At 54.7% G+C, this 56,295-nt stretch overlaps 6 protein-coding genes and 1 long non-coding RNA gene across 12 annotated transcripts; 6 read left to right on the forward strand and 1 right to left on the reverse strand.

Moving 5' to 3' along the window:
- Positions 1-6,144: 6,144 nt before the first annotated feature.
- On the forward strand, positions 6,145-10,130 carry HOXA11 (homeobox A11). Its single transcript, XM_060156050.1, has 2 exons — positions 6,145-6,874; positions 8,305-10,130. Exons 1-2 carry the CDS (start codon positions 6,145-6,147, stop codon positions 8,535-8,537), a joined length of 963 nt encoding a protein of 320 aa, XP_060012033.1. The 3' UTR covers positions 8,538-10,130.
- A 6,970-nt stretch (positions 10,131-17,100) lies between these two features.
- On the forward strand, positions 17,101-20,789 carry HOXA10 (homeobox A10). Its single transcript, XM_060156952.1, has 2 exons — positions 17,101-18,058; positions 19,233-20,789. Exons 1-2 carry the CDS (start codon positions 17,101-17,103, stop codon positions 19,505-19,507), a joined length of 1,233 nt encoding a protein of 410 aa, XP_060012935.1. The 3' UTR covers positions 19,508-20,789.
- A 4,886-nt stretch (positions 20,790-25,675) lies between these two features.
- HOXA9 (homeobox A9) lies at positions 25,676-29,007 on the forward strand. Its single transcript, XM_060156953.1, has 2 exons — positions 25,676-26,552; positions 27,633-29,007. The coding sequence occupies exons 1-2, from the start codon at positions 25,973-25,975 to the stop codon at positions 27,869-27,871; spliced, it is 819 nt and encodes a 272-aa protein (XP_060012936.1). The 5' UTR covers positions 25,676-25,972; the 3' UTR covers positions 27,872-29,007.
- A 2,821-nt stretch (positions 29,008-31,828) lies between these two features.
- HOXA7 (homeobox A7) lies at positions 31,829-37,754 on the forward strand. 5 transcript variants are annotated; one of them, XM_060156958.1, is made up of 3 exons: positions 31,829-32,170; positions 34,642-35,229; positions 35,647-36,387. In XM_060156958.1, the coding sequence occupies exons 2-3, from the start codon at positions 34,851-34,853 to the stop codon at positions 35,844-35,846; spliced, it is 579 nt and encodes a 192-aa protein (XP_060012941.1). In that variant the 5' UTR covers positions 31,829-32,170; positions 34,642-34,850; the 3' UTR covers positions 35,847-36,387. The 5 variants fall into 5 exon arrangements, with proteins under 5 accessions (XP_060012941.1, XP_060012937.1, XP_060012938.1 ...); XM_060156954.1 differs by having other exon boundaries at positions 31,857-32,170; positions 36,246-37,754; XM_060156955.1 differs by lacking the exon at positions 31,829-32,170 and adding an exon at positions 32,487-32,631 and having other exon boundaries at positions 36,246-37,754.
- Positions 37,755-38,779: 1,025 nt separating this feature from the next.
- On the reverse strand, positions 38,780-43,567 carry LOC132524687 (uncharacterized). Of its 2 annotated transcripts, none has more exons than XR_009541973.1 (2): positions 39,817-43,567; positions 38,780-39,215 (listed from the first exon to the last, which is right to left on the reverse strand). It is a non-coding gene; the product is annotated as an uncharacterized LOC132524687 (long non-coding RNA). The 2 variants fall into 2 exon arrangements; XR_009541972.1 differs by having other exon boundaries at positions 39,458-43,567.
- Positions 43,568-43,659: 92 nt separating this feature from the next.
- Positions 43,660-45,931, forward strand: HOXA6 (homeobox A6). Its single transcript, XM_060156964.1, has 2 exons — positions 43,660-44,302; positions 45,668-45,931. Exons 1-2 carry the CDS (start codon positions 43,861-43,863, stop codon positions 45,925-45,927), a joined length of 702 nt encoding a protein of 233 aa, XP_060012947.1. The 5' UTR covers positions 43,660-43,860; the 3' UTR covers positions 45,928-45,931.
- A 1,675-nt stretch (positions 45,932-47,606) lies between these two features.
- HOXA5 (homeobox A5) lies at positions 47,607-50,535 on the forward strand. The gene is made up of 2 exons (XM_060156962.1): positions 47,607-48,519; positions 49,508-50,535. Exons 1-2 carry the CDS (start codon positions 47,625-47,627, stop codon positions 49,756-49,758), a joined length of 1,146 nt encoding a protein of 381 aa, XP_060012945.1. The 5' UTR covers positions 47,607-47,624; the 3' UTR covers positions 49,759-50,535.
- The last annotated feature ends 5,760 nt before the right edge of the window (positions 50,536-56,295 follow it).

Below are 56,295 nucleotides of genomic sequence, written 5' to 3' on the forward strand. Positions count from 1 at the left end.
CATCACAGAACTGCCTATCAGGGCACATAGGGGAGACTCCTAAGGGCAGGGTTTGACTAGGCAGGGGCTCGCTCTTCTCCAGCCTGGAGTGTGAGCCATGGATCGAGGCCGAGTAGAACTCGGAGGAGCCTGGGGAACTGCCCTAGGTGGCAGCTGAAGCTTGGGGTATGGGAGCTTCCTGTTAGCCACAGCCGTGCGGACCAAGACCCCGAGGACCAGAAATGGCCTTCTGGTTGGGCTGCCGTCTTTTGTCCTGTTTCTTACGGATACACTTGGCTGGGGCAAGCCAAGCCCCGTTTGGGCCGAAGTTGCGGGGAGGATGGAAGGCAGACACTGGGAACCAGGGCTTTGCCCTTCAACCCCCACCCCCATCTGTTCCCACTCAGTAGGGGAAAAAAATCTTTAATGAGTCCACAACAATAAAAATAAAAATAGTTCTTCTCAAAGGAAGTAACCCTCTTTCTCCCATCACTTTGGGACACACGAAACTAAATAATAACCAGATTGCTTGGGTGTCTGAGACCCTCTGCTAAACCCTATGCCCCAGCCCTCAGTGGCCAGTGGAAGGATGTGGACTTCTTCAGATCTTTAGGGACCTTGGAGATTGAACCTGTGAGTCTGATGAGAACCAACCATAAGGTCAAGTTCAAGGCATTACCTGTTCTCCTGCTTTAGGGAAGGGAGGAGGAGCTTGTGGGTGGGACAGGTGCCACCTGTCCAAGCCAAGGAGATAAATTAACCCCTGCCTCCACCTAGTAGTGATAGAAGGGGGTCTCCTGATATTTCACTGAAGCCTCAGTGCCTCCTCTAGACGGTGCCTGGAAATGGGATTAGTTGGCCATGATCTGCCAATAGACCATTTCCTAAGAACAAATTCTAGGAGATCTCCTGAGCTTCCCAGACAACCCATCTCCCAGGCTTACCATGGAGGACAGATGTACCTCCAGGATATCTCCCACCTGGAAAGAGAAAGCCCCCAGATGGCGGCCTGGCCTCCAGCCCCGTGAAGGGCTTGATAGCCATTTCCACCCTGGTCCTGCAGCTGGCTCTTGCACCTGTGTGCAGTATGATCACAGGGGTTGAAATGGTCTTTTGTATAGCTTTCTAGAAACAGGTGTGGCATTTAGGGACAGAGGAAGGTAGGGGCTCAGACCAGCAAGAAAAAGCAAAAAATTCGGTGCCTTATGTGATCCACAGATAAACAACTGTTGACCTTTGGGAGTGAATTTTGGTTTGTCAGGTGGGCCTTACCCCTCCCAGGCCGGCTGCCATCCAAGGTTGCCAGGCCCACAAAAGCAGGAGCTGAGTCCTAAGAAGAGAAGGAGGGAGTGTTGATCAGAGAGGGAGGGAGAGAAACAGAACCTGGAATGGAGTATTCAGAAGAAGGAAGTGAGAGGTCCAGTTCAGACCCCTGGTGGAGGCCTGAATTGGGGGAGAGTCAGGAACTTAACCAGCCTCCTTTCTCTGTGCTTTCCGAACTGAGTGCCCTCCAGTGGCACCTCAGCTCTTGCTCAGCTTAGGGGAGGTATCGGAAGAGGCGGGAGGACGCAGAAGGGGAGACTCAGCTGGAAAGAGGCAGGAGACCGGCAAGCAGGAGCCGCAGGGAGATGGAGACTGATGGCTAAGGAGGAAACAGAGTGAGCGGACAGCCTGATGTTGGCATTCACACTAAGGGTTATGCACTGAGCAGTCACAGGGCTGCAAGTGGCACGGGGACTTCAGGTTCTCAGATTCCGGGACAATGAGCCGCTGCCAGAGGCCAAGCCGGCCCCAAAGAGAGAAGAGGGCAGCCTAGCAGCATGGCCAGTTGGGGTTGGAAACCCCGGAGCGTGGAGGCACTCCCTGCCCCCCAGCTCTATCCTCCCTCAGAGTGAGCGGGTGTTAGGCTGCCTATCAAGTGATGGTCCTTTCTGCTCACATCCCTTGAATGAGACTGCTGGAAACGCCCCCAGCACGACAACACCGGTGCACACTAACCGTGCCAAGGCTACCCAGCCTGGGCACTGCCAGCAGGCACCCTCCGGCTGCTGCCCAGACCCCTCGGCTGCAAGAAGAAGGGGAGGCGGCAATGCTGGGCAGAGGCATCTGGACAGACTTTATTCCCATATCCCGCCTGGGAAGGCGCGTGGAGTGCAGGGCTCCCGAATCCCCGCCACGGAGCACTCAGCCCGCCCGCCAAGGAGGGTCCGGGAGGTGTTTCCGAATCCCCCAACCCCCCACTTTTAGGGCCAAATCAAATGAAGTTTGGAAAGGCTTGGTCTGCTTTGCTGAGCAAATCGCCTCGTTAGCCGTTTCCGCCTGACAAGGCTGGCTCCGGCGCCAGCCTTCTCCTCTCCGGGTGGCCATCTCCAAATGCTGCGCGGGGAGCAACGGGTCGGCCCTGCGAGGGCTGCCTGGACCCTGAAGTTTGGAAAAACAAGAAGAGATTGAAATGGCTCCCTCCCTTCTCCGCAGACACACACGCACCGTCAAGCCGCCGCCACTTCCTGCCTTTGTTTTTCTTCCTCCAAAACATTTTTGGCCTCTTGCATTAGCTGCCATGGGGCTCCGGGTTGACGATAAAAGGAAATACACGCTGAAGACGTTTCTGGAGATGGCCTCACACCGTGGAGCTCCTGAGAAAGAACAACTCATGGAAAACCAGTCTCCAGGGCCAATGTCACAGCCATGCCCATCTTGGACTCTTCAAAAAATGCAACTCGCACTTGGCCTTCCAGGGCAGCCTTAGCCCCCCCCCCCCCGTCGGGTGTTCTCTTGAGCCGGGTGGGCTCAGCTTGGCTGTTGGGCCTCCTGCAAAGCGGAAGAGTCAATTAGGCTCAGAGCAAAGTCAAAACCAAGGACCCGAAGCTCTGCCTCCCTAAGATTTGGTCTGATCCTCAGAGCTGCACCTACCTCCGAATAGCCCCCCCAAAAAACATTCACACCGCCAGTATATTCCAGGCAAGGGGGGCAGAAGCAGGCAAAGCTGGGAAGAGTGCGCAGCACTGGGGATCAGAGCATCCCCCTCCCGTCCCTGCCGGGGAACTAAAAGCATTCGCCGCTCCAGGCGGTTTCCCTTCTGGCATCAAGAGCCTTTATCCTCATCCATCTTCACAGCAACGCCCCCACTCACCCCCTTCCAGGCTGCAAGACCCTCCCAGCACCCCGCTTTGGTTCAGCCGAATTGCCCTTCCAGCCGCTCCTAGAGCGCCTTGCCCTGCCCCAGCCTTTCCTCGGGAATTCGCCTTTGTCTCCTGCAGACACCCATGGGATCCAGACTGACCAGCACCCTCTTGGCTTGGCTCTCAAGAACACGGGAGGCACTAGTTCTACGGAACGGCACATATCCCTATACCAACCTTTCTGTGGTGACCCCCCCTCTCCCTGGCACCAAGGGGAAAACCGATCTAATGGGGAGAGGGGCTGCGTGCAGCTAGGGTAGGTAGCCTGGCGTCCCCCGCTGGAGGGCCACTGCAGCCGGTCTGCTCAGGCACAAGCTGAAGTTGACTGCCAACACTGCTATAAAACCCCAGGTCTGTCTAGAACAGTTTTTGGTTCTCCTAGACGCCCCCGGGTTCAATTATAGTCTTAAAAGCCCTAATACAAGTGCAAGAATTTGTTTGCCTTCACCCAGGGGCAGGGCAAGCCCCGCAATGGTGGCGCCTTTGTTATGGCAAAGTCACTGAAACCCCTCAAGCATTCCTTTTGTCCGAGGGTCGGGGTGGCGGGGACTGGGTGGGCTGCTGGGAGAGAGTTTGAGAGAGCCAAAATCAGCCAGGGAATGACTTAAATACTGCTGTTCGCAAACCTCTCCTCCCTTTTATATTCAGTCTTCAAGAAAGATGCTGTGGAGAAATAAATATTTTGCCTTGCTGGTCGCCGCTGGAAATAGAAGTTTTTTCGCTGCAGGGCAATCCTGTAACTGTGATTCCCAGCTTTAGGAGGTCTCAAGCTGCCCTTCCCAATGACCTTCCTTCCCACCAGACCTTTTCACTCACACCGATACTGCCCTCTGCACAAGCCACAGTGCCCCAATATGTCAAGCTGGAGATGCACAAATAATTTCAAGTTCAGCTCTCAGGGATTCAAGGGGCATGGAAGTTCTCGCAGCAAATCCTGAATAAAGCGTTCATTAAACCAATGTGTCGGAGTAGTTTGATTTGTGATACGCAACCCTGTAAAGGGGGGGGTTGGAGCCACATAAACATAAATGCTAATAAATTAGTGTACTCCACTACAGAGTAATTACTCGATATTATTGATATTTACAGCGAGTATTCAAATGCAATGGTGAGCCATCATTTAGAGAAAATACATAATGAGAATATTTCTTTTGCAGTGCAATACACGATTAGATTTTGTTATTGTGTCAGTTACAGTTAGCTCAGCAATAAATAAATAAATCGATGTTGACACTTAAATACCAAAGATCTTAGAGGTTATACTCTAAATCTCCCCGAGATATATAAATACCTTCGGCTATTTCCTGGATGGGGAAAGGGAAAAGGTTATTCTTTTTCATTTTTCAACTTTCCTTCAGCGACATCCAGTTCCTTCCAAGAAGATAGGTGTGGGGAGGCCTCAGAGCTGGACCCCTCCCAGTGCCTGGCCCTGCCTGGCTGCTCTATGCCCTTCTCTTCTGCTTCTCCCAAACATTGTTCATTCAGTCCTGCAGGATGGCAAGCATTTTTCACCATCTCATTTTTTTTTCTTTCCTCTTCCCAAGAAAGCTAGACTCATACTAGCTGCTATGGCCTCTGTCTCTCTCTTTAGCTCAAACCTAGCCTTTTCAAAGCGTTCTTTTCACCCAAGGTGCTGGGAGGTTCAGAAAGATGTCTCTTTTCTTTGGCATTGTGTCCCTTCTGTGGGATGAGTAGCCGGAAGGGCGCCGAGCCTTCTGAGTTTCTGCCCTGCACATCCCTGGCTCTCAAGCTTTGCAGAGGAAAGGTGGCGTGTTACCCCTTTCTCAGCCACGGCTCCCTGGCCCTCGCCCCCTGCTCACTGCCCCCACTCTCCCTACAGCTCTGGAGCTCAGCTGTGGGCTCCCGGAAGGTGCAGCATACCCAGGAGAAGTCTCCTTGGATGTCAGCGCCTCTAAAGCAGCCCAAGGCTCGCCTCAATTCCATGGTTCCCCGAGTCCTCAGCTCCAGAAGACCAGGCAGGGGGGCGGGCGGACCAGTGCGCAGCGGCGCAGCTCCCACGCCTCTGGCTCTGCGGTGTCACTCCGAACCCCGGCAGACAGCGAGGAGGAGCGGGTTTCTCCAAGGGCAGGGCGTGGGGTGAGGAGGCCGGCAGGGAGAATGAAAGGGAGGTGGATCCCGGGTGAGACGAAGGGCTTTCCGGGACCTGCGGATCCCTGACAAACCGCGAGGGAAGCCGCCCAGGTTGTTGGCGGTTTAGGGACGGAAGGCACTAAAGCGCTTCGGAAGTGACCATGAATGCGAGCGTGTAATCAAGTCACCGTGCAAATCGGGCGAGCCACGAGGCAGGCACATCCACGGCTGCAAACCCTGTCCCGAAGGGGGTCCGGCCAAAGTCGGAGGCAGAGGTGGTTCCCAAAGCAAGCCTGTGGTAGGGGGACAGCGAAGAAGGAGGTGCGAACGCGAGCCTCCAGGCGAATAGATTCCAAGACCACGCACGGGCCACGCAGCGACGAGCTCCCACCCGGCCACCCCCAGCCTGTGGCTTCCCTCACCCGGGGAGTGGTGGGTGGCAGGAGTTGAGCTCTCTCACCGCCCTCGGCGCACTCGAGGGCCAGGACCGTGCAGCTGAGCACAAGCAATTGGCACGGGGTAGCACCCAGCCTCGCCGCGCGCCGGGAGGCCCCCCCAGCCAACATGAGTTACACCGGCGATTACGTGCTTTCGGTGAGAACACCGAGTGACGATCTGTTGCTTCCCCTGAGGTGGCTACAAAGAAAGGAAGCTGGGGGCGGGGGGGGGGGGTGTGGAAGAAAGGAAAGGGGGGGGGAAGGTCCAGACTAGCTAGCAGCTTGTCAATTTCAACATCGGGTCACATGACCAGCACCTCCCTGCTAAGGATGGGGATAGATTTCCACGTCAGCTTACGTCTCCAAATTTCTACTTCACGGATCCGCTTCAAAGAGGCAGCTGCAGTGGAGAATCATGTTAAGCTCGGCTACTGCGGAAAGCCCAAGGTAGCCCAATGATGGATTTTGATGAGCGTGGTCCCTGCTCCTCTAACATGTATTTGCCAAGTTGTACTTACTACGTCTCGGGTCCAGATTTCTCCAGCCTCCCTTCTTTTCTGCCCCAGACCCCGTCTTCGCGCCCAATGACATACTCCTACTCTTCCAACCTGCCCCAGGTCCAACCCGTGCGCGAAGTGACCTTCAGAGAATACGCCATTGAGCCCGCCACTAAATGGCACCCCCGCGGCAATCTGGCCCACTGCTACTCCGCGGAGGAGCTCGTGCACAGAGACTGCCTGCAGGCGCCCAGCGCGGCCGGCGTGCCTGGCGACGTGCTGGCCAAGAGCTCGGCCAACGTCTACCACCACCCCACCCCCGCCGTCTCGTCCAATTTCTATAGCACCGTGGGCCGAAACGGCGTCCTGCCACAGGCTTTCGACCAGTTTTTCGAGACGGCCTACGGCACCCCGGAAAACCTCGCCTCCTCCGACTACCCTGGGGACAAGAGCGCCGAGAAGGGGCCCCCGGCAGCCGCGGCGACCTCCGCGGCGGCGGCGGCGGCGGCGGCGGCGGCGGCGGCAGCGGCCACGGGCACGCCGGCAACTTCAAGTTCGGACAGCGGCGCCGGCGGCTGCCGGGAGGCGGCGGCGGCGGCGGAGGAAAAGGAGCGGCGGCGGCGCCCCGAGAGCAGCAGCAGCCCCGAGTCGTCTTCCGGCCACACTGAGGACAAGGCCAGCGGCTCCAGTACGTATAAAGGCAGCGCCCTGCGCTTTATGAAAGGGGAGTTGGAAATCTAGCGCAGCACCGCTGTTAAATTTTTATATGCTGTTTTATAAGCATATAAGGTTTATGAAGGGCCTTTAGGTTTCCCCCAACAAAACTTTGTTATAAAAGGCGGGATCACGTGGCGAGTGCTGAAATTGGCCGTGAAATACCCACCGGCCGAGGCATGCCTGCAAAAAAAAAAAAACAAAAACAAAACAAAACAAACAAAAAACCCCACACAACTGCCTTTTTCCCTTTTTTCCCTTCTCGGCTCCCAAGCCCAGCAGCTCGACCCCTCTCGGGACCAGGTCGGGGCTGGGGAGCCGGAGGTGGGCGCCTGTAAATTCCCCTTGCAAGGGCTCCGGAGCCTTTGATAGCGAGGTAATCCGGAGATTTTTATAAAAGCCATGTGTTGCGCCGGGATTCCAGTCCCGGCCAGGATTCAAAGACATCGCTGTTTAACGATGGCACTAGGAACGTGTTTAACAGATAAAATAGCCCGCTTAGCTCGAGTAATACATTAAAAGAAACAAACTAACCCAAAGTTGGCCTTTTTGTCCAAAGGAAGCCATTTTCCTGTGGCGCGGTGGCAATTACGTGCCGCCTTCTGTCCGACTGCATGTTACAGTTGTTACTCAATCTGTCAAAAGCGGGTTTTTTTCTTTACTTCTGGCGGAGTTTTATTGAAAGGGGAGCAAGTCGAGCCTGCCCGCAGCTCTGGGAAACCCCTCGTTCCTCCACCCTATTGGAATAGCACCCCTGCTCTGCCGGGGGGACCAGGATGGCTGTGTGGCCTTGGTGTTCAGGAAAGGCCCAGGGTAAGGGGCTTCCGCTGCCACCTCCCCACCTCGCGGAAGCCAGGAGGCTGGCCGGGGAGGCAGGAGCTGATGGCCAGGACTCAGGCTGACGAAGACCCGGCAGCTGCCCCATATGTTAACGAGGGCCGAGTCCCGCCGCAGCCGGGAAAGACTGGGGCTGGGGCCGCCTTTACTGCCTCGGGAACTGGCCGCCCAGGTGCTGGAAGGTGAAATGTCCGCGGGCGGGCGGCTGTTTGTTTAGTCTGGCCAGGCTGTAGACAGCCGGCGACCCCCGCTCGCTGCTTTGAAAGCGGTTTCAGCGGCGCAAACTCGCCTGTTGCAGTGAGGAGCCCTCCTTTCTGCTCTGGGGCAGAGTAAGCAGCTTCCCTGGGGGCCTATCTAGGGAGCTGACTTTTATCTGGAGCTGAGCCTCCGCCGGCAGCCTCTCCCCAGCCGGCAGTAGGAACCTGAGGCAGGGACCTGGGGGGACCTTGATGGGGCTTGGGCAGGGCCTCCAGTCCCTGCGGCCAGCCCTTTTCCTCCACTTGGGGCTCTGGGATGGACTGCAGCCGTCACACCTGGCTCTCTCCCTGCCTCTTTCTCCCTTCACAGGTGGCCAACGAACCCGAAAAAAGCGCTGCCCCTACACCAAGTACCAGATCCGGGAGCTGGAGCGGGAGTTCTTCTTCAGTGTGTACATCAACAAAGAGAAGCGCCTGCAGCTGTCTCGAATGCTCAACCTCACTGACCGTCAAGTCAAAATCTGGTTTCAGAACAGAAGAATGAAGGAAAAAAAAATTAACAGAGACCGTTTACAGTACTACTCGGCCAACCCGCTCCTCTAAGGCTCCAGCCAACTGGAACTGGGTGGGGGGCTTCATACACATGAGATTATATGCAGATTTTGACCTTGACAAGGTCACGGCACGCGGTGACTTTTGAAGAAATGCGATGTGCAAGAGAGGGGAGGCTACACGGAGACAGCCTGGAAGGAGGCCGCTCGGGACGCTCCTGGGCATCGGTGGTTAAGATTTCTAACAATAATTGGATTCGGAGAGTTGTGCATCAGCGAGAATGAATGGTTCGGGGCCCCTGGTGGTTCACTCTTGGAGACTGCAGAGCTTCGGGTTGGGTGTGGTCTCCATCAGGGACTGGGCCCCCTCCAGACCCCCTGGAGAATGACCCCGACCAGGGACCCTCCACATGGAGCCTGTCCACTTCCAGGACCCCTGCGTCAAGATCTCCAAACCCAATTCAGTTTGGGAACAGGAGCAGAAGGAAGGGGGAGGATTCCTAGACATCCGGATTGGGGCTCCTTTCCAAAGCCAATGTGAAAGATGACTGGACTAAGAGGACGCTGTGAGGTGGGAGAGGGCTGCTGATCCTTGAGGGAAAAATAATCTACTATTCCAGGTGGCATTAGGGGCTCTCCACCCCCTCCTAGCCACTCACCACACTGTCCCAGGCCTGAGCTTCCAGCAGTCGACTTCTGCAGCTCACCTAGTTTCTCCTATGATTAGGGTGTTCGTCCTGGCCTGCCACTCTGGCCTAAAGCCTAGTGACAGAGCAGACCATTCCCTGAGGTGGAAGACATCAAAAAGCCGAGAGGCTGCACCCAGGCCGCTGGCCCCCAGATCCCTGCAGGAAATGCCTGTGGAGTGCGGCAGCTTGGCAAAGTCTACAGCACGCTTAAATCAAGCTTGGATTTGCTCAGCGGAGCGGCGGAGCAGCAGAGCAGCAGGCCTGGCCAGCGGTCCCCAGCTATGAGGGGCTTGAGCCCCCCCAAGCACCCAGTTCCCACGCCGCGCTCTGCCCTTCGTCACCCCAGAACTGAGCTTGGAAGCTTCCAGCGACCTTCCAAGAGCTCGAGAGTGATTTGGAATTATTTTAAAAGATAAATATTATATTATATATATATATTTCCCTGAAAGAACCAAAGCAAATTTTAAAAGATGCAATGTAGAGGGGGAGAAAAGATGAAGAAAATATTTAAAGGCTCTATCTGTTTACAGTGTTCCATGGTTAAACTCACTCACTGCTAAAAATATTTGAATGTATGCTTCATACAGGGATGGTGTTCAAAAGACTTGTAAATAAAGGAACTATAACCTATTTTGTTTGAGAATATATATATATTTTTTGCCATTAGTTGATTGCCTTTGGGGTATTGGAGGGGATGGAAAGTGTGTCGGGAATGGTCTTTTTAATTTCTTGCATATTTGAAAAGTGTTAGGGAGATGCTCTGAGGTTGTTCGGCCCTCCAGGGTCTGGGGACCTCAGCTGAGAAAGGCAGGCACCCTTCCATTAAATCTCCTCTGCCCCCCTGTGTTAAGAAGCGTCTGGTGGCTCTGTTTGTAACAGGAGTATTGGCCTGTCCTCCATTCTCACCCACTGCGTATGTCGCAGCATGTATACAGGTGACAGGGCACAAGGAAAATAAAGACTGTGGAAACTTGAGTATTGGGTCCTGGTGTGACATTTCTCTCCCCGCTTGCCTTTTACTGCCAAATGTCTGCCCCCCCCCAACACCAACACCACTCCCCCTTAGGAAAGGGGCAAGTTACTAGGCCCCTCAGCGGGTGGGGAGGTGACTTAGGATTTAATTCCATTAGAAGCCAAACTTAGGAAGCCAAGGTGAATGGCCAGGTCCTTGGCTTCCCTCACATGGGGAAGTGGGGTCCCAGGAATGGGGTATCTCAGGGCCTGGAATACGGGGCTTCATCCTCTCAAACTGACCCCAGCCCTGGGAGAAAGCCCTGGGGCTTGAGGTGGCCAGTGGGTCTGATCCCAGGCTGGACTCACTTACCTCAAGACTAGGAGGCCTGAAGTGGAAACACTCTAGGGTGCCCTGGGGAGCCCTGCAGCAAGAGGGAGACTGGTCTGGGTACAAAGACAGAGCAGAGTCTTAGGAGTCTCTAAGAGCACTTTCTTTTCTCCCCAGCTCCCGGTTGAGGCTGCCTTTTCCCTTTGGGGAAAGAAAGATACTGGTTTCCTCTTTGTTTCCTGCCTTTGAACTTCTGCCTTAAATTTGGACATCACCCATAACCTTGAGGAGCAGGGCGAAAGGCCAGAGCCTTTTGTTGCCCACCGCCCCCCCATCCCCACTCTCTCCCTAGCCACTCAGGCAGGATCAGAGCAGCAGAGAGGATGGAATTTGGAGAGAGGCCCCAGACCCCATTGCCCCGCTCTGTTTATTTGTTTGTGTGTTTGTCTAACTTACGCGACTGGGGAAATCAAACTCAAAGAGGAATGGGACGGACCCCGGAGATGAATTCCTAGGTTGATAGACACACAGAGGTGAACAAGGACTCTCCTGGGGGCAGGGAAGGAGTGGGCAGGGAAGCCTAGGATTTAAGGAGACTTCCTTTGGGACGGTTAAAGATTAACCAAGTCTCACAAGTTGCTACAGAGAGTCTAGCCAGGAGGACTGTTCGAGGGCGGGCGGCAAGCGGGCGCGGGTTTGATTTCTGAGCCCTATAAAAGCCTATCCTCCGATGGCTGTGACAATGTGGTCGTAAACCCGTCCGGGGCCGGCCAATTTGCATATTTGGAATGCGCCGCTATAAACCCGGCTGGGATTTTGCAGCAATTTCTTAGATGTAAAAATGAGATCTCTTTAGCAGCGGGCTGGGCACACTCTCGCTCTGTCTCTGCCTTGAGTCTGCTCTCCTTTCCCGGCTCCGGGCTGGAGTTCGGGCCCGGCCTAGGCGCTCAGCCGCCACGAGATGGCGCACTTCCGATCAATGTCAAAGCCGCCGGGGAGCCGGGAACCCCAGCGCATTTCTTGGCCTTTGTTAGCTTCTGATACTAAGAGCGGCACGTTACGTTATTTCACTTGTCCCGCTCTCCTTCGTGTCAAAAAAAGGGGGCCTCACCGTCAAGTAGCGGTTGGTGCTGTAATTTAAAGCAACGCGTCTTCTCTAGGCCTCGCAGGCGTCGCGGCGCGGAGAAGCCAGCTTTCCCTTGGCAGTGATTTCGGAAATGTGTCAAGGTAAGAGGCCACAAGTTTAGCAATTTCAATCTGGCTGGGGCGGGAGTGGGGCCGGTGTCTGAGCAGGGCTGGGAAAGTGGCTGGGTTTGTGAGCTGGGGGTGACGCTATAGGCGCTCAGCCCACTCGACCCCCCTTCTCTCGTCACCCCCTAAGGTTGGAAAGCAGAGGGGGAGGCCTTAGTGGAAAAGCTGACGATTTTAACTCTATGCGCCAGCATTTCACCTAAGGCGATCTTTAGATTTTGTAGAAATATTCAGAATGGGATGAGCCTGGGGTGGGAAGCATCCAAGCAAAAGGGTCCCGGCTGTGCTGGGATACGAGACTGTGGTGGTAAAAAAAAAAAAAAAAAAAAAAAAAAAAAAAAAAGGGTGGGGGGAGATGGCGGGACTGGGGAAAACTGAAAGTTTCTACTCGAAACAATGATGTGGTCAGCGACCGTAGCCACTGGGGCAGGCTTATTCCCTGGGGCAGAAGTCTGGGAGGTAGCTGGTTTCCTACTATGTGTGATCTCTAGGTTTGCCCAGCAGATTGGGGGTAACATTTGTTCCAAAAAAGGCCAATTCAGAAAAGTAGCATTATATTTTTGAGGCTGCCAGGGAATTCTATGTTGCTTATTTGGAATGTGCCGCTATAAACCTGGCTGGAGTTTCGCAGCAATTTCTTAGATGCAAAAATGAGATCCTTTGCACACTTTGCAAATGCGCAAAAAAATGTCTTGGTAAATACCTATACATTTTCAAAGGCTGGCACCGAGGATAAACTCTGATCAAACAATTTCTCCATCAGAGTTGTCATAAAAGAAGTTTAAGATAATCATATCACTTACATTTCAGAGGCCAGCTTCAAATTTCCTTTTTTCCTAGTTTTAAATTTTTTATTCCAGTATGTTTTCATTCGTTTCTCGAAATGGTTATTTTCTTTTCACAAATATACTCAGCATGGGTGAGTGGCGGGGGGGGGGGAGTCTCAGAGAAAGTAGGTGCCGCCTGTGTGTGCATGTATAATTTTGCCGATCACAGTCACTAGTCTTTGTTGAGCGTGGTCTGAGTGGGCGCCCACATGGTGCTCTCTGCCGCCTGAGCCTTCCCTAAAATCCCAAAGCTGCCTCTAGTTTCAAGGCCAGAGGCAGTTTATGATGGACGAAACTAAGGATATTGCAATTGAGGGGTGTATGTGAGGGGTGAATGAAAAGGCCCCAACACTCCCCCCATCAGGAGAGAAGGGCCAGTTCAGTGGTTGGATATAGAAAAAAAATTTAGGGACACATTGCACCTGATTGATTCTAAGCAGACACATCAAATACTGTATCCCTGAAAAGGCTGACATTCTTAAAGATGAACAGGAGAAGAAGTTTACTGCTCACCCCCCAAATTTTAAATATGCGGTAAATGCGTGAATCAAAAAAGTCCAGAATTTTTGTTAAAGCTGGATTTGTGGAAGTAGCATTTATTTTTCCTCTCTGGGGCTGCACCTCAACTCCACAGCTGATCAGATAATTCTGAGCCCAGAAAGCATCGAGAGTGACCTCCAGATACAGATTGTTTACTGGCTATCTCAATCTCAGTACCTGGTATTTTTTATAAGAATATTTTTTGGTAATAACAGTTTATTGTTTCTCGTGGTTTGCAAGGGCCTACTCAGGAGAAGCAATCCGCTATCTGGTGAACTGCATGGTAATCCTTGCCAAAGGGCTTATTTCACCAGCCTGGCATTTACTTCGGCTCCATAGCTGAAGGGACATGTAATTAACCAGGTAGAAATGAACAATATTTACTCCTAAATAAAACGTGGGCCCTGGCAGCTGCACAGGCCTGGTTGAAGCAAGTAGACACCAGAGAGTTTTAGGTCAAAGGCATCCTGACCAACAAGAGAGAAATTCGGCAGCTGGGAAAGAGGGTGAAAGAGAAAAAAAGAAGGTAAATGGTCAAGAGGGAGAGAGAGTGTCCAGAAGCCAACCCATGCTGCAACTGAATTGTTTTTCTTAATCTCTTGGGGGTGGGGAACCCCCCCGGAAAGCTGAGATGATCGATAAATGGAATATTTTATTGAGGAAGCTAACACCTCGGTGTTACAGTCTGGGGAATGTGGAGGCTTGGGGGCGGTCGGGGATGCTGGGAGCTCTGAGACAGACTGAGAAGGCAGCAGGCGTTTTACTTGAGCTTCTGCTGTGTGGATATCTTCTTGTTCGAACCAGCCAGCCGGGCAGGCCAGTCTGCTTCCCAGGCGCATCTGCGGGCTCTCCACACACTCTCCGCTCAGCGGTGGAGGTGGAGTGGCAGTCTGGGCCAGAGAGGGGATCCCACGCAGGCTTACATATTCTTTTTTTTTTCCAAGCAAGAAATAGCACAAACTCAACATCACGTTTGGTTTATTAGAAGGGGGGAAAAGACACTGGAGAGAAACATCCAGCTTTCCCCAAAGGTCCATGAAGACCCAAGTGCCAATACCATGGTGTGTGAGCCCTCAGCGGGCCTTCCACCTCCTCTACTCCACAGCTGAGGCGGCCTTCTCATGGCGGATGCGCTACCAGACTATTTGTAACCTTGGTTGGAGCGTGCATGCTCTGGGATCCCGTTCAGCCTAGAAGCCCATTTGGCCACCCTACAGAGCTCTAACTAGACTGGGCCTGAGCTGCCTACAGCCGGGTACCCAGCTTGTCTTACTAGTCAAACTGGCAGGGCTGCTGATTTCCCGGAGAGTCCTGGAACATTCTGGAGACCCCAAGGAAAAGGCTTTGAGGGGTCTGTGAACTCCCTGAAAACAACGGGTCAAATTGTGGGAATGCACAGATGTGCATTTTTCACAGGATAAGAGTCAGAACGTGGCCTTAGATTTACCAAAGGGGGCTTTAACTTCCAAAAAGGTTAAGAAAGACAGGTTTAGATCCTTTAGAGCGTTGTCTTTCACTTAATTTTTTTAGCCTTCACCATCTCAAGCGTTCTCTGCTGCGGCCACTGGTCTTTCCTAACCTGTGGGCTGGGAAGTCGCTTTCTGCATTTTGTCTGAAAAGGCACCAACTCCTGGCTCACTGGCCTGCTGGAGCTCATTCTCCTCAAGGGACCCTCTCTTGTACTTGGAACCTACTTCCCACTGGGCAGAGATTTCCTGAGAGGTATGGACAGTGCTGAGGGGCAAAACCCCCTTCTCAGGCAGTTCTCAGCTTTGTGGCATTTCCCAGTAGCACTGCTGAGCACCAGAGTTCCAGTCAGTTTCACTCTCCTTACAAGGTGGGTAAGGGCCAAGTCCATCTGGGGAAGGATCCTGGGCTGCGTGGTCTGAAGCTTTTGGTACTCAAGTTCGTTGACCTCGTGGGCCTGGCCCGATTAAAAGTTGCCTTGGCCTTGGGCGTTTGAGCGATATGGAGAGTGAAGGACAGATCCTGATCTCTCGCCACAGACCCCTCACTGGATTCGGCTGCGTCGTTACTGCAGCCTCAAGACCCTGTCGGATTGGAGAGAGCCGACTCTCTCATGCTCTCTCTCCCCTTTTCTCCCTCTCTTTTCTCTCCCTCTGTCCTTCTTTCCTTCTGTTCCTGTCTTTCTCTCTCTATCCCTCTCTTCTGCACCCCAGACGTCCAGTCCGCAGAGCTGGTCACCACAGGGCACAGAGGTGTAAGTGGCTGGAGCGCAGCGCAAGCGGTGGCACGGCCTCCGGGTGCTGCGCGCCGAGCAGCCGCTGCCGGCAGAGACCGCAACTGCTTACTTGCATCTCAAAAGCCAGCACCAGGGCTCTGCCGCCAGCTCTCCCATACGCGCTCTCTGTGTCCTCTCAGGCTCGGCTTCCTCCTCCGACTGAGTTCATATTGGGAGGAACAAGGCCAAGTGCCTGGCAAGTCACCCGGAAGGCAAGGGTCTTTCCCCGCCGCCGCCCGCAGCGGGATCCCGGCGTTCAGCAGCTCCAGCCAAGCCCTCTGCAGGGACCGGAGCTGGCGGAGTGGGCAGGCCTGGGGCATCCTGGAGAGCTCTAGCCCGTAGGCCAGGGGCAAGGCAGCGGCCTCCTGGGCTCCCTGGATCCGGCCGGAAAAGGTCGCATTTCCTGAGACATGTATGAGGCCCACACTTGGGGGCTAGCGCCCTGGGCCTGCCGTTTCCAGTTGACTGAGAGCGCGGTCCCTACGGCCAGGGAAGAAGGAGGCCCCGGTGTCTGTTGAGCAAAGGGCCTGGCCTCCGAACGCGCCTATAACTGGGCCACGAGCCCAGCCAGGCCTCACAGAGAACGGATTTCCTCACCGCGGGCCTCGTTAAAATGCGCACACTGCGGGAGTGAGGGATGCCCCAGCCGTAGGTTTGGAGGGGAGGGAGGAAGAGGGGAGGGGACCGAGAGGCAGGAGTGTGGTGACACTCGTTCTTGTCGTAGCCTCCGGCAGCGTGCGAATGCCAAGGCTAAAGGGAGAGTTGCAGGAGAATTGTGTGGCAAAGGTGTCCGTTTGCCACCCCCCTCCAAGTTTCCCCCTCCAGGTCTTCGCCTCCTGGTAAGCCAAAAACCCTGAAGATCAATGTTTTCTTTCACTTCCCCCAAAGGCGTATGAGCTTGGAGGCTGCCAGGGCCATGTGGCTGCGGGGTGGCTGGACCTCGCTCTGGCCTTGGAGTAAAAGGGTGGGGAAGTCTCTCAGTCAAAGTGGTCAGTCGTCTCGACCCCCCACTCGTGGCAGCCCGCGAAGGTTCACCGACAGGAGCTGCAGAGACGGCAAGCCAGGTGAGCACGCCATAGGTAAACTTCCTAACTGGATCAACCCACGGGCGGAGGAGGAGCGGAGCGCGTACCGGGTTGAGAGGCCAGGGCGTTGCATTTTGGGGAGAGTTCTGTGAGGGATGCAAGAAAGAAGCAGCAACTGCCGGCTTCCAGTCTGCTCTGGATTTCGGACACTCTGAGGATCCTGGTGACCTTAGGAATAGGTCCACCACCTTGGGGAGACAGCTCCAGGTCCAGGGCTGAATGGGAAGAGCTTGAGGCCCTGACGGCCCCCCTTAGTGTCTAGAGTGCACCGAGGTCTGGTGGCTGATTCCGAAATTAAAATGGGGAGCACCCAAGGCGGGCCGGGGTGCGCACCGTAAACACCCCACTTGTTAACTGCGCGGGGCCCAGGGGCCCTTCAAACAGGCCCCAAAGGAGGGCGCGCGTCTGGGCATGGGCGGAGCGAGCCCAGGGGCCAGGGCCCCCACCAGCCACGTTGGGGTTGCCCCCGCAGCTCCTGGCCTTTGGGCTGAGGTATTGGGTGTGCGTCTCGCGGCCCATCAATACAGATTACATATTTATATCAATCGCGGGCTCGGAGGGCGCCCTCGGAGAGCGGCCCCGCGCCTACGAAACCAAACTGGGAGTGGTCGCGCGGAAACTCTGGCTCAGGATTGGCTGCGGGCGCTCGCCGCGGTGCGGGGGGATTGCTAATCGTATTCAGCATGTTTTGCACAAGAAATGTCAGCCAGAAAGGGCTATCTGCTTCCTTCGCCAAATTATCCCACAACAATGTCATGCTCGGAGAGCCCCGCCGCGAACTCTTTTTTGGTCGACTCGCTCATCAGCTCCGGCAGAAGCGAGGCTGGCGGTGGTGGCAGCGGCGCGGGGGGCGGCGGCGGCGGCTACTATGCCCACGGCGGGGTCTACCTGCCATCGGCCGCCGACCTGCCCTACGGGCTGCAGAGCTGCGGGCTCTTCCCGGCTCTGGGAGGCAAGCGCAATGAGGCGGCGTCGCCGGGCGGCGGTGGTGGCAGCGGGGGCCTGGGCCCCGGGGCTCACGGCTACGCGCCCGCGCCTATAGATCTGTGGCTGGAAGCGCCCCGGTCATGCCGAATGGAGCCGCCCGAAGGGCCGCCGCCGCCGCAGCCCCAGCAGCAGCCGCCGCCCCCGCCGCAACCACCCCAGCCCCCGCCGCAGGCCACCTCGTGCTCTTTCGCGCAGAACATCAAAGAGGAGAGCTCCTACTGCCTCTACGACTCGGCTGACAAATGCCCCAAAGGCTCGTCCGCCGCTGCCGAGATGGGCCCCTTCCCGCGGGGCCCGCCGCCTGACGGCTGCGCCCTGGGCACCTCCAGCGGGGTGCCAGTGCCTGGCTACTTCCGCCTCTCTCAGGCCTATGGCACCGCCAAGGGCTACGGCAGCGGCGGCGGCGCGCAGCAGCTCGGCGCCGGCCCGTTCCCTGCTCAGCCTCCGGGGCGCGGCTTCGACCCGCCACCCGCGCTCGCCTCCGGTTCTGCGGATGCAGCCCGGAAGGAGCGAGCCCTCGATTCGCCGCCGCCCCCCACGCTGGCCTGCGATGGCGGCGGCGGGGGCTCGCAGGGCGACGAGGAGGCGCACGCGTCGTCTTCGGCTGCGGAGGAGCTCTCCCCCGCCCCTTCCGAGAGCAGCAAAGCCTCGCCCGAGAAGGACTCCCTGGGTAAGCAGGGCGCGCTGAAGGGCCTCAGTCAGGCGGGCAAGCAGACAGGCAGACCCAGAGAAGGGAAGGAGCAGAGAGCCAGGAGTCCGCACGGCAGCCGGTCGGCCTTGGCCCGAACTGCAGGCAGGCTGACCTTGTGAACTTGCTTTTTAATATTTGGGCGTGGGAACGCAGTAAAAATTCATGTCAGGCTTAGCGCCCCACACCAAGACGTCCTCCGGCTGGGGGCGAGGACAGCGGCAAGCAACTCCCCTCTTGTGCGTGCCCTTCTCCGAGCCGAGCCCCGGAGCACCCTAAGCGGTGGTCTGGGCCCAGCCTGCCAGGCGCGGCCCACGCGGGGGGGAGGAGGAGGGAGGGAAAGTGTCTCGCCCGTAGATAGCGCGGATGTTTGTAAGGCGTCCAAAATAAGCAGCCGCCAGCACCAATAAATAAGCCCATTAACCGGCGAAGTTCGAGTTTACGATCCCCCTTGCTTTTCTCAAAGTTGCCGGAGGGATGGGAATCCTCGTTGCGGGGAGAAGAAAAGGCATATGCAGCCCGGATGCCTGGGCCCTGCTCTGAGAGTCAGAAAGGGGCCATTTCGCTTCCCCTGGAACTCGAAATCGCCCAGATTGCACGTCCCTGGCTCCTGGAGAGACGTGAGGCAGGGCCCTTGACCCCCAATCCGTTTTTCGTGCCTTCCCCATGTCCCATCTATGTCCTTCTTCCTCTCCTCATCAGGCCTTGGGCAACCAGGGAACTGGAGTGAGACACAGCCACGTGGCCCGCCCCCCCCTTCCAAGTAACCAGTCTGCACCCCCAGCCTGGGGGCTGCAGGAAATGCTAGTCTGCCTCGGGGCGAGAAGCACAGAAAGGCGTTAAGTTCAAGATATACAGCCTGCCCTCCCAGGCCGTTCCTTCTGCAGGCACCTGGCAGTTTTGTGTTAAAACAGGTGTTTGGAAAAAAAGCGGAGGCAAATGTAAATTGGGAGAGTAGGTGTAGATCGGAGGCCCACTCGATTTTGCACATGACTTTTGGAGGAGCTGCTCTCCCTGGGCAAGCTAAAGGGGGGCATAACTCTCTCCGTGTGACTCAGGGCATCCCTCTTACGGTAGGCACGATCCGAATTCACCCCTGTGTGCAGCCCGCATGGCCTCGATTTAACCTTCCCCTCTTTATTCTCTTAAATGCCAGGCAATTCCAAAGGCGAAAACGCAGCCAACTGGCTCACTGCAAAGAGCGGCCGGAAGAAACGCTGCCCCTACACCAAGCACCAGACGCTGGAGCTGGAAAAGGAGTTTCTGTTCAACATGTACCTTACTCGAGAGCGGCGCCTAGAGATCAGCCGCAGCGTCCACCTCACGGACAGACAAGTTAAAATCTGGTTTCAGAACCGCAGGATGAAACTGAAGAAAATGAACCGAGAAAACCGGATCCGGGAGCTCACAGCCAACTTTAATTTTTCCTGATGAAGCTCCAGGCAATGCGGTTCTTTTCGCTTCCAGAGGGCCGTTCTGCCCCCTCTGTCTTCGGCTCTGCCCAGGAACTCGCACCTGTGCCGGAGCCCCATTCCTCCCTCCCACACTCACCATCTCGCTGGCTGTTACATCTGTGCAGGGCTGGTTTGTTCTGACTTTTTGTTTCTTTTTCTGTTTGCTTGGTGCTGGTTTATTTGTTGTTTTCTGGGGGAAAAAGCCATATAGCGCTAAAATTCTATATGCAGAGATATTGTCCTAAATGTAAAGCGGTGACAGGGATGGTTTGCTGTCTTGGGGTTCCACTGCTTGAAATGGCCTCTGTCCTCCTGGTCGAGCTGGTTTCCTGCAGGGCCGGCAAACCTAGCCAGAAGGCGGAGGTCGCATTGTAGGCAGCTGAGGTGTCTGGCCTGAGGTCAATGGTGCAAGGAGCTGCCACCGGGCTTGCCTGCCTGGAGTGCTGGGCTGTGTTTAATCAGGGGATACAGGCCCCTGGGTCTCTATTTTCTTTCTTCCTTTCTTCCTTGGCAAAGAGAAGGGCTTGCAGGCATGGACATGCAGGTTGGCAAAAGGGCTTGACTTGAGCTGATTGGCAAAACTGAGAAAGTCAGAAAGATTAATTTTTCCTTCCTCTGTAAGATATCCCAGCTTTAAAAGAAGAAAAGAATGACCAGGAGAAGGAAACTTCTCTTCCAGTTTGTGTAAGGTCTCGCATTGTGGGACTAAATTACTTCACTCTGAATTTCCAGGCCCTTCTGGCTGCAGATAAATAATCATATGTTGTTTTGTTTATACCTGCAGATTTAGTGGATTTTTTTGTCATTAAATAATTGTTACCACTGGTAACACAACAAGCACACCATAATTCTCTCTATCTTGTGGAGGTTTTTTTCCTCGTTTTTCCCTTTTTTCTTTTCTTTTCTTTTTTTTTTTCTTTCTAAAATTCACGGAAGCCAAGGAGGGCTGGGGCAAGCGGAATAGACTAGAGAAGGGAGACACTGTTGGGTTTCCTTTATACTGTGAAGTTACATGCATAAAAGGGTCAAACCTGTAGGTGCAGAAAAAGAAAAAACTATAAAATACAAATCTGTATAAATGTCTATTATGAAAAATTGCCAATCTTGTTTTATGCAAATGCATTCTATCATTATTATAAATGTTAGTTCTAGCTCTATTTACTTCTAATCTTAAATCAGAATAACTTAATATTGTAATGCTGCTGTGCGTGGAAAAAGACGATGTTTATGTTCTTATAGAATAAAAGCTGTGGAATGAAGCTTTTTAATTTTACCTCTTTTTTTTTTGACTTCTTATCTTCACCTTCCACTTTATCCCGTCCACCACTTTTACAACAGGAGGACTAGCCCGCGCCCCCTGCAATTACTTTAGGCATCTATTTAAATATTACCTAGACGGTCGTAATTTGTCTGGGCCCTATAGCCCTGGTGCCGTAAGGTTTGTCGGCTTTTGTTCAGTTTTATGACTTGCTAGTATATCTGGATTGTGGCTGTCTTGGACCAGTGGTTTCAGTTGAGAGGGGAGCTGCATAGACAGAGGAAGCCAAACAGGATTTCTTTCGGGAGACCCCCGGGAGGTTCGCAGAGGCTGCTTATTTCGTGGGTCTCCGGGTGCTAAATGACCCCCAGCCTAGGACTCCGGGGAGCAGGCTGGGCCCACAGCGCGTCACTAGCGTCCGCAGCAGCGGTTAGGTAGACCGCGGCGGGGCTGCATGGGTCCTCCTTCCCCCAGCAGGCCTCCCCGACCTGGTCGCCCTCGGCGGGGCCACGCGTTTCCTGCTCGCGGGAGGTGGGGGGGGGCGCAGGAACGCGCACCCCGGCTGGCTGGCTGGCTGGCGGGGAGGGAGAGAGGGGGAGAACGAGTGGCAGGGAGCGAGCACGGGAGGCCGAGGCCAGACAGGGAGCCGGACTCCTTGCTGTCCCTTGCGCTTTCGAATCGCCCAGGGCTGCCGCCGCTCGGCGCCGCGCCGGGTCGCTGAGCTGCAAGATTTGGGAAACCAGCCCGCACACTGCTCGTTCCCTCCTCTCTTCTCGCTTTCTCCCCTCCTTCCATTTTCCTCTCTCTCCTTTACCTCCCTTCCCTTCTTCTCCCAGGTTTACCTTACCGGGGCCGGTGGCTTCTCCCTCCGTGATGCCTTAGCGGCAGCCCGGAACACACACTGACAGCGGCGGGCGCAGGTTGGCGAGGGGCCGGGCGCGATCACAGGGTTCTCCTTTGGCGGCGGCGGCGGCAGTAACGGCGGCGGCGGCGGGCGAGGCAGCTCCGCGCGGGCAGCACCAGAACTGGTCGGTGATTTAGGTAGTTTCCTGTTGTTGGGATCCACCTTTCTCTCGACAGCACGACACTGCCTTCATTACTTCAGTTGAAATCGTCTCAGGTACCTGTGCGCGCGGGGGCCGGGCCGGGCGGGGCATCCGGGCCCTGGTCGTGCCAGGCCTGCGGTGGCAACCTCGGCTTATCCCGCGCAGGAGCCTCGACGCTGCCTCCTCAGCGCTCTGCCAGGCTGCTGGCCTCAACCCCCCCCCGCCCCCACCTGGCCCGGAGCAGGTACGGTCAGGTTAGCTGCTCCTTCGCGGACGCCAGGGGCGTGGTAGGAATTCTGGGCTTCGGGCCATTCAAGGTCAGGGGCGCACGCTTCCATCCTGAGCCTCCCCCGCTCCAGGCCTGCGCCCGGCTAGGGACTCTGCCATTCTCCTGCAAGGCTGGGACACCTCCAGCCCCAATCCAGGGTACGAGATCAGGAAAGATCCCTTTGCCAGTGCAGACTCAGTCTAAATTATGAGGGACAGGGCTAACAGGAGCTGGGATCCTGGAATTGTCACTTACCCTTCTCTCTGTAAACCGCCCTCTACTCCCATGAGCTGCCTTTGACTCTTCCTTCTTTCCTTCCCTCCTTCCTTCCTCTTTTTTCTTTCTTCTTTACGCCTTCCTTTTTTTCTTTCCTTTTCTTTGTTTTTCTTTCACCTTCGGTCTATGTCCAGTTTTCTATCTCCACCTCCTGTCCTCCCCAACTATTCCTTTGGGAGGGAACCGGGAGAGATCCAGGGCTTGCTTGGGGAGAGCGGTGGAGGGGGGGGTGGCTTATTTTTGTATGCGCGTTCAAGTAGAGGTCAGAATCTTTAGAGGAAGGGCTCGAGGGGCACGGCTGTCGAGGGCTGTGGATCTGGGCCTGGTATGCCACGGAGCAGACAAGGCCTCGGTTACGATCACGACCGGATGGCGGCGGCCTGGCGTTTCTACTCCGCGGCGGCCTGGGAGATCTGATTAGGGGCATTCGCGGCGTTTCTGTGTGCCCACTCCGAGGGCAAGGAGGCCTGTCGCCAACTTCACTGGGGAGCTGAGTCTGAGACCTGGGCTGAGGCCTAGCCAGGCTCGGTGGAGCGTCACGCAGGGAACTCTGCCGGGAAGCTTCCTCGGCTTTCCCGGCCTGCGAGTCCAGGCTCCGGCTTTAACCGCGATAAGGGAGCCCCGCTAGGGCAAAGATTGGCTGATTGCTTGCCAGCAACTTCTGTCAGGTTCAGAGTATGTTAGATATGGCATCCTTGTGGGGACAGATGCTAGAGAAGGGAACCCTTCCAGTGCCAGTCTGTTTCAAATAATAGGGGAAAGGAATTCTAAATTCCAGAACCCTTGGAATACAAACTTGAGTCCGTGTTCCAAGTTGTAGGCCATGGTTTGAAGCCAGAGGGACCATTCTCGCTACAGGGAACTGAAAACAACTTCTATCCCTCCATATCCCCCAACACACGTGTGGGCCTTCAGGCTAAAGCCCACGGAGCAGCGCTTCCCTTCCCAGCTCCCGCAGCCCAGGAACTATTTTCACTGCTCAGCCTGCTCTCCTGTTATCTGAAAGGCCGGCATAGGGCATTCGCCTCAATTCCTCCCTGCCATTTTCAGGACCTGAGTATTGGATTTGTTTTGGAGGCCAAGGTTTTTGAACTCTCAGACTAGAAGAGGCAGTTTGTAATCACACCCATTTATTGTTTCTGTATGCACATACAATCCTTTTCACTTCCAAAATAAAAGCAGACACAAAAGCCTGAATATTCTCTCCCCAAACCTGTGGGCTAAATAGGGATAACATTTAGTTTTGTGATTTCCCTCCTTTCTAGGCATCAGTAAAGACTGCTTAATTCTCAACGCCTGCTAATTATTTAGTAAGCGTCCTATTTGGGGGCGCTAAGGCTATTTAAAGAAACCCAGCCTTTTAATTTTAAAAAATACTAATAATCACTGGTGTCTTCTCTGGCTACAAAAAAAAAAAAAAAAAAGGAAACAGCAAGCAGGCGTATCCAGCCCGTTGGCAGGCAATTACAATTAGGAGTGAAGGTTTCCTCCAGGGTTAATTTTTCTTAATGAAAATCTAAGAGGTCGATATTTGGGACACCCTGGGCTACGGTGAGGGTGCGGATAAGGCGGAGGAATTTACAGAGAAAGGAAAATATTAGGGAGGAGGGGGCCGAGGCGGCCAGGACCGGCCACGTCGGAGTTCATTGTATCGGCCACTTCCCTCTTCCGGCGCGGGCCGAGGAAGGGGCACCCGGTTGGTCTCTGCGCGGCTTCGCAGCCTTATTCTCGGGGAGAGCCTGGCATTTGAGGGTCCCCACCTGGGATAGGGGTGTATCAGGGTTTGGGGGATTACTGGAACAGTTGGGGAGGATGAAGGCAAAAAAGAAGATGGAAGCGACCGATGCCGCCCGCCCGCCCTCGCCGCCAGGGAAGCGGGCTAATGAGAAACACACTCTTGCAAACACAGTGTTCACACGTGAATTTAATTACCCCGTTTTTAGGAGTCGCCTCTTTCTGTTCGGGTTTGGAGTAGCTTTTTGTTTTTGTTTTTCAATTAACATCCAGGCCGAGGCCTTTTAATTTACCTCTGAAAGACTCTAAGGGGTAAGAAATACCTTCCTCAACTTGGCCAAACTAAGGAACGGGATTAAAAGTCAATGCCCTGTGCCCCTCCCCGTTTTAATTTCTAGCCCTGGACTTGAGCTGCGGCCCCTCGCTTCGGGCCTTGAAACTCTGCCGAGCCTCGGTGCGGGTGGGTAACCGAGGCGGGCCCGGGATAGGAGCCGGGAAGGAAAGAGCCCTGCAGGACTCATACGGGGGCCCGGAGGCCAACCGCTCCGGTGCGGGCCTCCCTGCTACTGGAGCCGCGGGATCTCTTAGGCGGGTCTGCCTTTTTGCCATCGGGCTAGCCTTTCATTGATACTGCCTCGTGCTTTTTCGCAGCTCAGATTCAGGGAATGCGACGAGGCCTGCAGAGCTCAGCGTTAGAGCCTTCGAGGTTGGAGCAGGGGGCTGGGCCGCCTGCTGCGTCCGCCGGGGTGGGGGGGGGGCGGTGGGGCGGTGGGGGATAGTGATTCCGGGCTGACCACAAGCAGGGCGCGAAGGGCTCGCGTGTGCGCGGGGTTGGGGCCGAGTGCGCGTCACAACCAGGTCCTCAAGCCCATCGCCTCAGGGACGGCTGGCCACTCCCTTTCTGGCCGCTCCTCGGTCGGGCCCTCGCTGGAGGCTCAGCGGCGAATTTGGTTGCTGTCCGGGCGTCCTGCGCTCCAGTCGGGCAGATTCCGGGGACCCACAATAGGTGCTGCCCTCTCGGCGGCCCGTCCCTGACTAGCGCCCTCCGACAGCGGCGGTGGTGGCTCAGTTTGGGACGGATACTGCGTTGAATTTGACTTTTCTCGACCGGCCCCGGGTAAACTCGCATCTCCTGGGACCACAAGGATTATTTACAGGGAGCTCGCCAACCAAACACAACAGTTTAATTTAACCTTTCCAAGTCCTCGTAAATTTTTACAGCTGGGAGCCACGACGAGTCAAACGGATCTGTTGGTCGTTCCCAACTTCCCACCAGCCTGTGTGGCTTCTGAAACAATAACTCCTTATGAAATATCATAAATATAGATTTAAATACAGTAGAGCGAGAATGCGATTTGGCTGCCTTTTTATGGCTTCAATTATTGTCTAATTTTATGTGAAGGGCTCCGCCGGCCGCACTCGCACGCGGGACCCGCGCCTTGCTGATGGCGTGATTAATTGTGATATAAAATAGTCCGCTTAAGAAGTGTGTGTCTGGTGGTGGCGGTGGGAGGGGAAGGGAGTACAGCGGCAAGGCCAGATTTGATCTTTTAATCTTCGTTGGCCACAATTAAAATAAACCCGATCGTGGAGCGCTGCGATCCCTTTGCATAAAAACATATGGCTTTTGCTATAAAAATTATGACTGCAAAGCACTGGGCCATTAATAGCGTGCGGAGTGATTTACGCGTTATTGTTCTGCCGGGCGGGCACGTGACGCGCGCGGCCAATGGGGGCGCGGGCGCCGGCAACTTATTAGGTGACTGTACTTCCCCCTGGTGCTACAAAGTTGTTACATGAAATCTGCAGTTTCATAATTTCCGCGGGTCGGGCCAGGCCGGCCGGGCGCGGGGCACGGCGATGGCCACCACCGGGGCCCTAGGCAACTACTACGTGGACTCATTCCTGCTGGGCACCGATGCCGCGGATGAGCTGGGCGCGGGCCGCTACGCGCCGGGAGCCCTGGGCCAGCCCCCGCGGCAGGCCGCGGCGCTGGCGGAGCACCCCGATTTCAGCCCGTGCAGCTTCCAGTCCAAGGCGGCGGTGTTTGGCGCCTCGTGGAACCCGGTGCACGCGGCGGGCGCCAATGCGGTGCCCGCGGCAGTGTATCACCACCATCACCACCACCCCTACGTGCACCCCCAGGCGCCCGTGGCGGCGGCGGCGCCGGACGGCAGGTACATGCGCTCCTGGCTGGAGCCCACGCCCGGCGCGCTCTCCTTCGCGGGCTTGCCCTCCAGCCGGCCTTATGGCATTAAACCTGAACCGCTGTCGGCCAGAAGGGGTGACTGTCCCACGCTTGACACTCACACTTTGTCCCTGACTGACTATGCTTGTGGTTCTCCTCCAGTTGATAGAGAAAAACAGCCCAGCGAAGGCGCCTTCTCTGAAAACAATCCTGAGAATGAGAGCGGCGGAGACAAGCCCCCCATCGATCCCAGTAAGTGTCTCCTCCCTCCAGACCAGCCACCGCCTCCACGCCGGCAACCCGGATCTGCCAGCCCACCAGCTTTCTCCGGAACCAGCCTTCGCCCGCGCTGGGAGCCTCATGAGCAAAGGCCGGGAGCCAGAAGTTGCTGTTTGGGAGGCCTTGGATGGGGCCCCAAGTCCTGAAAGCAGTGACAAGCGGGCGCGCCGGGCTCCGGGGGAGGGGAGGCGGCTGCTGCCGAGAGAGGGGGCGGGGCAGGCGCTGCGGGTACGAGCCAAGACCCACCGCCCCTTTCCTTGGCTGCCTGGGACCAAGACAGAGATACTTTGGGAGATTCTTCGAAAGCAGCGCGGCAGAGAAAGTCTTTTGTGCGGCTAGATTGTCCGGGAGCGGCGGCAGCAACTGCAGCCAGCCGGGGCAGCCTGACCCGGGACGCTGGGGAAGACTGCCGATTCTCTCCACTTCTTGCTCCAGCCAGGGGCGGTGTAAATCCTGCCCAAGATGTGGCTGCAGGCGACCGGGACACGAGGGTCCCCATGCTAGATTATTCAAATAAACCCGAGAAGTGATCAACGGTCTTGGGGTGCCTAGGGGCGCCGTGCCGGCCTGCCCAGCTCCCATGGCCTTCCAGGGAGGTCAAAATAAGGAGTGGCGAGAGTAGTAGAAGGAAAGCTGGGAAGGGAAGATAGTCAGTGAGAGGGAGAATAGAATATTAATCTCACTAAGGAATACAGGGCAGAGTGGTTTCCCCCTGTGTGGCAAGAAAGAGATCTGTTTTCAAATTTCACTTCTTACACAATGTGCGGAGAGCGGGAGGAAGGAGAGGAGGGGACCGGAGGACAGAGGAAGAGAAAGGAGGGCCTCAGAGGGGAGGAGGGAGCCGAGGTTTTACGGCATGCAATTGTAAGTGACCGTCCCTGCGTCTCTGGGCCAGGGTTCCATTGTGTTGGAGGCTCGCCTGCCTTCCCTAACCAATTCAGCAGCGTCCTGAACTTTGGCTGAAGAGCACAGGAGTTTTCCTAACCCCCAGCGGAGAGGGGTGGGTGTGCTTCTTCTCCTCCTAAATCCCTCCTATCTCTCGCTCCGACGCAGGTAACCCGGCTGCCAACTGGCTCCATGCTCGCTCCACGCGGAAGAAGCGCTGCCCCTATACAAAACACCAAACGCTGGAACTGGAGAAAGAATTTCTGTTCAACATGTACCTCACCAGGGACCGCAGGTACGAGGTGGCCCGACTGCTCAACCTCACCGAGAGGCAGGTCAAGATCTGGTTCCAGAACCGCAGGATGAAAATGAAGAAAATCAACAAGGACCGAGCAAAAGACGAGTGATGTGACTCAAGTTAATTTGAAAAGAGAGCGAGCTAGAGAGAGAGAACTGCCCGTCCCCTTCTCCTACCCCCACCCCACCCCAGCCTCCACCACCCCGCAGAAAGCGGCTCTAAATTCCAGGCCTCATCTCCCCCTGACAAACCCTGCTCAGGCTGGTTCCTTGGCCTGCCGCTTTGATGGAGGAGGTATTGTAAGCTTTCCATTTTCTATAAGACAGAAAAAAAGGGGGGGGGTATTAGCGCTGATGGCTGTATGTGCTAGCTTGTGTATATTTTTTAAAAATCTACCTGTTCCTGGCTTAAAACAAATAAACAAAAAAAACTACCTTTTTATAATGCACAAGTGTTGACGGCGGGCTGTATAGTGTTTAGTCTGTGTAGTTAATTTAATTTGCTCTTTGTGCGGCAGAACGATCTGCCCAGATACTTGAACACTGTGTTTTATTGTGGTAATTATGTTTTGTGACTCAAACTTCTGTGATGGGTGATGCACCCGTTGTGATTGTGAAAGCTAGAATTCGATTTGAACTCAGGTTGTTTATGAGGGGAGAAAACAGTTGCATAGGGGTATAGCTCTGTAGTGGAATATGTCTTCTGTATAACTAGGCTGTTAACCTTTGATTGTAAACTAGCTGTAAGGATTTCCCAGTGAAATAAAATTTTTTAAAAAGAAAAGAAAGGGTTCTCCTGGACGCATAGATTCACGGTTTTCTCCATTTTTGAAATGCGGACATTTTAGTCTCTACATGCTCTATAGACCTGTCTTGTCCATTGTATATATATAATCCACATATTAAAGAAAAAGTAATCAAACAAGTTTGAATATTGCTTTTGCACCAAACAGTGAGGAAACTTGGAGCTATACGTATGTGCAGAAGGTTACTACCTATGGTTTACGTTTAATTTTAATTGGGGGAAAATGAATGCTGATTGTAATGGAGTTAATTTTATTGATAATAAATTATACACTATGAAACCGCCATGGGGCTACCGTAGATTTGTATCCTTGATGAATCTGGGGTTTCCATCAGGCTGAACGTACACTGTATATTTTGCAATAGTTACCTCAAGGCCTACTGACCAAATTGTGTTGAAATATTTAACTTTTTGCCAAATAAAATATTGATTCTTTTCTAATTTTTGCGGGTCAGCTCTTTGCACCTTCTTCTCCGGGACAGGGGAGCCTGGGTAGAGTCTGGGGTGGGGGGCGGGCTGAAACGGAGGAGGACAGAACCTCAGTTTAGTCTCTAGCGGGCCTTCGGGAGCCCAAACCTGCAGCAGCCAGGCTCGGACGGGCCTCAGCTCTGCCTACCAGGCCGGCTGTCTGGCGATGAAGGCAGCGGATGAACGCTGGATAACAAGGGTCGGCGAAGCCCTGCTCTCGGCTTTGTGTCCATTTGCGAGACTGCGGGGAGGCCTCAGAGAAGTCGGGCTGGGGTGTCGCGTACGGGTGGCCAGTGGCTGGGAACGGCCACTCTTTCATCTTGGAGCCCCAAGAGTTTCCCAAACCGGATCCAGGGCGATTCCGGGGGGCCTTCTTCCTGGCAGGGGGAGGGGGGTGGGAGCTGGAGTGGGGGTGGCGGCGGCAGGACCGCTCCTAAAGAATCTGCCAGGAGGGAAACTGGAGCCCGGCCGCCCCAACGTGGCCGCGGGCACGGACAGTCGGGGGCTCTCAAGGGACTGAAGGCCTCCGCCCCCGCGCCCTGCCAGGCCTGCCGGGGCCCCTTCTGGGCCCCGCCCCGCGCACCCCTCCCAAGCACAAGTCCTGACAGAGGCAGAGCCCAAGCAACCGACCAGCCCCAAGCGCCATAAAAGAAAATGAGGGCTGTTACCGTTTATGGGGTGTAAAGGGCTGCGGGGGGAGCGGCCACAACTTCGGAGGCCTGAGCACCTTCTAGATGTGGAGGAGGGTTCAGCCTCATCTCCCCCTTTTTCTTTTCTCGCCTTACCCCCCCCCGACCCCCCGCGATTTCTGCGAAGTTATCTGTGTTTGGGCTCGGAAAAGGGGAGCCTGGGCGCCGGGGGATGGGGCGTCCCCTCTCTCCCAAACCCACCCTGCCGCCAGGTTGGGACGCCCTCTGTTGTTGCAGACAGAAGGAACTTCAAAGAATGGGCAGTAAGGGTGTGCCATAAAGGCCGGGTCTGCGAACTGTCTGGAATTCGGCCCTTAATGAGTTTACAACTGTCCAGCCCCAATTAAGATTTTCCAACAAAGCCCTTTCATTTGTTTGCTCTGTCTGCCGCCGATAAAGCGGCTGCGGAAACAGCTCACTTTTATGGGCACTGCCCTCTCGGCAGCGTAGATTCCGGGCTCCGTGCAGACCCCCCGGGGATAGGCCCTTGCCCAGCTTTGGGAGTGGGACGCCCGACCCGCGGCAGCTGCTGGCGAAGTTCAGGCCGGGCGGCTTGGCTGCAGTGTCAAGGTGCGGCCAGCAGATGGCAGTATGGCTCCACGCAAAAGGCGCCCGCGCCGCCATCTCCCGCCGCCTTGACTCTGGGAAGTTCCTAAGATGTCGACTTGATGCAAGCTTTTCCGGAATGGGAGACCCAGATTTGAGCGAACGGTGGTCGTATGTTTTCGGAGCTGCTCACGCCTGGACAGAAGCCTCGCTGGGAAACAAAAAAGCAAGCGGCGGGGCCTCGCCTGACCTGCACCGCTCCCGCCCTCTTCTTCCCCATCCCGGGGGCCTAGCGCTGCGGGGCTGCAGCTGTCCGGCTGCTATGGGGCAGTAGCTCCAGGCGCGGGGACCGATCTAGGGTCACCGTTCCCAGCCCAGGACAGGCCTCGGGGCATCACGACGACGCTCGGAGAACGCGACGGACCGGCGGACAGACACAAGGACTAAGGCCTACAGCCCGTGGACCTGGTGACCCCCCCCAGAGGGTGTGCAGAGGGCATACACGGTGGCCAAGGGTCCTACGGCGGCCCGAGAGAGAGACCCGAAGTCTGCGCCCCGGTACAGGGTCGGGAGAGCCAGCACCCGCGGGCGAACCAGGATCCCGGGACTAGGCCGCCTTAAAAACGTGACAATAAAATTAGGCGGCTGAAAATTGGGCATAAAGGCATTCTTGGTAATTGCCTGGTGTGGGTATGGCAGGATGGGAAATCCCGGGAGAAAGACCAGGAACTGCTTTAGTTATTCTAAAATAAATGTGATATTTAAAATAATTATATTAACATCCCAGCTCAAGGATAGGAGCTCACGTGGTGAAAGCCTCCCTTGCTTTCTCTCGCCCCCGAATTTCCTGAGCAGTGGAGGCACTGAGGTTACTCTGGCGTCCCCTGCTCAGGAAGCGAGGAGGAGGAGGGAGTGAACCCCAATCCAGGCCCAGCCTATTCTCGACCCTGGGCGGGGTAACACGCCTCAGAGCCTTCCAGGAGGCGGTACGGAGCGCGGGTGCGAGGATCAGCCCCGGGTGCAGAATGGTTTCAGAGGGAAAACGCAAAAGCAAACAGGGAACACTTCGAAGCACTCTCGAGCCCTGTGAACACACCACGCGGTGCATTTATTTGGGTTGTAATAATCTCCATCAAGCCCACCAAATGTTTACAACCTGCATCTCCGCGCTGTACACGCTGTAAAACCGGGGACTGGGTTTATATCTCTCCTATCTCTCTCTCTCTCCGCCCTTTTCTGTTTATATACACACGTTGGTATTACAGACACACGCCTTCATTATATTTCCTTATATAATACATAAAATTTCACAGCCTCTGATGAAAGGGTTTTTTTTTTTGTTTTTTTTTTTGAAAGGGGTTTTTATAGCTTCCCCAAGAGCCGCCCGTGGCCGTGTATCCAAGCCGCAAATACAAAGCTCGATTTATGTAACTACAAATAAATGGCGGAGGAGCAGATCGGTGGCGACCGCTTCTCACCACCGATCACGGAGGCTCCAGATAGGTGCAGGCCGGTCGGGAACTCTGCTTCGTGGACTGCCAGGCGGGGCCTCTCTTGCCCTTGGCCTGCCGGTGGCTGGGAGGCGGCTCTCCCCTCTCGGCTGCCAGGGAACCGGTTCCCTCTGAGCCGCGCAGACAGGACCCCGAGCCAGGCGGAGCTCCTTTGCACTTGTCAGGGATGAATCCGCCCCCGCGCCGCGACGGAAGACTGCACACTAGGTGGAGAAGAGACGCGCAGCCCGTGAGACGGGTGCGGGTGGAAAAGTTTACAGAAGCAAATCGCCAGCCGCCCGACTCCGGCAGGCTCCATTCGCTGACCCAAAGCTGGGTTTACCTTCTTAGCCGGATTTAAATATTGAGGACTGTTTCGGAACGAGAAGCAGGGGAAACACTCTCTGCTTGGTAGGTAGGACCCCAGCTCCAGGAGAGCGCTGAGAAAATGTCTTTCAATAAAGACAGCTCGGCTGCTTAGAAACTCGCCTTCTCGCGCCTGCCCCAAGTCGAGCGTCAACGAGTATTTCTGTGAATATTATCACATATAACCCAGTGCAGGTGTCTCTCTTCAGCCAAATAAATAGAAAACCAGAGGCTCCGGAACACGCGATTCAAGAGGCCATATTGAAAGCCTGCTTTTGTCTGGCCTTTTCGTTTTAAAACCCCGCTGCAGAAGGCAAGAGGGGAGAGAGAAGCTCAGAAACGAAAGGGAGGTTTCAGCACCCGCGGGACTCGTCCCAGTTGGCTGACTTGGGCCCAGAAAGGCCGAGGCCTTGCCGGCAGTATCTGGATCCTCTCTGGCCCAGGAGGCGGTTCAGCGCGTCCTGCCAGGACGGCTTGGACCTGCGCCGGACAAAACCCGGGCAGGGGTGAGCCTATGGTACAGGCTCCCAGCCCTCTTGGCTGGGAACGCGTTCTTTCCTGCTCTCCCAGAAATCGCTCCCCCACCCCCGGTCTGTCGGGTCGCCCCACGAAGGCAGGTTCTGCTTTAAACGCCATCGCTGTCGGCTGCTGCAGCCACCGGAGTCTAGACAGACGGCGGCGGCGGGGCCCGTTCTTTCTCTTTGCGTCTTGCTCCGTGTCACCCGAGGAACAATTTATTGGTCTAAAGCTGTCTAATTCCGCCTCTTTGATCTCCTAGCCTTCTTCTTGTTTGTTTGGTCTTCCTTTAACTTTCTTAGGCTTTTATTTCCTGCCAGAAAGTAATGCTATTTGGAATATTTGGTATTTTCTTCTCTTCCAGTCTTACCCCACCATTCCCCAGCGGAGACACACCATCATCCTGGTCCTCCATAAAGGCCATCCCTGGATATTGCCGCACTATGGCCCCTGTGCCCCCAGGGGAAACCACCAGGCACCCACCTGCCCAGACAGCCCCCGCCTCCCCACCCACGCCTCGGGCAGTCCACTAGGCCAGAGCTCGGGCTCCGTTGCATCCAAGCATGAACGCTTCTGCCACCTTTTGTGCTTCTGGGACCCCCTGAGAGCGTGCGGTGAACAGGGGCGGCCTGGACCCTCTGAAAGTGATGGGAAGCGTTTTGTATACAAGGAATCAAACTCTATAATTCAGAGAATTTCCGGGGCAATTCCATTGTGAGGTCGGGTTTATGGTGTGCAATAGAGCTGAGCAGTAAAATGCGTACTGACCTGACTGCTGGGCTTCCATCGAAGCCTGGGCAGTTTATGAGGCGTTTAGGGGAAGGGTTCACTCCACCACCCTCTAGGGAGTGGTGGGCAGCAGGGCATTCTGCTGCTCCGACCCTGCGCAGAGGTTGGAGGCTTGGGAAGGTAAGCGCCGAGAGTTGAGGCCCTGGGTGGGAGTGAGTGAGACTACTTTGAGCTCCAGTCTTGGAAAGGTAAAGCCTCCAGAGCTAGGTGGCCTTTTGGGAAAGGTCCCCCTATTTGTTCTGGGGGTCTCCAAAAGCAATGGAGATCTATAGTGGGCTGCAGTCCCCAGGCGCCCGGGCCCGCTCTCTTCTCCCAATTGGCTCTAAAGCATGTATTGCTCGCAGGCATCCAGGCCCATGAGGAGCCAGTTGAGGCCCAGGGGTGGCCCCAGTGAAAGCTACCAGAAACCTTACAGCACCGCTGGCACCTGGAAAGTGTTGGCCTGAGGTTCCAACAAGCTGGGGGAAAGGGACTTGGTTTCCCTTGAGCGAGCGGGAACCAAGGGTTGCAGGGAGGACAAAAGAGTGTCCGGCCATTTCTTAGGCTGCCAAAGGCCAGCCAGGTGCCCAGGAGAGAACGCACAGAGCCTGCCGGGCCAGAGGTGTCCAGGAGGGGGGGGGACTTCATGTTAATAAATCTGCTGGCAAATGAGTCTCATTAATAGATAAATATTTCACTGTTTCCTTTAGGGCAGATAAACAGTGCGCTGCCGATTAAGGAAAGGAAGCTGAAAGACCTTGACTTTATTCCAACCACATGGTTCCAGTTTGCGGTGGCTTTCTCGCTGTAGCTGAAAGCGATGCTGCGCCTGCCCCATCTGGATCAGAGTCTAACTGGGCCTCCGGCCCACTGGACCTGGGAGGGGGGAGACACAGGCAAAGAGTCGATTTTCCCAGAGCCGAGATTTGCCCACCCGGCCACCGTGGGGCGGGCGGATACTCGGAGTGCAGAGACCCTCCCTGGGCTGCATCAATGGGCAGAAAGAGGGGCACGGAGGACCCGCAGGCTTGGTCCAGCGTTCGGTAATAAGCAAGAGGGGACTGCGCCCGGCCGGCTCCGCGCGACCTCTGCAGGCCAGGGGTCCAGGTTGGCGGCAGGCTGAGCGCCCGCGCGGAGCCTCAAGAGTCCTTTTCCAGCAGGACGCGCCAGGCCGGCCGGGCGCGGACAGATTCGTTGGCCACATATTTGAGCCTCTTCCCCTTCCATTCTAGGCTGCCGCGGGCCCCGCGAAGCGAGACCACCTGTGAGGGCTGCTGAGATTGGCGGAGGCGATCATGTGGGCGGTCACGTGCTGCGGCGACCTCCGTCCAAAAGAAAATGGGGTTTGGTGTAAATCTGGGGGTGTAATGTTATCATATATCACGCTACCTCGTAAAACCGACACTGAAAGCTGCCGGACAACAAATCACAGGTCAAAATTATGAGTTCTTCGTATTATGTGAACGCGCTTTTTAGCAAATATACTGCGGGGGCTTCTCTATTCCAAAATGCCGAGCCGACTTCTTGCTCCTTTGCGCCCAGCTCGCAGAGAAGCGGCTACGGGGCGGGCGCTGGCGCCTTCCCTTCGACCGTACCGGGCTTGTACAATGTCAACAGCCCCCTCTATCAGAGCCCCTTCGCGTCCGGCTACGGCCTGGGTGCTGACGCCTACGGCAACCTGCCCTGCGCCTCCTACGACCAAAACATCCCGGGGCTCTGCAGTGACCTTGCCAAAGGCGCCTGCGACAAGGCAGACGAAGGCGCGCTGCACGGCTCGGCCGAGGCCAATTTCCGTATCTATCCTTGGATGCGGTCTTCAGGTAGGCGCAGCCGCTAGGCGGGCCGGGTGGGCGCGCGGGCTGGGAGCTGGCAGCACAGGGCTGGGAGCGCGGGGCTGGGAGCGCGGAGCACGGGGATAGGAGCGCGGAGCGCGGAGCAAGGCGGCTGCAAGCCGGCTGCCCCGTGACTCTTGGCGGCTCTGCCTTTCTGGTTTTAATTAGAGCCAAGGCGCCATAGCGTGGAGCGCTCATAGCATTGTATGTAAATGAGGCTCATAAAACTTTTTATTGCCCAATTAATGGGTTCGATCCTCGTAAATTTATTTAACTCCATTTGCCTTGGAATTTCAACACTAAGTTTGTTCGCTATTCTCTTCTCTCTCTCTCTCTCCCTCCCTTTCTTCTCTCTCCCTCCCTCCTCCTTTTCCTTTCAGCCAAGCTTTTTTTTTTTCTCAAAAGCAGGGAGAGCCAAACCCTTTAGGGCCCCTCACACGCCCCAGTGCCAGGGGCCATTTAAAGGCGGGGATGGGTGTGTGGGAGTGGAGACAGAGGGCCGGAGTTCCCTAGGAAGGTCCGGGGTTGGGGGCGCGGGATGCTGGGGAGGGCAGGCGCCCCTGGAGTGCTGGCCGCCGGAGAAGGTCTCCCTTTTGCCTAGCTAGGCGGGGAAGCGGCCCGGCTCTCCTTTGAATGGCAAAAGCGCAGCATCTCCCACTTGCCCACACTCTATATTTACAATTTCCCTTTGTCAGGGGGAAGCAGGACATTGTGGAAGCCTAGCCGGCTGGAAAGGGCGGTTGTAAAGTTGGGATTCTGCGCCTTCCCTCCTCACAGAGCTGCCTGCGCGTCTGGCACCGCAGTCGGGGTCTTCAGCTAACACTCCCGCTCCTCCCCCAGCTCAGTTTGGGGGCGCGGGGCGGAGGGGGGACTCCCGCCTAGGTCAGGGCCGGGAGGAAGGTGCGCGCTCTGGGATGGCGGCCTGGCTAATGCACTGTCCTGTCTGTGTCCCTGTCGCTTGTCTGTCCGTGTGTCCGTGTGTGTGTGTGTGTGTCTGCTCTCAGGGCCGGACCGAAAGCGGGGCCGCCAGACCTACACGCGCTACCAGACGCTGGAGCTGGAGAAGGAGTTCCACTTCAACCGCTACCTGACGCGGCGCCGCCGCATCGAGATCGCCCACGCGCTCTGCCTCACCGAGCGCCAGATCAAGATCTGGTTCCAGAACCGCCGCATGAAGTGGAAGAAGGAGCATAAGGATGAGGCTCCGGCCGCTTCCGCCGCCCCCGAGGGTGCCGTGCCCGCCGCCGCTGCAGCCGCCACCGCCGACAAGGCCGACGAGGAGGACGACGAGGAGGATGACGACGACGAGGAGGAGGAGGAGGAGGAGGAGGAATGAGGGCTGGAGCCAGGGCCCTGGCTGCACCAGACAGTCGGGAAAGTGTCTTTAGAGACTGATTTTATTTACAAAAGTGGAAAAAAATAAAAAGAAAATGTTAAAAAGAAAAACACCCCAGTCCCCAACTTGCACCCAATCTACCCCATTACCCGCTCCGGCTCCCAGCTTATTTGGACTGAGCAGCCACCTAGACTGGGGCCCCTTGGGGATCCCCTCTGCCTTCGAGGACCACCCCCGAACAGACACCCCCAACCCCAGTCCCACCAGCTTTGCTCTGGCACGGTTAAAATACTACCTAGCACAGGCCTCGGGGAGAGGCACCCCCAAACTACCTATGGGCCCAGCCCCAGAGGGCCTCCACTCCCAGGAAGCCCAGACACGTCCCAACACTGTCAGACACCCAACACCTCCCCCATACCCGCAAGGACCTGACTCTCAGTACTACCTACTCGCCCCAAACTACCTATTTTGTGCTGGCTGGCTCGCCTGCTACCTAGTGCCGAACCCTCCCCCCTCCACAGCCAGGCCGCTGCTGCTTCCGGGCTAGCAGTCTTTGGGGTCTCTGAGGCTGTGCTGAGAAGGCACTGGTGTCCGGGGACCAGGGCATTGGCTTCTATTTAAATGGAAAAATAATATATTTATTCCAAAGCATTCTAAGTGTTGCAATCTAGAATCCCTCCTTCTTTGACCTGGGCACCCCATGTTCAGGCCCATCACCCCCTATTTCTGGAAGGGAGCATTCTCAAGCTAGCTGAAGGCCTCTGGGTTCGCAGAGATGCTCCCAGCCTCCCTGCCCCTCCCCTGGCCCCTGTGTCCTGCTGTCCAGCCATGTTGAATATGTACACCCTGACTTTTCCTACAATGGCAAATATTGTATATTTGAACAAGATTTTTTTTGTCATTTATATAGTCTTGGAGCTCATTTGTAAGGCAATGTCCTGACTTGGGAAGGATGTGTTAATGGGGTGACTTTGTAGCATGGTGTGTTGTCTTGACCCAACTCTATAGCGTGTGGGGAGGGCAGCCCTCCCCAGCGCCCTCCATCTCCTGTGTTGTCCTGTGTCCCCCTCATCCCTCTTGGCTCTAGCCTGGGCTTCCAGGAACAGGAAGGTACACTTCCTGTCTTGCCCAGTGAACAGTGTTTTATGTAACAGAAAAATAAAGATGCTCGATGACAAAGAAATGTGGACCGCTTTATCTAGGGGGGAGGGGGCCTGGGGACGAGAGGGTGAGCATGAGTGGAGAGCAAGCCCTGGCTGTGTCTATGTGGCCAAAGGGGCTTTGAGACAGCAAAAATGGAAGAAAGAATAGGGTCTATGTGCTGGGTGTCACGTATTGGTGTATACACCTCGAATCCCTTTTCATGTGGACTTTTTATGTGTAGATTCATATAGGTGTGTGTACCTCTTTTTGCATGTGTATTTCTGTGTATTTTTGAGTCCATAATTGTATGTATTTCTTTGTCCATAGTTGAGTGCAGGTGTTTTTGTGTGTAAACAATTGCAGGTATTTCTTCGTCCATAATTGGGTGCATGCGTTTCTGTGTGTCCATAATTGTATATGTGCATTTCTCTGTGTGGAGATTTTTGTCCGGTTTGCATGTGTGTGCAAACATCTTCCAGATCCCTTGAAAATGGAATCTTCGATTGATACATTATATTCTATGAACCTCCCCCAAAACCTCCATAAATTCCATGAGAGAATCCCAAATCCACCCTTTCCTATAAGGCTATAGGGCGGGCTTGGAAAGGGGTGTTACCCTACAATTGATTCCGAATTTTCCACGAGCCCTGAACCCGACCCCAGGATAGGACGCGGGATTCAGGGCCTCTGATATAGACCCCAAGCCCACATTCAGGCAAAGCGAGGGCGCCCCAGGGCCCAGCACTGAAGCTGAGGGGTATGGGAAGGGGCAGGGGCCGCAAACCCGGCTTCGAAACTTTGGCGCGGGCGTCTGGATGAGAAGGATTGAGGGGCTGGGGAAGGGGCGAGGGGTGGTGGGGACAGCGCAGAACAGGGTGAGCTCGGCGGGCGAAGACCTCGACTCCTGTCTCCTGCTTGGGTTGGGCCCACTTCTTATTACTCTTAATAAACCCCGGCCCAACTGGGTCTGTAAAACCTGCGGCCCCAAGTCGGGGCGGCCTCGGTGGTAAGATGGCGCCGGTGTAAGAGCTGCCTCCTCTTAGTGATGGGGAAAGGGTCATAAATCCGTTGTTGTTTATGAAAATTTACAACTTTGCAATACAACTTTATGAGTTGTTCGGCCCTTCCATTGGCCGCTGTCGGTCATGTGGATGGGAACCGTGAACATGAACTTTTTTATAATTTCCCTTGCGAGAATAGAGCCGCATTCTTTTCCTCCGCTCCGTCCTGCCTGCTTCGGCGCTCTGCCTTCCAGCCCGGCTCGGCTGTGCTTTGTCCGGCGATGGCGAGCGAGACGAGGCCCCGGCCCGGCCCGGCCCGGCCGCTCCCGCTGGAGGTGGGGCTCGTCCAGTTCCCGGCGCCGCCGCGGCCGCTTTACAACTCGCAACCTGGCTAATTTCCTGCGTCCTCTAGCACCAGGAAAGAGGACAATTCGTCTCCCCGGGCTGCCCAGGCGACAGCTGTCAGAGGGGCAGGAGCTTCTGGGAACCGCCATCTGCAGGTGAGACGTGTGGGGAGACAGGAGCAAAGGTTGTGAGACGGTAGCCGGCACCGGCGGCAGTGGGAGAGGGCACCCAGGGCGGCTCTGAAGAGGGGCATACTCACCCTCACCCACCCACTCACCCGTTCACACACGCGCCTCCATCACACACTACAGCCCGCACTCGCCAACACACACACACACACACACACACACACTCACACACACCCTCCCTCCCTCTCCTCTTTCGGGCTCACCGTGGCAGTGAATGCCTGCTTTCCTTCTGTGGCACAGCGCCCTGGCACGGGGCAGGAACACTGAGGTCTTCTTTCTCCCCTTCCTCGGCGACCTCGGAGAGCCCAAAAGGAAGTGGCCCTGCACCCTGCATTCCCTGCCAGCCTCCCGGGTTTGGATTTTTTTTTTATGACCCAATTGGCAGGATTGAATCCCCCAATAACTGGAGACAGTTCCCGACCTGGGAAGCTGGTAAGAGGCGGGGGCAAAGTGAATTCATCGACAGGGGTTTTATCAGCATCAACACAGCACCTTCTATTCCGTGGGAACTGGTTTCTGGAGAGAAAAGTAGACTGAGGGAAAAAAACAAACAAAAACTTACTAATTCAGCCAGGGTCCTCTGCTGAGTGCCTGCTTCCCTTCACGCGGTTTTCCGATGAGAGAGGTGTCTGAAGCGCGGGGAGAGGGAATAGGTTCGTGGGTGGAATTCTGTGTTGGAGGAGAGGATGGGGTTAATTGGCTGGGTGTTGCTTGGCGGGAAGTTTCGGTGCAGAGGATGTGGTGGTGTTATTGCGAGTGGCAGGGGCCCGCAGCCAAGGTTGAAGGAAGGACGCAAACCGAGTTTGGGCGATAGGGGACCTCCTCCCAGCCACAGCCACCTCGGCGCAGCGGGCTGGCTGGCGACCGCGCGCTGCCCATCTCCGAGAGCCGGGGGAGGACTGTGCAGCCGCCTGGGAGAAGGCGCGGAGGGTGCCGCGGGCGTGGGCTTGACGAAGAGCGGTGGCACAGACCCAACTTGACCTGGGTGTACCTCGATCAGATTTGTCCCGGGAGCTTCCTGGGACAGCGACCAGAAATGAACCTGAGGTTCTGGGAGTTCTTTTTGTTTGCTTTTTGGTTTTGGTTGTTGTTGTTTCCCCACCTTAAGATGATGCCTTGGTATGCACTCTACAATTTAGAAGGGCCTGTGGACGTCGGGAACGTCCACCCGCGCTGGGGGGTGCGCTGGGGCGGATAAAGGCGCATTTGCATCGCGGGGCCGTGAGCTGCCTGACTGCGGCTGCCGCGAGCAGATTATTTATTGCGACCGCGCCGGGCGCTCGCTGCTGCCACGCTGTGGCCGTCGCCGGAACCGACGCCAGCCGCAGCCCCGAGTCGTGCAGCCTGGCGCGACTGCTGCGCGGGCCCCTCAGAGGTTCCCAAGCAGCCCGAGGAGAGGGGGGCGAGGGAGGACCTCAGGGGCGGCCTCCCAGGGCCTGACTGGCCGGGAACCTCCCCCGCCTTGGCCACCCCTGACCGGAGCTGGACGCCCGACTAGACTCGAGTCCTGCCGCCACCCCAGCACCATGGAGACTGGTTGCACAGGCCGCCTGGCACGTCACGGCTGCTTCTCGCCAAACTGTGCGTCCCAAGGCGCCCCGGGGGCGCACACTGGTTCGGGAAACGCGTCCGCTGTGGGATTTTGAAATCGGAGATAGCACTCGTAGTCCTGAGGCCTGCAGGCCTGGCTGGCCCTGAGGAGGATTGGCTATGGCAAGGAAGGCGGGCTTTGGCTCCAAGCGAAGGCCTGTGACAGGCAGAGGCCGCACCTGTGTGCTATGGGCTCTGGCCTGGGCTAGCGGTCCCGGCGGACTCAGTGGCCTTCAAGGAACCCCCCAGCAGGCCTCTCTCCAGACCGGCGGAGGTCGAGGAGCTCAGTGGACAGCCCCGGGAAAGGGTGCATTGTGAGGCTCTGCTTGCCATCCCGTCCCCCTCGAAGAGCAGCTGAAAGGTGAGTGCACTTTCTATGTGGCTTTGACCTAGAAAAGAGTCCTGGTGGCCATTCTCACCATCCCAGGAGAGGCTCCCTCCAGAGTCTGGGGCTTCTATTCTTGCGTGAATGGCGCGCTCTCTCTCTTCATTCATATATATATATATATATATATATATTCATACATATATATATTCATACATATATATATATGCACCTAATGCTGCTTGGAGAAATAAATTGGACGGCTGTCAACGTGATATGTACCAGCCTTGGCTAACACGTAGAGATTTCAGTTTAATATATTTTTTCCATCTTAGTTTCTATAGAAGCTAGAAATATACTGTTTTTTGACTCTTAGCTGAGAAATCAAATTCTTTCGTTGACTGGGACGATGATTAAATCGAGAATCCGGGTCAAACCATAACAAATACTAATAACAGTAGTAAACTGCCACCAGCCCCAACACCGTGTGGGACCTGGAGGAATGAAGCAGAAATTATGAATGTAAACATTTATCAACATCTCCAAATGATCATTTTCATCTTACATGATAATAACTTGCTTGAAATCACCATCATCTGATGGTCTTGTTAAAGAAACAACAACTTAAACATGATTCTCTTCTAACACAACTTTTTTGTAAATCCCTTTTTAATTTTTAACTCTTGAGTTTTCATTTTCACCTATCAGATCTTTTCCCTAAAGAAATTCGAGGACAATTTAAAATTACGTCCTCTCCTGCCAGGCCCTTATTTATATATGCAAAGAAGAAACCTTCCCAGCTTCAACTGATTGGGGCACAGTCAGAAGGCTTCTGGGTGCAGCCCCCACTGGGTGGGCAGCAGCCGATTTCGAGGATGCACCACAGTCTCTGGAGAGGCCAATCATAGCCCAGTCCTTTCCCAATGTTTTCTCCTTGGGGGAAGTGAGGGGAGAAATCGAAAAGCAAGGAAGAGATTAAGGAAGTCGTTGCCAGATTCCTAGGGGGGCCTTGCCACACACCCCCCAAGTCCTGAACCCCATCAGCCTGCATTCGCCAGTTTTACAGATCTTATAAACACCCTCTGGAAATTCAACCAAATCACATAAATAAATCGTTCTTCAGGCTCCAGAGAACTGAGCATTTTAAAGATAATTCAAGGGGTTTTACAAGCCTAACAAATACAGTTGTAAAAATGCCATTGGAAAGATATCACATTTACAAAATGAGATTGATCCACGTGCTATAAAAGTCAACTATCTCAAAGGAGCACCTCAGGCAAGAGAGCGCAGCCCAGGACAGGATTTTCCTGTCCTGTTTGGGGAAGGCCAGGCCTGGGGCTGCAGTAAAAGCAATTCAGAGAATTTCTGGAGCTGGTGAGACAAACTGTTTCTGGTCCTGGAGCAACCGTGGGTGGCAGGTCCCCCAAAATGTCCCAGAAGGGGCAGGAAAGGGGACATCCCAGGACAGAGCCCATGGACAGGTGACCCAGAAGCCAAGCACATCCATCATTCCCGCGGCCTTGGGCCCGCGGAGCTGCCCTCTGTGCCCGGCTGGGCCAGGGACCCTGGGTCACCAGCACCTCTGAAATGAGGACAGAGACTCCACATCTGGATCTGTCTCATCTCTGAGCCATCAGGGTGGCAGGCGGAGGGAGAGACTGGCGAGTTGGGCTTGGGCAAGGGGAGCAGGTCCCAGGGCTGGCTTCGGAGCTCAGTCTCACAACCACTCCTCTGTAGGTCCCTTTCTTGTTGAAACCAGTGGTTTCTGACCTCTCGGTTCCTGGGTTCAGAGGCAGCAGGAGCGGGGCTCACAGCTTGTGAGGGGTGCTTTGAGGCCAGGCAATCGCTGGCCATTGGAAGGAGGCCCCTGGAGACTCAAAGGAGACGTGTTGTATGTGGGAGTAGGGGGCCTGCGGGGTTAGAGACTAGCCTCGTCCTGGTCCTGGTCAGCTCGAGGTGAGCCTTTCTCCTTGGCGGCGAGGCCCAGGCCCTTGGTGGGAGTGGGGAAGGAGAGGAGGAGGTGATGCATCGATCCCTAAGGGGCAGGAGTGAGGAGCAGGGGTGAAGGCCTGGTTTCTCAGAGCCCTTCTCCAGCTCCGGAACCCGCACCCACGGGTAGGGGAGTGCAGGGGGAGGGGCAAACTCAGGGCCCTGCCGGGAGGGCAGGCCGGCCCGGAGCAAAGACATCCTCGTCACCGCCCCTCCCTGAGCGGGGCTGTCAGGTTTCCTGTTTGGAGAGAAAACCCAGCAAAATCCAACAAGGCAAAAGGAGGGTGGTGGGGGGAGGAAAGAGCGGGCCTGGCCAGGTCTTTGCATCAACCCGGACGCGGGTGCCCCTACCCCGGCCCGAGCCGCACGCCCCTGCCCAGGCCTCGCCCGCCACCGGCTTTCGGGAAGAGAGCCGGGCCGGCTGGCTGTGCGCGCCCATTAATCTGCCGGGCGGGCGGCGGGCGGGCGGCGGGCGGGCGGGCTGGGGGCTGTTTGTAACTTTGCTGCCTCGGTCGCCGCGGTCCCCGGGGAGCGGGCTCCGGCGCTCGCTCCCATTGGCCGCCGCCGCGTCAGCTGGTGCGATTTGCTGCTGTCGCTTTTGGCGTTCGGCCATCCAGAAACAAACCAGTTCGATGACTACTAATAGTTATAGCCAGATGTACTAATACACAACAAATCACAGTCCTGCAGAGGGGCGCGCAAATGAGTTCCTATTTTGTGAATCCCACTTTCCCCGGGAGCCTGCCCAGCGGCCAGGACTCCTTCTTGGGCCAGCTGCCCCTCTACCCGGCCGGCTATGACGCGCTGAGGCCCTTCCCGGCCTCGTACGGGGCGTCGAGCCTCCCGGACAAGACGTACACCTCACCTTGTTTCTACCAACAGTCCAACTCGGTCCTGGCCTGCAACCGGGCGTCCTACGAGTACGGGGCCTCATGTTTCTATTCTGATAAGGACCTCAGTGGTGCCTCGCCCTCGGGCAGTGGCAAGCAAAGGGGCCCCGGGGACTACCTGCACTTTTCTCCCGAGCAGCAGTACAAACCCGACAGCAACAGCGTGCCGGGCAAAGCCCTCCATGACGAAGGCACCGACCGGAAGTACACGAGTCCTGTTTACCCCTGGATGCAGCGGATGAACTCCTGCGCGGGTAAGGTGTTTCCCTGCAGCCCCTCAAGAGAGTGGAGGGAGAGGGGGAAGGAGGCAGGGAAAGAAGGAAGGAAGGAGGAGACAGAGAGAGTAGAAAGAGGAAATAGAAAGAAAGGAGGAAAGAATGAACAAAGTTTCTTTGGGTTTTTAAAAAGAGATTTCAAAAAATAAAAAATGCAACCCATTCCCAATGGGGCAATCAGGCTGTGGCAGCATGAAGGCGGGGCACTAGTGTCCATGTAAGGTGACAACTTAGGGAGCGTGTGGGGGGCTCACTGCCATGCTATGCGAGACCCAGTGACAGGGGCAACCTGAAGAGAGCAAGGCTGGATGGGAGAGAGCGCCTGCCCTCACTGCACGCTGGTAACACCCTGCTCAGATCCCCAAGCCGTGATGGCCTTCTGCACCCATCCTGAGAACTCCCCTTTCCCTCCCAACCCCCTCACCTTTCTGCCCTTCAGAAACGCATCTAGATAAAGGCCCTCATTTGGCCCCTTGCAGTGTCTCCCCAAAGCCTTGGAGGGCCACATCCCCAGCCTCAGGATTTTTCCTCTCTCTCCTCCCTCCCCTCCCCCTTCCACTCAACTGTTCACTCACAGCCAACTTCTGCGTCCTTCTGAGGCCCTGCCTGTGTCTCATACACCCAGCTTTGGGGGAGCCCCCCACCCATGGGTTCCTTTGGCACTAGAACAGATAGCCCATCACAGTCCTTCATTCCAGAAACCCCAGGTGGCCCATAGCTCCATCTCTTTGCTCCTGGTTTCCAAAAAATCTACAGGGAATCCTTGGAGAAGGACAGAGGCTAATGCGGATTTTTCAACTTACAGTCTTTTGCTTTAAAATCCACTTGTGTTTTCAAGAGCTCTGCGTTTCTCAGAAGGGCCATACAATTGGAAGGCATTTGCAAAGATTTGAGAGGGCTCACCATTTAAATTTTTTTAACAAAGCATATTGTGTCCTGACATGGCTGGCCAAAGTAACATCTTCACAGAGGTCCGTGTGTGAATTCGGAGCGTCTACCCTACCCACAGGGTTCCACACCCACCATTCCCAGACACACACACTCCACTCCCACAAAACAGGCTTAGGTACCCCGATCTAAGAATGCTGTTCTATTCTTTTGCTTGTAATTTTTTTTACAGAGCAGATTTTTCAAAAACAATAATTTCCCACCCCAAGTCGTTTTAGGTGGAACACATCTCGCTTAATATGAAATAATCTTCTCCCATCCAGCCCGCTTTCGGCCCCAGACATAGTGGGAGAGGCGGGTGGTTTTCAGCCCCGAGACCGGGGCGTGGGGCGCGGGGCTGACTGGTCTGGCTGCCCGGATCCTGGCTTACCGGCGCCCGGCCATTTCTGACCGCAGGTGCTGTGTACGGGAGTCACGGGCGCCGAGGCCGCCAGACCTACACGCGCTACCAGACGCTGGAGCTGGAGAAGGAGTTCCACTTCAACCGCTACCTGACGCGGCGCCGCCGCATCGAGATCGCCAACGCGCTCTGCCTCACCGAGCGCCAGATCAAGATCTGGTTCCAGAACCGCCGCATGAAGTGGAAAAAGGAAAATAAACTCATCAATTCCACACAACCCAGCGGGGAGGACGCTGAGGCAAAAGCGGGCGAGTAGACGCCTGGGCAGGGACCAGGCCCGCGCCGCAACCTCCCTCGGCTTTGCCCCCTTGCCTTCGCCTACTCCCCAACTTTTCTTCCCGCCTACTCCCATCCGGGGGGCTTTCGCAGTTTCAGGGGAGCCCGGCGCTTTGCAAACGTCTGAGCATTTATTTCTTACAAGAAAAAAAAAAAAAAACAAACACCTCACACACAGCCAATCCCAGCGGTAGAGCGAGGCGCACTGCACACGCAATCCCGCTCTCCAAGCCTGCCCAAGCCCGCTCCGGGTCTCAGGGCGCGCCCCAGTCGGTTCCCGGCTCTTGTGTTAGCGCCTCTGCACGCCCCTGAGCTCGGGTCCCGGGGTTGCTGGAGAGGAAAGAACCCGGTGCCGAGCCCCCTTTGGTGTCTGGTCGTTTCCGCCTCGGTTCCTCGCCACCAAGTCCCGGAGGGCATCACCAAATCAACTCCGGCCACTGGGAAGAGGGAGCCTAAAGTCTGGGGCCCCAGCTCTGCCGAGGCCTCCCAGGCCGCCCCCAGAAAGGAAGAAGCGCGAGGAACAAAGGGGGCCCGAGAGAGCCTTGTCTCTCGGCCCAGCGCGCAACCGTCCTTGGAAGAGAAGCAGCCTCAGCCCAGCCGAGCCAACCTGGGCGCGGGTGGAATCTTGCAGCCCTGGGAATGACTGGGCTCCCCGAGCTCCGGATTCCGGCTCCCCGCCTCCAACAGGGCCGGCGCTACCACCACAACAGCTCTCAGGACCTAAGGATGCAGCCCAGGGCTATGGGAGCGGCAAGAGTCCTGGTTTCCAAATGTGCCAGGGGCGCCTGAGACGCCTGACCTCTCCAGCGGGGACACCTCCCCCCACACCCAACTTTAAGCTATATTTGTGATTTACTTTCGTCTTTCAGAACCCAGGAAGATAACTACGGAGGTACTAGGCACTGCCACAAAATGCTTTCATTAGCGTCCTCATTTTACTTCTGGAGGTCTAAGCAAGACCCTAATAAGTCGGCCCACGAATCCCCAGGCCCAAGCAGCTTCTGTGGCTGCGGGGAGCCTGGGCCCACTCGCTGGGTTCACCGAGAACCCTCCGACTTGGGGCCCGGTTGGCTCGAGGAAAGTGACCCGGTGGTGAAGACTCTCCAGGCTGGATACTTATAGCAAATCAAATAGCAAACTGACACGAAAACCATATTTACACGAAAGAAAAATCGACTCCGGCTATAAAAGTGTATGGAATTTGACCTCGCCTCGGAGAAACGCTACACAAAAGCTATCTTTAATAGACGCCTGTCATTTAAGAGCGGCAGGGACACTGTCCCTCATGCGCTCGCAAAAACAGAGCCGTAATTGTAGCTGCTGCTGCGGGTAGGATTTATTTCTCTAATTGGCTAAATGGCCTCCCCCCCTTCCCCGAAGGTGATATCTGTATTTTCAAATTTCAGAGCTGCCGGCACGACGGTCAGAACCGACCCCAACCTCGACACAAAAATAAGAGGGGCTGCACAGCAGGGAAATAAAGTTGTTGTAAATAAAATCCAAGTCACCATCTCCCCTCAGTCCTCTGCATCCTCGCCGGGCACGCGATCGGCAGCTGACGGCCTCACAATTGGTACATCCTAATGGAACTGCGAGGGAAATGCAATAATTTTGCCATAATGGGCTGTAACCTCAATTCGACCCCGGCCCTTGCAGCCCCGGGTCGGAAGCGGAGGGATGCGCCCTGCCTCCAGCGGGTGGCGCTCGAGTCCGACTGAACGACGGCGGCGAGTGGCGGGCACGCGCCTGGGGCGCGCGCGCCACTCCTCTCGCCTCCACCCAACTCCCCCATTAGTGCCCGAGTTTACCTCTAGAGGTCATCAGGCAGGATTTACGACTGGACAACAAAAGCACGTGATTCGAAGTCGTACCCCATATTTGGGTGCCTACGTAGGAGGGAACCAAGTACATGTCCCAGTCATTTCCATAATTCATCATAAATTGTGCAAGGGTGCTATAGACGCACAAACGACCGCGAGCCACAAATCAAGCACACATATCAAAAAACAAATGAGCTCTTATTTTGTAAACTCATTTTGCGGTCGCTATCCAAATGGCCCGGACTACCAGTTGCATAATTATGGAGATCATAGTTCCGTGAGCGAGCAATTCAGGGACTCGGCGAGCATGCACTCCGGCAGGTACGGCTACGGCTACAATGGCATGGATCTCAGCGTCGGCCGCTCGGGCTCCGGCCACTTTGGCTCCGGGGAGCGCGCCCGCAGCTACGCGGCCAGCGCCAGCGCGGCGCCCGCCGAGCCCAGGTACAGCCAGCCTGCCACGTCCACGCACTCGCCTCCGCCCGACCCGCTGCCCTGCTCCGCCGTGGCCCCTTCGCCCAGCAGCGACAGCCACCACGGCGGGAAAAACTCCCTGGGCAACTCCAGCGGCGCCTCGGCCAACGCCGGCAGCACCCACATCAGCAGCAGAGAGGGGGTTGGCACGGCGTCCGGAGCCGAGGAGGACGCCCCCGCCAGCAGCGAGCAGGCGAGCGCTCAGAGCGAGCCGAGCCCGGCGCCGCCCGCCCAACCCCAGATCTACCCCTGGATGCGCAAGCTGCACATAAGTCATGGTAAAGCCAGTCTTTTCCTAAATCCACGCGGCCGCGGGGGCGCGGCTCTCTGTCCTCCCCCCCCCACTCTCCTTTACCGCCCTCTCTCTCCCCGTCACTGTCCTGGTTTCGCCTCTCCCAGCCCTGTGGAGCCTCTCCCCGCCGTTCTCCTTCCCCTGCCTTCCTTCTTCCTCCTTCTCTTTTCTGCAGCGCCCAGCGCTCACAGATGCGGGGAAAGGGGTCGCTGGCTAGCCAAGTTTAGACGTTGAAAAGGGGGGAAAGGAAAAAAAAAAACATATCCAACCCCAGCGCCTCGGAACGCGCTCATGGGTCAGGCCAGCCGAGCAGGGCGCAGAGAGGTAGAGGATGGCAGTAGGGGCCGTGAATCGGGCTTGTCAGGACTGATAATTTATGAGGAGGGCTACGCTGGGGAAACAGCGTTACTAATTAGAGTCCCCGAAAAGGGGCTTGGTGGGGGGAATAATCGAGGCGAGAGCCGGCGGGATTCTGAAGTTTGGGGGCAGGAGGCAGAGCAGGAAAAGAAAGGGAAGAAAAAGAAAGCAGGCGCCCCAAGCGTGCAGGCTGGAACAGGAGGCGGCTCGCGGGGCTGGAACTTTAAGGGAGGGTGATCTGGAGGCTACTTGGGCGCACAGAAAAGGGCCTTGCTTTGGTGGGTTTCTGGGTGGTTGGCAGCCTGTGAGGGTTGTGCCCCGCCTCAGGGCGCCAGGGGCAGGGCCAGAGGGCAAGAGAGGGGCGAGGGAAAGCCGGGGGATCGTCCGGGACGCGGCTCCAGCTTCGGATGGGCCGATTGTTCCCAGAGTCCAAATCTTATTGTTTTCTCTCTAGAAAGGAAGAGGGAAGGAAATTCGGGAGGGGCGGGCGGGCGAGTGAGGAGGGAGACTTGTTGAGCTTTTCTCCCCTGTTCAGGACCCTGGCTGGTCCAGCTGGCGGACTTTGGTAGCCAGAGGCTGAGGAGTGGGTGGCTAAACCGCTGACTTTTCTGTTGCAGACAACATAGGCGGCCCGGAAGGCAAAAGGGCCCGAACGGCCTACACGCGCTACCAGACCCTGGAGCTGGAGAAGGAGTTCCACTTCAACCGCTACCTGACCCGCCGAAGAAGGATTGAAATAGCACATGCTCTTTGCCTCTCCGAGAGACAAATTAAAATCTGGTTCCAAAACCGGAGAATGAAGTGGAAAAAAGATAATAAGCTGAAAAGCATGAGCATGGCGGCGGCGGGAGGGGCCTTCCGCCCCTGAGTATTTGAGCGTTTAAAGTACTGAGCAGTATTAGCCGGGTCCCGCGTAGTGTCAGTCCTAAGGTGACTTTCTGAAACTCCCTTGTGTTCCTTCTGTGAAGAAGCCCTGTTCTCGTTGCCCTAATTCATCTTTTAATCATGAGCCTGTTTATTGCCACTATAGCGCCTGTATAAGTAGATCTGCTTTCTCTTCATTTCTTTGTCCTGAATGGCTTTGTCTTGAAAAAAAATAGATGTTTTAACTTATTTATATGAAGCAAGCTGTGTTACTTGAAGTAACTATGACAAAAAAAGAAAAGAGAAAAAAACCACAAAAAAGTCCCCCTTCGACCTCGTTTAGTGCCAATGTTGTGTGTTGCACTCCAGTTGTTTAATTGTGCATGTGAGTGGAAGTGTTCCTGTCTCAATAGCTCCAAGCTGTTAAAGATATTTTTATTCAAACTACCTATATTCCTTGTGTAATTAATGCTGTTGTAGAGGTGACTTGATGAGACACAACTTAACTTGTTCGACGTGTAGTGACTAGTGACTCTGTGATGAAAACTGTGACTCTGAGCGGTGTGTCCCTGCGTGCCTTTGTAGGACCCTTTGCACGAACTCTGGAAGTGGCTCTTATAAGCGCAGCTTCAGTGATGTATGTTTTTGTGAACAAAGTTACAAATATTGTCCAAGTCTGGCTGTTTAAGCAAACTGTGATCAGCTTTTTTTTTTTTTTTGTATTTGTTTTTAAGGAAAAAATACTGACTGGAAACAAAAAATAAACTTTCTATTGTAAGTTCTCTTGGTCTGGTTTGTGCCAAATAGCAAGTGGCTCTGTTTGCTCTTCTGTCTGTCTGTCCAGTGCTGGGAGGCAGTGAGTCTGAGGCTACCTGAGCAGTCTGCCTGTGCAAGGGGACCTCAGACCAACACCCTGACCCGTGGCCTCCCTAACTGACCCATCAGAGAGTTCAGGGCAGAGGGTGGAAAAGCTTTAGGTGGTTGCAAAGCCTGAGTCCAACCTGCCCATCTCTGAGGAAACCAGGTTAACTTGAGGGGTACGAAAAAGAGAGGAAGAGAGAGAAAGGAGAAAAAGCCCAGGGCTTTGTTAGCGGCCCTCGGGGGCCCACACAGATGCCGCTTCTCTCCTAAGGCCATCCTAGGCCTCCACTTGCTGAAGAGGCTGCTATGTCAAGTTGTGGCCCCCAGACCCTCTGCCCTTAACCCAGCCAGGCACCCTTTCCCACTCCTCGCCCTCCTGAACCCAGTTGGCTTCTTTTGCTATAATTAATTTGCTACAAATCGAAGGTACTTACCCCATCCTAGCTCGATTGGAAAACTCCTCAGAGCAGCTAAAGCGCAACTAGAGATTTGCACATTTACCGACTGCTTACACTGATGCCGTCTTTCCTTTAAAAAGTTATAAAACAGTAAACTTTATAAGCCCCAGTTCCGGCTATATGACATTTGGGTGCCAAATGAATAGGGTTTTGTCTATGAATTAGATCGTAAAATCATCCATAGCACAGACAGATCGGCTCACTGGCTATAAAACGTCACGTGGGGCCATTAAAGTAAGTTTTATGGTTTTGGGGAGTTGACATCCAACATTATATACCACATAACATATAATCTCACTGACGCTGGACTCCATTTGACTCTTTTGCAGGCTACGTGTGCCACCTGGTCATTCAAATTGTCAATTTTAGGTCCAGAAGTGTCCAGACCGCAAGTTTCTCAAAACTCTGAAAAAATGGCTCCCTCCGAGTTAAGGTAAGCTCGCCCCCTGAGCGCTTTCAAGTTTATTTGTACTCTGAAAACTTTCTTTCTGGATCTTTCTCTCTCTCTCTCTGGTTCAATAACTCTGAGGTTGCCTCGGAATTCCAAAGGGGAGAGCAAACTTTCCCTCTGCCCAAATTAGGAGCGCCAAGAGCCAGCTTTCGGAGGCACCACGGTGCAGAGCGCCTGTGGCCGCGCCGCATCCCTGGGCCTAACTTTAATTGCTGCACCAGCGCGGATGTTAATGACTTCCGCTGCTCTCGCCGGCGTGCAAAAAGATGATTTTTGTGTGCGAGTAGGCCTGCATGCAGAGACCGGGCAGAGCCGCCCCCATCCCGGGGCTGGAGGGCCGGGCTCTGCTGGGTCTGCGGAGCCCTGGGTGGGGGCTGGGAGCCGGGTGGGGGGGGTGGCGCCGGCTGCGGGCGCCGAGGCCGCGCTGCGCTGGGGCGCGCTGGGGAGTTTGAAAGAAAGGCCCGGGCAGGGCCGAGGCGGACGCCGGCGGGATTTCTGACGGGGCTGTGGCAATACGTCTCCGCGGGCCGGGGTCATTTGGCAGCACTGAACGAAGGTGGCGGCCTTTGGGGCCGGGTCGCAGGCTGGATCGGGAGAGCCCGAGGGTGCAGAGGCCGGCCGGGTGCGGGCGGCACCTCTAGGCTGGGCCCCTGGGTCGCCAGGCCGAGCCCAGGCCGCTGGCGCCCGCGGGACGCTGGGGACCGCGGGTCCCCACCTTGCGGGGGAGGGCTCAGCACCCCCTCCCCCGCACCAGGGACCAGGCCCTGAACCTTGTTTGCCTGCACGTTCTTTTTATTTCGGTGGGACTGTTCTCACCAGCCTGTGAGTCTGAAGCAATAAACTTTATGGCCGGATTTAACTTTAGTCTTTGAATCCCCAAGCTAAATGAAAGGCGTTACAGCGCTTTCTTTTCTTCTGCCTTGCCTTTCTTCTTCTTTCCTTTTCCTCTCCTTTTGTAGAATTTAAAATCTATGCACAGGACCCTCAAAAGGCAACTTAGGCATCTCCCTAGATAGCACTAAACATTAATTTATTCCCCCTCAATATACAGGCAAATTCTTTCTTCCAAACTGTGCCCTAAAGTTTGGGGGGAAATCGAGGTGTCTTCAATGTCCAACTTAAAAGCCCCCAGGACCATTAGGTTGTTTTTCCACACACATCATAAAGGGTAGTTTAGGGAAGAAATAGGTCGTTTGTCAGTAGGAGATTTCCGCCTTTCTTTTGTTAGTTGCTCTTTCTGTTTGATCCAAGGAAATTTACATAATCTATGATTTCCAAAACAGTCCCCAATATTGCACCAATGGGTGAGATAGATTTTTCCTAGGTGCAATTCCACCTTGGTCTCAGCCACCCTTTCTGGCCCCAACCCTCTACATTCTTCAGTGGCAAAGCCATGACTGGGGACCCTGTGGCCTGCCCTGGGGTCTTTCTCTGAATGGGTACCCACAAGGGATCTAGCAGATTTCCCCCATCCTGTATGAAGAACTAAGCCAAATCCTCCAACTCAGAAATGAAACAAAAAATGGGATCTTCTGTCTCCAAATGCTTTTCTCCTTAGGAGCTAGCTAGGTGGTTTTCTGCAAGTGCTAACTGGTAAAGATATTTAGTAAGTCCTTAAAGTGAAAACATTTAAAGTGTAGAGTTGGAATTTCCACAAACTTTATTGTGCAGAGGCCACTTACACTCAACATAAGTCCAACAGATGTCCCCAAAGTCAGAGGTTCAGAAAGCAAAACCTGGGAAGTTTTTTGAAAAATCGAAACCCTCCCACAGGTCCCACTCCTCTTGAATAGTGGCAAGGCGAATCCCTGAGGTCGTTTTGTGTAACCTGTTAAAGTGAGTATTTCCTGAGAGCAGTTCAGCACTCAGGAAGATGTGTCTGCATCTTAGTGGCAACCAGAATATAAACTTTATTTGGGTTCTCTTTTATTATTTTAGATGTCTGTGAGAATTCTGGAGTTTTCTTCTGCTGCTCTGAGTTTCGATTCTTTACTGGAAAATACTGGGTTAAGGTTTTATTTTAGTTATTCATTTGGTGATCTTGATTGAGTGACTTCTTGGTGACTAAAATTAGTGGCAGAAAAAAAGAGTGATAGAGCTGCTGGCAGGTTCATTGGAGTAACATGCCTGGAAGAAGTGTCCACACCACCTCTGTGGTCACGTCCCCCTCTGGGTATGGGAATGGGCAGAAAGTTTCTTGGATTAGCATCACACAATATGGGGGAATCTTTCCCAAGCATTAAAAAAATTACAGGCTATAAATATTGTCAGCTTGCTTATTTCTGTCTGTTGTAATCATCATAAAACTTTAGAGTTTAAGACGGCAGGCCAACTCACATGCGGTTAACTGACTTTAAAAAAATACAGCATCCAGTCAGACCTATGTGAGCGTTATTGGAGGAATTTTTTTCTCTCTTCCTATTTTCATAGGAAGCATAGTAAGGAGGATGGCTGGTTATCTGCTCATTTTGTAGATAAGTTATTTTTTTTCTCGTGCATTCTTTTGGGTTGCTTTTGCAGAGGAACTTACTTAGGAAAAAAAAGCTCTGTCACTAAGGGTTTTATGAAGACATCTAGCCTCAGCTGGTGGCAGAAGTGTTTGTCTGTGCTCCTAGCTTTGTAAAAGGAGAAGGCATTCGAAATGTGCCAGGCCCCGTTTGTTTCTACAAGCTGAAGAGACAATATTTCCTGAACTATAAATATAATAGGAAGCTTCTGGTCACACTTACTTAGGGGTTTGTTAGGGTTTCCATGCTCTAATTTCACAACCTTATGCCAAGATTCCTTTTTTCCCCCCTGTTCTTTCCCCCGCTTCATTGTTGGCAGCTCTGGGAGAGCAAGACAGAATTTTCTACCAGAAACGGAGTCATGTTCATTTGTTGAGATGTGAAGAGTATTATATCCAAACAACTAGTGAGGGGAGAGCAAATTACATCCTGAAAGATAGGCTATTAAAGAGGAAAACAATCCTTTTAGCTTGAAAGATGCCCTGCAAAGGCTATCCCCCACCTTCGCTCTGGAGTCTGTCTGAGGTTTGCCCACCGTGGAGAGTGCAGAACGTTGTGGGCGCCATCCCTTTGGCTTCTAAGGCAGAATTTCTTTCTAGACAATGACAAAACTATAATCGGGGCTTCCAGACAGGGCTGAGGGGGTCTGCCTAGGCTCCCACCCACATAGGAGAGGGGAGCCACAGTCCTAGCCACTCTAAACCCCAGAACCGAAAGATCTGCCTAGGACGGTTTTATTTGGTGTTTTTTTTTGCAAAGAAAGCTGCCTTTCTCCCACCAGTTCCCTTCCCCACGAACCGGTCTTTTCAATAATAATATTTGTTATGAAGGTTATTGGGTAATTATTGCAATTTTGTGAAGCAGCCCTTGCTGGAGGTGAAGTCTGTCATCGCCTAACAAATGACGCCCGTGCAGTTCACTGCCGGGTTAAGTAAATGCAGAGAAGATAAATCTGCACACCCTAGGAATCGCCAGCAGAGCACGCTTTAGTACAAGTTCACAGTCAACTCTCCTGCCTGGGCCAGCTTTCCCAACAATTAGGGCTGCGTCTTTATTTTTAAATAAAGGAAAAGTCTCCCACTTCCATCGCCTGCTTTCTCCCCGTCTTGTCTTTTCTTTCGCTTTTTACGAGGTTCCCCTTGCAAAAGCCTCCTACTCCAAATTTTCCTTGTAAACGTAATGATGAGTGATTTTATAATAATCTCATTCCTATTTAAGTGATGACAAAAGGAGGTAGGAGGCTGATTTGACAGGAAATACAGTCACAAACACACAAAAATATCCAATTCACCCTCTTACTCCAAAAGGCAGTGGCAGAAGCAGGGCATCCCTGAGCTCCTGGGGTGGGGGGCTTCCCCTTGAAAGAAGAGGCAGAGCTTTGTGTATCTTTGTGGTTGTAACTGCAGGTCAAAAAGTTGAGGGTCAAAAGTTTACGTTGTGCAGCGCTCTTCGTCATCTGCCCAGACAGAGTTTGATGTCAATGTTAGAGTTGCGATCTTGACTATCAGCACAAAAGATAAAATGGCTCAGAGTGACGCGTGTATCACGGTATGGACTCCAGGTGAACCCTAGTGGTTGAATGACCTCAATTACGAAGGAAAGGATAGAAAATTCCTCTTTTCAAGACTAATACATGCTGTATTTCATCTTGAATTATCGCTCCCATTCTAAGGGAATAGCAGCAGGTAAATAGGCATAGATTATTGAAGCACCAACACCCTAGATGCTGGAGAACCAGGAGTCTGTTTGTGCGTTTGTCACAAAATAAAAAAGCTCAAAACTCATCAGTGGACCTTTAGAAATAATGTAGCAAGTTGCCAATGTTCCATCATACCTTCAAAGGAAAGAGATCGGGCAGGAAACTTCCTTTATTTGAAAACTGTGATTTTGATTGGCCAGTTTTTTTCCTTTTTAGTACCTTTAATGATCCCTAAAGTGTGTGAGAACAAGGGCAAACACAGGCACTTCTTGCAAAGTGTATCCTTTGCAATTTTCAAGGACAGAATGCTTTTTCTGAAACTGCCACCCACTAAATGCAAAGAGCTGGGAAGGGGAGAAAGGAAGTGGAAACCCTCCGGAAAGGGGCAGGATTCCTCTACCCCCTCCACCAGTGAGAAAATGCTTATTGGTACCAGGAAAATATTCCTGTTGTTGAAAGTTTTTCATTACGTTTATTGTGAACCCTACACTGAATGTAAGAGAAATGCTACAATCTATGGGTGAATAAACTGTAAAGAATACGCCATTTGAGCAGGAAGGTAGAA

Source organism: Lagenorhynchus albirostris, chromosome 8 (assembly GCF_949774975.1).
Source record: "Lagenorhynchus albirostris chromosome 8, mLagAlb1.1, whole genome shotgun sequence".
Classification (NCBI taxonomy): Eukaryota; Metazoa; Chordata; class Mammalia; order Artiodactyla; family Delphinidae; genus Lagenorhynchus; species Lagenorhynchus albirostris.

Bases quoted from the DNA above. Each gene is read 5' to 3' on its own strand.
- HOXA11 (XM_060156050.1), top strand. From the start codon at position 6,145: ATGATGGATTTTGATGAGCGTGGTCCCTGCTCCTCTAACATGTATTTG. The intron at 6,875-8,304 runs GTACGTATAAAG...CTCCCTTCACAG, and splicing joins GGACAAGGCCAGCGGCTCCA to GTGGCCAACGAACCCGAAAA.
- HOXA10 (XM_060156952.1), top strand. From the start codon at position 17,101: ATGTCAGCCAGAAAGGGCTATCTGCTTCCTTCGCCAAATTATCCCACA. The intron at 18,059-19,232 runs GTAAGCAGGGCG...CTTAAATGCCAG, and splicing joins GCCCGAGAAGGACTCCCTGG to GCAATTCCAAAGGCGAAAAC.
- HOXA9 (XM_060156953.1), top strand. From the start codon at position 25,973: ATGGCCACCACCGGGGCCCTAGGCAACTACTACGTGGACTCATTCCTG. The intron at 26,553-27,632 runs GTAAGTGTCTCC...GCTCCGACGCAG, and splicing joins CAAGCCCCCCATCGATCCCA to GTAACCCGGCTGCCAACTGG.
- HOXA7 (XM_060156954.1), top strand. From the start codon at position 34,851: ATGAGTTCTTCGTATTATGTGAACGCGCTTTTTAGCAAATATACTGCG. The intron at 35,230-36,245 runs GTAGGCGCAGCC...GTCTGCTCTCAG, and splicing joins TCCTTGGATGCGGTCTTCAG to GGCCGGACCGAAAGCGGGGC.
- HOXA6 (XM_060156964.1), top strand. From the start codon at position 43,861: ATGAGTTCCTATTTTGTGAATCCCACTTTCCCCGGGAGCCTGCCCAGC. The intron at 44,303-45,667 runs GTAAGGTGTTTC...TTCTGACCGCAG, and splicing joins GCGGATGAACTCCTGCGCGG to GTGCTGTGTACGGGAGTCAC.
- HOXA5 (XM_060156962.1), top strand. From the start codon at position 47,625: ATGCGCCCTGCCTCCAGCGGGTGGCGCTCGAGTCCGACTGAACGACGG. The intron at 48,520-49,507 runs GTAAAGCCAGTC...TTTCTGTTGCAG, and splicing joins CAAGCTGCACATAAGTCATG to ACAACATAGGCGGCCCGGAA.